The 72,089-nt window shown below is 40.2% G+C and overlaps 2 protein-coding genes across 3 annotated transcripts in view; one reads left to right on the top strand and one right to left on the bottom strand.

Moving 5' to 3' along the window:
• pcyt1b (phosphate cytidylyltransferase 1, choline, beta) overlaps positions 1 to 4,866 on the top strand; it is a 24,331-nt gene extending 19,465 nt beyond the window's left edge. Inside the window, exon 8 of one of the 2 annotated variants that reach the window (XM_002933627.4) lies at positions 1,121 to 4,866. In XM_002933627.4, coding sequence (XP_002933673.2) covers positions 1,121 to 1,327 — 207 coding nt within the window. In that variant the 3' untranslated portion in view covers positions 1,328 to 4,866. The remainder of the gene's footprint in view (positions 1 to 1,120) is intronic. The other variant, XM_004911757.3, reaches the window with a different exon arrangement.
• A 6,851-nt stretch (positions 4,867 to 11,717) lies between these two features.
• On the bottom strand, positions 11,718 to 47,290 carry pdk3 (pyruvate dehydrogenase kinase 3). The gene is made up of 11 exons (NM_001113682.1): positions 46,909 to 47,290; positions 24,691 to 24,832; positions 23,390 to 23,461; positions 21,984 to 22,168; positions 20,959 to 21,048; positions 19,950 to 20,027; positions 18,121 to 18,197; positions 14,749 to 14,850; positions 14,416 to 14,526; positions 12,721 to 12,834; positions 11,718 to 11,992 (listed from the first exon to the last, which is right to left on the bottom strand). Exons 1-11 carry the CDS (start codon positions 47,012 to 47,014, stop codon positions 11,852 to 11,854), a joined length of 1,218 nt encoding a protein of 405 aa, NP_001107154.1. The 5' UTR covers positions 47,015 to 47,290; the 3' UTR covers positions 11,718 to 11,851.
• Positions 47,291 to 72,089: the final 24,799 nt, after the last annotated feature.

Consider the following 72,089-nt stretch of genomic DNA (forward strand, 5'->3'; position numbering starts at 1 on the left):
TATGTAGCTGCTGTGGGCAGCTGTCCTGCTGATCATCTGCTGTAACCCAATAGTCCTTGTAAGGACTGCTTTTATTTTCTGATTACTGTTACTCTAGTGTTCTTTTCATTGTGTACTGCAGCTCCGTCTGTGTGTGTTGGAGGTGTGCTGCTCATAGTAGTGCACTAAGCACCAACCACACATTGAACCGGCTGTAACCTTTACACGACTTGATTGGCATGTAGATGCCGGACGTTTTAAAGCAGTTTATTACACAAGTTTAGAAATGTAGTGTGATTTCTGCCCTTTACAGCACAAAACGCAACGCTGTGTCAACAACGTATTTTTCAGAGAAATTTTTGCCCTTGATCCCCCTCCTGCATGTCACTGTCCAGGTTGTGGCACCCTTTAAACCAGTGTTTTTCAACCTTTTTTGGGCAAAGGCACACTTGTTTCATGAAAAAAATCACGAGGCACACCACCATTAGAAAATGTTAAAAAATTTAACTCTGTGCCCAGCAGCAGTGCCCCCCTAGTACATTGGTGCCCAGCAGCAGTGCCCCCTAGTACATTGGTGCCAAGAGCAGTGCCCCCCTAGTACATTGGTGCCCAGCAGCAGTGCCCCCCTAGTACATTGGTGCCAAGAGCAGTGCCCCCCTAGTACATTGGTGCCCTGCCTACGGCACACCAGGCAACATCTCGCGGCACACTAGTGTGCCGCGGAACAGTGGTTGAAAAACGCTGCTTTAAACAACTTTAAAATCAGTTTTCTGGCCAGAAATGGCTTTTCTAGGTTTTAAAGTTCGCCTTCCCATTGAAGTCTATGGGGTTCGCAAAGTTCGCACTTTTTGACGGAAGTTCGCGAACGGGTTCGCAAACTTTTTTTGTGAGGTTCGCTACATCTCTACCTACAGAATGAAAAATTATGATATCATTTGAACTGATCAGAAACCTTTAGAATTCTGCAGGTTGCATTTTTCTTACCTGTTTCACCTGTCTGCTAAGAATTCCCATACAGTAATAATATTATATTATCATAGTCATTTCAAACCAAACTAGGTTTTGTGTGTAGTTTCATTTTATGGGGACCCATGCCAACCCAGAATGCACTGCGCTAAAACAGGGTTCTTCTTTTCTCCAGAAGCAGATGTTCCAGGAGCGCAGTGGAAGAATGCTCCAAGAGACAAGAGACAGTCCCACTGGCAGTCCTATAAGGGAGTGCTCGCCATCACGCTCTCCATCTCCCACTTTGCCATGGATGCATAACAAGTCATCACCTCCTTCTTCTCCAAAAGGCGCTTCGGCCTCTATTAGCAGCATGAGTGAGGGAGATGAGGATGAAAAGTAACCTATAAGAACTTTCATAGGAAACAGTTAGGTCTTTAGTTAGAAAAGGTTTCCAAAGTATTCTTGTCACAAGACACAGGCTATTATAGGGATTTTACATGGAGAGAACAAAGGTGTCGAGAAGTAATCAGACATCTTAGTTTGGTCTTTAAAATACAAAAATTAAAGGTTTGGTCTTAGTTACAGGCATTGGTGCCATTGATAGGGTCATCTGTAAAAGAAGGACCAGTAGCAGCTCAAGTTAATGTATTACTGACATCAACAGGGTCCTGCAGTATGAAGTGATTACATATAAAAGAGAGCATAATATGGAGGTGGAGAAGAGAAGCTATCTTGGAAGGTTAGCATATGGACATTAGAACAGATGCATGCCGTGCTTATGTGCACAGTAAACCAACAATGTTTTCCTATTTTCTACAATGAGTTATGGGAAATTGCTGTAAGATGACAATTCAGTTAGCTTGTAAAATACCAAGCAGGCTGTTTCATTCCTATGCATCACCCAGCTAGCCTTCTCTTTCAACATAAGAATTCTGTTAAGGAGGGATGGTGAAAATACAGAAAAAGTGCATTTAATATACCTGTTTCACTTACATATTTTGTTGTACTAATTGAATTCTAGCTTGATTGCTCTACTGCTAGGAAAATATACTGTAATGAAATCCATCCATGATACATAAAGGAAAATATTTCTAAATGACTGAAGGTCATACTATGCTTGAATAGATGTGCAGTCACTCATGCCTTCAGCCGAGTGGCTGGAGACTAAACATCCTGGGCCGCAGGCATTTGCCTGTAACAGTGATATTTAACCAGCCTGTAGAAGAAAATGGAAAGCTCCAAGCTTGGCAGGGCTTACAAGGCAACCCAAGGGCCTACAGGATTATGAACAGCTGGAGGGCTTTACATGGGCGTCTATTGGTTTTCTCCTGTTACTGAAAGAAAATGAAGGTTGTTGTATACAGAGCAATAGGCATAATTTACTTGAAGGAAAAAAAAACCCCACTATATGGCGTAAAAAACCACTCCCTGATATGCCTCTGTCATGCTTTAGCCACTGCGTGATTTTGCTTGAATCTAATGCTACTTTATAGTAAGCCTAACTCTTTTTGGGGCCCTTGATCCAGAGGCATTGAGAAATATGGCATTTGCTTATTCTTTATGTGCAGTAACTTTAATGGCCCTTTCCTGAGCAAACAGAACGTAAATGGTAATGCCTTAAAAAATATTCAAAAACGTTTTACTGTGGTTAAGAAATGGGGCAGCTAATGTAAGGAAAATACATGAAAGAGGCAGTTAAAGGGGTTTTTCACCTTTAAATTAACCTTTAGGGCAAAGACACACAGAGCTACTTAGTATCAGATACTTCTTGTGGCTACTAAACACCAGAAAGTACCCTGCCATATACAATACTGAGAATTGCCTCTGCTAAAAAACAAGTACAGACAATTATCAGTAAATGATCAGCATTGTCTATTACATTATTATATTATAGTAGCCGTGACAAGTAGCTGCTACTAGTAGCTCCAAGTGTCTTTACCCTTAGTATGATGAAGGGAGAGTGATAGTTTGAGGCAGTTTGCAATTGGTTTTCAGTCAATTATTTGTGGGTTTTCTCTCAGTTCACTTTTTGTTCAGCAGCTTTCCAGTTTGGGATTTAAGCAGCTATCTGGTTGCTAGGGTCTTGTTTACCTTAGCAACCAGGCAGTAAGTATAAGTTAGTTATAAGTATTATAAGTAGTTATAATAAGAGACTGGAATATAAATAGAAGAGGGACTGAATAGAAAGATAAGGAATACAAAGTACCAATAATATTAAAATTGTAATCTTACAGAGCAATAGTTTTTGGTTGTTGGGGTCAGTGACCCCCATTTGAAAACTAGAAATATGAAGTAGAAAGGCTAATAATTTGAAAACTATAAAAAAAAAAATATATATATATATTTGTGCCAGTCTGTATGGAGTCAAGTACACTCTACTTATGAAGTTAGCGGGTTATTTAATAAAAGGTGCTAAATTTGCCCATGAGCAGCAACCAATCAGCAGGTAGCATTTACTTGTCACCTGTTTAAAAGCAAAGAGCCATCTTGTTGGTTGCTATGAATTACTGCACCTGGGTAAACTTAGCCTCTTTTATTACATATGGGGGTTAGTGTGAATGTAGCCTGTTTGTAATCCTTATATAATCATGCACACCTATCAGATTGTTGCCCCAGGAAAGGCTGAGTGCACAACACAAGCTTGGGACTAGCAGGTGGGCTGGAGTCCTCCATGATACCAGTTGATGAAGGTTAAAACAAATCCACAGGGCCCTATTTAAACCACAACACCCTTTTTTGCCAGTATAATGTTATGTAAAGAACTCAACCAATTTTTCACAGTGAGCATTTGACCATGGTTTGTTATTTATTAGTACATCTAGGAGTGAAGCCATTATGTATTACACATGAATGATCTTTTCACTGGGACACAGAAGGCAATACATCTGCATAAATCTAGGTATAGGGTTAATTGTCACATTCATTGTTAAAATAAACTGAGTTAGCTCTTTTTGGTGTGATCAGTGAGGCCATTAACAAGGAATAAAAAGTGCAAGTAATGGGATCTGTAATGCAGAAACCCATTATGCAGAAAGGATACAGGAGGCCCATCTCCCCCAGAGTCCATTTTAATCAAATAATTAACTATGTTTTTAATTTCCCTTTTCTCTGTAATAATAAAACAGTACCTTGTGCTTGACCCCAACTTTGATGTAATGAATCCTTATTGGAGGCAATAGACTTGAAGTATGGTGATCCAAATTACAGAATGACCCGTTATCTGGAAAACCTTAGGTCCCATGCATTCTAGATAACAGGTCACAGGTTTCCCTGAAGATAAAACCCTGCTCCCCACACTTACCTAAGGCTAGATGTACCGAACGGTTTGAATATTTCCTGGGTTTTCCTACATTCATGCTAGAAATCATCAATGACAGTTGATTTATTTTGCAGATATTAAATTCACTATTAATGTATACTTATTGAAATCTACTACAACAGCTGTATTTTATATAGTGGGTTTAGCATATTTTTTAAATAGTGGAACGGGGCTTGCAATGGTCTGCCAGACATTAGGCCACTCTATTTATATGGGCGTATTTATTACTGGCTGAAAATGATAAATAAATATAGAAGAGTGAATAGGGAGTGTGGAATTTCCCACAGGTAAGGTGTGGGGAGCCTTGTTTCACCCTCTAATAAATATGCCCCTTAGCGTCAGTTTAGTTACATATTCTTGCAAAGTCTTGTGTCTTGATTAACCAAAACGAATCCGCAGAAACTGAATGGGAAATAGATAGTGCTAAACCAGTGCCTTCTGTATTCCAGCTTCAAATGTGCCCACTTTGTTTCAAATCAATATCGGGAGCCTTTACTATGAACCCTGTGTTGTTTTAGACTTTTCTAAAGTGAAGGGTGGCAGGATCCAGAATGTCTATATGTAATTCCTGGAAGAAAAGTCCTTTTTTTTCTAACAATAAATACAAGTGACTCGAAAACGTCCTGGCTGCGATTTTATTGAACAAGTATGTTATTTATATATTATTTAGACTACATTTATCTGAAAAAGACCATTAATAATCAACCCCCCCCCCATAGTGTATACAATACAGAATTCCATTCTGCTTTGATTTTTAGGCAGGTTCATAGATGACGATAATGCTGACTCTCTGGCAGGGTCAGACTGGGCTGGCGGGACAAAGGGAAAAAACCCAGTGGGCCCTGCCGACCCAGACCTGCTACCCTCACATTCCCATTTGCTGCAAAGTATAGGATACACACACGGTGGGGAGGGGCTGGCAGCGGGTGAGCGGGCAATCTGGGGCCACTGAGGGGGTATGGGGGTCCCTGGAGTAACAGCCCCAGTTGGCCACTTACACCCCAGTCCGACCCTGCTTACTGGGGTAAAGGCACAGTCAGGGTTCTTTCTAATTATACCCCAAGTAAGGACTAACTCATCTGTGTAATAAAAGGTTTCTGATTACGAAATGTGTTGCTAAATCGAGTGGCTCTACAGACAGAGAGTGTTATATATGTAAACAATGCATTTATTATGGGGGTATATAATAAAAAAACATGTGTGGCCCCTACCTAGCTGGATATTGATTCCATGGGGAGTAGTTAGTGAGCTTACTCGCACTATGGAGAGGCATCCTTTCTGCCCCCCTGCTACAAACAGGGCAGTGGGACTCATTTGTATATACAGTACTAGGCAGGGGGTGGGTTACAGCTCATAGGCTTTGTTTTTGTACTATATCCTCTAGATTTTTACCCTTTTTGTTCCAATTAATTAAATCATGCAGAATTGAGTTATTGAAAAAAAAAATCATTTTAAAGGAGAACTAAACCCTAAAAACATATAGCTTAAAAAAAACATATTTTGTATACCGAGCTTAATGCATGAGCCTAAAGGTTCAGCATCTCAGACTTTTAAAGTTGTCACAGGAGCTCCCCATCTTGGATATTGTTAGAAGCGAACATTAATACCGTAAAAATATATGGTAAGTTTAAGTTCTCTTTTAAAAAACAATTATACCGGATGTCTATGCTGAAAACTTTTCTAGTAAGTGACTGCTTATAGATGGTGTGTTAGGTTTTAGCAAATAGTATTGTAACAGAGCCACACACACACAACGCTATGCAGTCCCGGAGCTTACGCCATTTATTGTTACATAAGGTGGTCACAATAAATGAGGTAAGCTCCACAACTGCATATATCATTGTGTGTGTGTGGCTCCGTTACAATACTATTTGCTGGAGACAGGGACCTGCCAGTCCAACGGAAGGCTTGCACCACCAGAGCAGTGGATGAGATATTTATACAGATGTGCGGTGAAAACAATTGTGTTAGGTTTTAGCTCATAACAGCATTAGGGGTATGTTAAACTTTATAGCAATGTAAGTGATGCCACTGTTTTAGCAACTTGGGGTACCCGGAGTACCACTGCCTCCTACAGACAGGTAGATGGACATTTTTTATATCATCAGTACCTGTTTGGGATAAGTAGTAAGTAGTAGATGCCAAAATGCTAGAACTGGCTGGAGAATGAGAAAGATGCTGCAGTCACTGAGAAGCCTCGGGCAGCTAACATTATGGCATAGGGTGCCCATAGTGATACCAAAACTACCCAGGATTAGTTATCAAAAAAGGGCTTTTCAGTGGATAAGGATTATGGGCAAGAGGTCAGTCTTTCTTATTTTTTTCTAGTTATTAGTTGATTAATGGACAAGGATACCCTGTGGGGGTGCCAGTATGGTAGTCCCCTAGTGAATCCAGTCTCTAGGTGTTTTTCCAGGCCAGTGCTTTTTTTGGGAAAATAATGCACTGGTTCAGGGAAATAGTAGTGCCAACATCTTTCTTGATTTTTATAGGTAAACCCAATTAGGTCCCCTTGTCCTTTATGCAGTTAGACATACAAATGTTAGAGTACAAGGCAACCTAAAAGCCAACGCCACCATAATGGAATGGGAGGCCTCAGAGGCACAGACAGCAAGATTTGCAAGGCAGTGGCCATGGTTTAGGTGGATCATGGCTATGACTGGGCAGACTGGGGTTGTAGACAAGCAGGAATTAGCATTTTGGGGGTACTTTGTTGATAGGGCCCAACACCCTGGGGGCCCAGGCAGGCAGTGACTGAATAACTGCATAACTGCCCCCCTTGGGAAAAAAAAGCTCAGCTAACTAAGAAATAAGTGGGTCCCCTTGATTTCTGATTGGTCATTTTGCTTCACTTGGTTCTAGTCAACTTCTGCTTCCAGAACATTGTTCCCATCTCCAATCTGTTACTTTCCTTGATGTAAAAAATGTTTTTTTATGGCATCATTATATGAATGCCTCCCTCTTCCAAACTAGTAAGAGTTACCAAACAAATCACTATTCCCACTATATAGGGAGGTGACCCACGCCTGCACCCCAGCCCCCAGATATGGATCAGCCTGGTCTCCTAAGAAAACTCTGGGTGTTACAAAAATTCAAAAGGGTATTTACAAATAATCTGAACAAAAGTGCAAGAGCACTAAAGAGCCGCAAGGTAGTGAGTCCTGGGTGCCACAGTGGCCTGTGTATGCTGCTGCTGCTGCTCCCTAACTTCTGTGTTGGAAAGACGTGAACGTTAGGGGATGTGCAGGTAGCAGAGCAGGACGCCATAATGTTGATCTCTATATACAGGTCGCTGTGCAGTAATTCACCTAGCATGGAAGGCTGGGCACAAAGTGCCATAACATTGGCTTTTGCACATTTTGTGCAAATTTGTATTCTGCCATCTTTGTTATAAATGAACCCTACTGTCTTTTCACAAATTATTTTCCACCAGAGAATGAGGTGGAATTGGGCTTTTCCTGTTCTTGTATAAGAAATGACAAAACACATTTGTTACCATTTTCCATTTAATGTGACTCCGTACACATTAAATCACAAGGGAAGGAGAAAGTTCCCCTCGGAGAGGAAGAAAGAGCAGCCAGTTGATACACTTTATCGTATAAATAATACATCAACACATGAACTAAGAAAAGACACAAATATTTACATAAAGATCACTCCAAAAATAGTCAATAACGTTTTATCCACATAACATATTCTAAAAGGACAGCAACACGGAACGCTCCTCTTTAAAACGTACCAAGCATTGTGTGGCCTATAGAGGGCGATATACATTCTCAGCACTTTTGGCTTTTCTAATGAGCATTTCTCCCAACTAAAAACATGGATTTCATGGCAGACACAGGGTTAAAGGGGTGGGTCACCTTTAAGTTCACTTTTCGCATTGTATAGAATGTCTTATTTCTTGCAACTTTTTAATCAGACTTCATTATTCATTTTTTTTATCCATTTCTGAATTATTTGCCTTCCTCTTCTACATCTTTCCAGCTTTCACATGGGGGTCACTGACTCCAGCAGCCAAAAAATCTTTTGCTCTGTGAGGCTACAATTTCATTATTATTGTTAATTTTTATTCCTTATTTTTCTTTTCAGACCCTCTCCTATTAATATTCCTGTCTCTCATTCAAATTACTGCCTGGTTGCTAAGGTAAACAAGACCCTAGCAACCAGCTGCTGATATTCCAAACTATTTCAACAAGATAAAATACTGAAAAAAACACAAAATAAAAAGGGAAAACCAGTTGCGAATTCTGTCTCAGAATATCTGCATCTTACTAAAATTTAATTTAAAGGTGAACAACCCCTTTAATGCAAGAAGCCTTTATCCAAATTACATTCTTACAGTAACAGAGCTGCATTTTTACCTCCCAGCTTCTACTTTAATAGATAAACTTTATTGGGGAAAAAATAATCACATTATTTCATTACCTACCTACCGTAACCCATGACAACCAATCAAATCTTTTGCAGGAGGCTGAAAAAAGTCACTAATTAGTTATTATTGGTGAAGCTAAATGATTTTATACATGGCTATTTCTTTCTTTTTCCTTAAAAGTATATGTTTTTGGTTAAACGACTGAGTACTGGTTTGTTGGGACCAGATTCTGGTTACCCTCGGAAGCAACAACTTTAAAGTCACAGCAACAACAATTCTATATTTATCTTGTACCCTATTTTGTTTAGGTTTCTTTTTAAATGGATTTAATAATTAATCATAAATACAATATCGTTTCTCCTTTGCAATAGGAGGGGGGCTATGAATTTTTTATGTTCTGTTGTTTTGTTTTTTTTTGTTTTACACCTACTATAGCTATAGAGGGTTAGACAGTAATCTAGGCACTTTAGCCCTCAGTCATTAGATTTGTTATTTTATTATTCCATTTTCTGCTACCATAATTTATTGCTGGGCCACTTGCCCATGTAACGTGACAAACGGCTCTCTCCTTGCTGCCATGTAATCCAATAAAACATGTTGTTTTTCTATAGAAGGAATTGCAGATCTTGCCTTGTTGTAGTGTGCTCTGTTCTAAAGCGTGCCGCAACACCTACAATTAATTTGCCCAGGAACGGTAAGCCATAGCAACCAATCAGATGTTGCTTTTAAACAAGTGCCCAGTAAATGCTACCTTCTAATTGGTTGCTAGGGGTTACTGCTCCTGGGCAAACTTAGTGCCCTTTTTTACATAACCTCTTTTAATAGTCAAAACGTTTGTAACAAGTCTGTTAACTAGTAGCAACCAATCAAATGCTAGCTTTCATACACAGACCAATGCTGACTGGTTGCTATTACTGACTAGACATAGTCCAAACTTTGGGCCTTATTACTTTGCCCCTTCTGTCTAAAGAAATGACCCACAGGTTTATCTATGCACACAAACAAAAGCTTCTTTGGCAATGAAATGGGTATGTTGCTTCTATTCTTAATAAAGAGAATATTTCTATGCACCTACGTGCATTTCTGTCATTCAGCTTGTTAGCTTGTAATTTGCCTTTTCTCCCTGAGGCGCAATATCTTGTTGCAAGCCAAAGGCCCAGCTAGTAAAGCAAAAACAATATCCAGCAATTGATTTACTGATTCATTTTCCATCTTTGCATAAGGCAAGGCTGCCAGTCCCAGGTCTCAAGGGCCATTACGTGACAGGATTTAAACATAGCCCTCTATAAGGACAGGTAAGGCAATATTCATTCTGCCATTTTGACTGACCAATCCATAATAGAGCGTGTGCTTAAATCTTACCCTATTAAGGCCCAACAGGACTTGTGCTGGACAGCACTAAACAAGACACACATTATACATACATAGTGCAAGCTGAGCTGTGTGTGACGGGGAATCATGTACATGGAATTAAAAGGAAATATATTATTTTCTAAAGGGCTGGCAGCCTTCAAATGCAGTCATAAACATGCCCCATGAATCTCACAAATGACATTTGTTATCAGTTCTAACACAAGTCCAGGTTTCATCATTATGTTCCTACCAACATGCAGATTGAACAATTGGGTTCTCCAAATAGTTTGCTGTCAGTCAGTGCTACCGAACAGTGCCGGGACTAGCAAGTTACAGTGCCGGGACTAGCAAGTTAAGCACCCTAGGCAACTTGGCCAGCCACATGGCCTCCCCCCCACCCTCGTATGCAAACGCATTCCCATGCACAGTGAGGGGGAGTGCACAGGTACACATGACAGCAACATGGTGGGGTCAGGTACCTGTGATGTGTGGGAGGCAGGGGGACAAGGGCCGGTGTAGGGACAGCAGACAGAAGTGGTACGTGCCTGCCATCTCCCCTCTGTTGTGCCCTAGGGATCCCTAGTGCCTCTTCTGCCTAGTTCCAGCTCTGCTAATGAAGAGCAATTTGCGTAAAGTGACAGGTAACCTTTTGGTTGCTAGCAAGAGACATTTGGGAATAGCATGTCAAGTAGAACATATGGCCTGATGGGTGCTTTAGGGGTTGGGTCTGCATAATAATGCACAGTATCCTGGAGATGTAAGGACAAATATGCTTGTCATGCCATAATATGCGGCATACTAGTCTGTAGAATAGAGTATGCTTTTATTTTTCATACTGCTGTCTTTTGTTTTCTTATGGCAATTAACAAAATCCATTTAGGAGATATATATATCTGTCTGTATTGAGCTGTTTCCATGAATCGGTACCTCTAGTGGTCACTAAGCCTTTTCTATTGCTTATCTATAAATAAGAATGCCCCTGGGCACTCCTACTTTCCCTTCTTACATAACAGCCACAACCAGCCTGTTGAAGGCATGGTAGCCATGAGTAATAAAATATGAGCATATTCAACAAAATGGCAGCCTACACACACGTGTAGCTACAATGGAGTGTTTTTTACTCTATTCTTGCAATTTAATTTAAAAAAAACTAAAAATATATTTAAATGAAATGAAGGCATGCATTTGACTAACTCAACAAGATTAACACGGTAAGATAGAAAATATCTAAAGATCATCTCTGTACAACAAAATTCTGCAACTAGAGTGCCATTCTCTACTGTGAGATAGTAAATCAATACTACTGTGAGATAGTAAATCACTACTACTGTGAGATAGTAAACCACTACTCTAAAAGGCCATGACTGACTGGATTTGCAGCAATTGAGCTCTTGCAGAACTACAGCCTGCAGCATTCCCACAGGGGTCAAGCTGTAGAGCAACAGTTGCTGGAGGTCAGCCATGCTTGTATCATGTTCCTATCACACTACAGCAAACACACAATGTGACCACTGGAATGCACAAGCGCTTATTGCAATTGATTATATGTGCGTTAGAAAAATAGTCTAACAAAAATAGCATTAACCCTTTCACTCCACCTGTCTCTATATATACACACACACAGCATTAGTGCAAACTATTCTCTCTCCTTTCACCACAGAGGTTCAACCTAAACTGGCCACAGCCACCCACAGAGGCATACCCAGAGAGCTACCGAAGCTACAAAGTGAACAGAGAGCCACACAAGGTGAACAGGTTGCATTATTAATAACCCCTTATTATTATTATTATATTCTCTGCAATCTCCTATTCGTACTGGAAGGAAATCTGATTCAAGACCATGCGGTGTTATTCCGTTGCCCAGCAGATTGCCAAGGTTAATTAGATTTGTATTTGGAAGCATCCCGTGGCTCCCTGCTTGGATTGCTCCAGTCATCTGCTTCGGCTGCGTTCTTATAGTGTCGCCACGCTGACTTGTTAAAAACCGGGAGCCTTTCAAATGATTCGCTGGAAACGGCCTGAATGAAAAATGATAGAATCAGAATCAATGGCAAGAGTGAAGAAGTCGGCATTAGTCGTGTAAAGCAACTTAAAGTGGAGGTTTTACCTTACAGTCAAAATACAGAATGTGTAGCTGGTCTATTTTTTGTGTTTTGGTTGTTTCTAAATTAGTTCTCTAATAACATGTTTTAAAAATAGATACAAATAAAGAAAAGCTGATTGCAAAGTTACATCTATTAAAGATCATAACAGTAAACTTTTCCTAAGGAAGTGATTCCCAACCAGTTGCTTGCAAGTACCATGTTGCTCTCCAACCCCTTCCATGTTGCTCCCAGTGCCCTAAAAGCAGGTGCATATTTTTGGATTTCTGACTTAGATGCTTAGAAGTTTTGGAGGCATAAAGACCAGGTGTACTTCTTGCTTTGCTCCCCAACTGTTTTTTTTTATATTTAAATGTTGATCAAGGTTAAAAAAAAAGGTTGGGGACCCCTGCCCTAAGGCGTATCGACCCAACGACCCAATTTCCTGGGGTAACACTTTTACCCAAAATGGTTGTTTTCCAGTGGTACAGCCACCTGAACTTGCAGGCAGCAACATTAATTCCTAAGCATCCTGACAGGCCCTGGGTATATTGGGCCTAGTTTACATTTCTGCACTATGGGAAATAGCTCAATTATGTGAATGTAACTTTATTTACATGACTGTACCAACTCATTATACTATGTATGTCCAAATTCTTAGGTACCTTAAGATAGATAACAGCATCAGTCCCAACACCTTCCATGGAATAGAGCTTGAGGTCTCCTTGGAAATATCGGGCATATAGTCGTGAGATGGGCAGGCCATAGCCAAATCCAGCCTGCAATTCAACAATAATATCCTTGTATTATGCACCTTAAAACTATTGCTTGGCACATGAGCCTGTTTTTGAGGCTTGACACTGGGCCTACTGTAATAAAGTGCACACTGCAGGTTGTGCTGTACTGAGACAATTACACTGGCAAAAGCACATTGGCATAGATTCATATATCTATTCATTGAATACCAACATTTATCACATGGGCACATAGTCTGGCCCCTGGAGGTACAAAGTACAGGTTCCCTTTGCCTATGTGCTTTTGTTTTTTAATGACAAACAAAAGGACTGGCCACTGTGTATTGATTTTAGGCACACAGGAAGATCCCTTTCTCTTAGATTTTGCTGTTTAGACACCTAGAGGAGTTATACTTATTATACACTTCTTATAACCTATAGCAATCCACCAGTAGGTAGCATTTCATGGTCACCTGTTTAAAACCAACCATCTTATTGGTTGCTATGGGTTATTGCTCCTGGACAAATTTTGCGACTTTTATTATATATGGGGGCTTATGTGGTATTGTCCCCTCCCTTCTTTTTATACTTCCCATTCAAGCAATAGCTATACATGCCTATATTCTAGACACCTAGAGGGGTTATGTAATATAAGGTGCAAAGTTTTCTACATTTCTTATAACCTATAGCAGGGGTAGGGAACCTATGGCTCGGAAGCCAGATGTGGCTCTTTTGATGGCTGTATCTGGCTCGCTGCCAAATCTTAAATAATAAAAAAATAACGGGGGTCATGGCCTGTGCTCGGCGGATAGAAGACGTGTTCTAAGCCTTAGAACACTTCTTCTATTGGCCAAGCGCAGGCCATGCCCTCCTCTTCATTGCATCTGCATCCGGCATCCTTGGCACCCACCCTACCTTGCCCCTGTGCTCGGCGGATAGAAGACGTGTTCTAAGCCTTAGAACACGTCTTCTATTCGCCAAGCGCAGGCCACACCCTCCTCTGCATCGCATACGCATCCGGCATCCTTGGGACCACCCTACCTTGCCCCGCAGCATCTGCGGCCAAACATATTGTATGGCTCTCACGGAATTACATTTTAAAATATGAGGTGTTTATGGCTCTCTCAGCCAAAAAGGTTCCCGACCCCTGACCTATAGCAACCTACCAGCAGGTGGCATTTCCTGGTCACCAGTTTAAAACCAACCATCTTTTTCGTTGCTATGGGTTATTGCTCCTGGACAAACTTTGTGACTTTTATTATATATGGGGGCTTATGTGGTATTGCCCCCTCCCTTCTTTTTACACTTCCCATTCAAGCAATAGCTATACATGCCTATATTCTGACCATACTGCCTATCTCTCCTTTGAGGCTAAAAATGTAACATTAGAGGGGGCAGTTAATAATGATGTAAAATAGTACAATAATATCCTATGGAAAGAAAGATTTTTTTTTTTTAATATAAATGTGTAAGTCTGCTAAAAAGTTTCCAGTCACTGTACAGACCAACAATACAGTTCTAAAATTCTGGATGTTTTTCTTTATATGTGTTTCTCATGTGTCTCATCACCTTTTATGGCAGAAACATTATCCAGAAACTGTTATTTTTGGACTAAGTCACACGTACCAGTGGAACTGCCCTGCTTGGTTCCAGGCTTGGTCTTGGTGCTGTTGAATACATGTAATTAAAGAGACGATCAATTTTCCTCAAGGGCACCCCGCCACCTTTATCACTTATCTACAAAATAAAAAAGACAAAAGAAAAAGAAGTGAGTATATACATAAATGTTACTGCAGATTTAGCACCGGCCACAGGTCAGATATTAGAAATATCTCATCCGCCATTGTTGCGTCATTAGTTGCCCCTTAAGCTAAGTGCATTTTGGTGAGCAGCAGCTCCCGTTGAACACATTTCTGCCTGAAGGCCTGTACCATTCTCTTTTCTTTTTTTTATACTTACCCTTATAGACAGATCTTCTTTTCCCAGTGTGACCAGTGCCTTTACTGGGGGCAAGGCATCAGTTTTGCCTTCGTGGAGCTCGACGGTGGCTCTCATTGAGTTCTAGGGTCAAAAGGTTTGTTATTGTGAGTTGACAAACATAGCACAACAAAGAAACCTCACAAAGTGCAAGAAGGGAAAGTTCACCTTTAAAATTTCAGTTTATTACATCAGGAAGCATTATAAGCATTCACCGTTTTGTGTGTTACCAGACTGACCTAGATGCAAGGGCAAAAAAATAATTCCTTAAAGGTAATGGCACATGAATGCACTGTTTTTAAGCAGCTCAAAAACAATGTCCAAAGCATCCAATGTTGCTTTGGACATTGTTAAAAAAACACACAGCTCCATTTCCCAGAAAGGACCTTTTGCCATCACCCCATAGCTGCCCGTAGCATAGACATGCTGATAAAGTTGTATGAAAAGTTTAGAAGATATATACTATGGGATATCGGTCAGTTTGTTTGCAATTTATCTGCTGCACCATGTCGGCCAGTGTATTATGCATTAAAAGAGCCACGGCTCCTTTTCACTTCCTGCTGTCACTGATCATCTGGACTGTCAGTCCAATAGAACACAACAGTAGAAAGGGGGCTATTTGGCCTATTGCCACCTGTATAGCATCAATTTATTCAACCCTGAGGGCTGATCAGTTGTATACTGTACTCAATCTTATTGCTTATGGTGCCCTTAAGACTACGGGGGTCTACATTCTGGCCATCCAGTTGTGGCTGTCAGTCATTCCTACAATCAGGCGCTGTGCCCAGCTTGAGTTTATACACAGTTGCCAGGTGTTGGATTCAATCCAATAAACAACAGGAAAAAATACAAACAATTGTAGAAAAACTAGTGTTTTTGCCCTTATTTTGCACCTATTTTGTTTACCTTAAATGACACACAAAAATCCTCCATGTTTAACGCCATTTATTAAACACCCCATGTATTTTAGGAACAATGCAACATTTGTGGCCTTATATATTAACCTAAAGCCTAACTGTGTGCTATTGTGTTGCTAGGTGAAATGGATCCATTTGTGCAGAGACCTTTCCCTTTATTTTCTATGTATATTGATACTGTACCAAAGTGCAAATATCTGGTGATTGTCCCATTTGCTTTAGTACACACAAACATTACCGTACTTCTTATAAATGTGCCTTTCCTACAACCAACATAATTACAGCACTGTGCAACAAGGAGACTGAACTCAAGTCTTCTCCGAGTCAAAATTACTACTTTCCGCTCCTATGATTACTAATTATAAAAGTAAAATAACAAGGTAATAGGCTTAACATCTGAATAAAGTAGCTATTTAAATGCCCAATTATTAATAAAATTGTTGCTTAAGGACTTCACGTAAGAAAGCACCACAATATATCTTTGTGGAACCTGCCAATCTTTCCTTATGAAATGAAACGCCGGCTGCTATTCACCACCCAAGAAGCGTTATCCCTTATTATAGCGGGAAATTACTCTGTAACAGTGTTGAACTGGAGCCAGGTTTAGGATAGCGATACCAATAATTCAGAATAATTATGGTGGGGTGTTTTATCCAAACCAGATTCAACTAAACACTGCTATTAATTGGCTTTCGCAAAGCATTTACTCGGGGAAAACAGTTAAGAGAAAACCCTGTTGGCGCCGCGGGGTTAAACTTAACCAGGGGGAGATTTGTGGACTGGGAAAGCAGTTTCACATTAGCTGACTGCAGCCATTCTATTCTTATATCATATGCTTACCTTTTATGGTTTATTCATTAAAGATGGAAGAAACTGCACTCTATTGGGCTCTCTTTCGGGGATTTAGACAATAAAACTGTACCAGGGCCAACCTTTTACGTTTTCTAGGCTATTTAGTCCAATGTTAGTCCAGTAAAAGTGACAAAGGTTGTTTCAGTTTGGAAGAACTGATGACCAAGATGTCATTGTTTACATTAGAGTAGAGGCCTTCAGGTGGATACAATGTATAAACAGGTACGCATTTCTATCCAGTGCTGCCCCAGGGACGGGACTGTCATCTCTACCCCCTTTGCTAATTGGAGTGAGTAGTATAGTCTGCTCAGCCATTGAATTTAGCCACAAGTCTGGTGGCAGGCAAGGGGGATTCTTTGTTTAATATTAAAATGTAATTAAGATTTATAAAGGTATTGGATCTGTTCCAGAATGCTTGCAACATGGGGTTTTCCAGATAATGTGTCTTTCCCTAATTTGGATCTCAATACCTTAAATCTACTAAAAAAAAAAATATGTAAACATTAAATAACCCCAATAGGATTGTTTTGCCACCAATAAGGATTCATTTTATCTTAGTTGGGATCAAGTAAATGCTACTGTTTTATTATTACAGACAAAAAGGAAATATATTTTAAATATTTTATTTGATTTAAATGGAGCCTTTCAGTAATTCAGATATTTCTGGATAACAGAAACATACCGGTGTATATATTCACCCTAAAGCTGCTGCCACAGGCGCCTCTATATAAATATGTTAGAGACCCATACAGTTATCTTTCTGATGAAAGACACAAGGGCATTAGTTGAGAAGAAGGCACATTTCATGTTAAGGGGCAAGGTCCTTGAGGAATTCCCACCCTGGACTGATTCTAGTGGCAGATGTATAGACAGTTTCAGGAAACAGTTATATGCACAGCTCTGACTACTCTTTAGAGTAATGAAGGAAATCGGAGGCAGCTTCCCTTCCCTTTCAGCTCCCTTTGTATGGGCTATAAGTAACCAGCTAGGGATTACTTGGCCAAAGGTTGAACTTGATAGACACCGTTTTCTTTCATAAACTAGAAACATTACAACTTTAACCTTTCCCTTTAAGTCAGTTGTTTATTTAAAAGGAACACCACGTTCTACTTTCCTGACCTTTTACTGCATCCAAATAGAAAGGAAGGCTGAACTCCTTTTTTATACTTATTAATCTTCTATCCATCTGCCCAGCAATTCCAAACTACATCCAGCACAGAGTAATATCTTATCATACGTCTAGCAGCAAGGCTGAACCACAGATTGGGCATTTCTAGTTCTGTTTTTTACTGTAATCCTTGTTTTGAATTTAGATTAAAATTTTAGAACTATACCTGCCTTGATATAGAAAATGATTCTGACTTAGTGTGGGGGTCATTTGTGGAGAAATCTCACAGTTTGCCCCAGTGATGGGATTTCTATACTAAAGACCATAATCAGAGCAATTCTCCTTGAGTTCAATCTTTGTGAGCCATACTGCCGAAATGGTGTCATTCTAAACCATTTAATGGTTCACTGCTGCCATAAATTAGCCCAGTTTTGTGATATCATAAGTATTCCATTTTGTATGCATATAAATGCCTACCTTAAATAGCTCAAACAGCATATGAAACAGATGGGAGGGCACATAAACAACATGGAGAGGCCTGCCAGGAGCCTTGGCTTAAAGAGAAAAGAAACTGGGATTAAAATGCAGCTAAAAAAAACAATATAGCATGGATAAGCTTATTTAATGTTACAAATAATATTACTATTGGTGTGTCCAAACACACCCAGAGCTTTAACAGGTACCCTTTAATTAAAGAGGACTTTAATTAATATAATAAAACTGTTTTGCAAAAAGTAACCATTATTTTAACCTTTATATGTATATGTAAGTTCCTCTTCTTCCTTTTAAAGCTGCAACTAACAAACCCAAGATGGTTGAGGAGGTGTCTACTGCGCACGCCTGATTCACTTCCATTGGAACAGACACAGCAAGAATGTGAAGTAGGAACCTCTTCCATCATACTCACAGAGAGAGAGAAGGAGAGCTCAGCAAAGAAAAGGGGCAGAACTTCCTGCTAGACTACAAAGTAGCTGAGAGAGCTAAAGCTGAACTGCTTGTGACTGAGTGCTGGGAGAAAGATATGTTATTTTGGACACTATTTTAGAGAGAGAAAACAGGGTTACTTTAAATGGGATACAGTGTTATGTTTCTTTTGTGAAGACTAAATGCAAGTTGCCATTAGGGCTACACGCCCAGCCCACTGTTTGCATCTCTGGATTTGAAGGCACCTGATTTAAGGTTAAGGTGGTTGTCCATGGACCGGTTTGGTTGGGCAGTATGACAGACTATAACGTGATTCTATAGAAAGATACTGAAAATACTTGTCTTTAGCTGTTTTCAGGCTACAACAACAAGGGTTATGCTCTAGGGCTCAAAGAAGGAACAGTAATTTTTCTGTAGACAGTGGGGCTTAGTCACAGTCAACTAAGGTTCTTACAGTCAATGAAGGTGCTTATTTATAAACTTCACAGCACTTCACAATTATTTGATACATGTATGGGATCTGTTATCCAGAATGGGACCTGGAGTTTTCCAGACCTTTCCCCAATTTGGATCTCCATATATAGTTTATTAAAAACATTTAAACTTTAAATAAACCCATTAGGATTTGTTTTGCCTCAATGAGGATTAATTATATCCTAGTTGTGATCAAGTACAATGCACTGTTTTATTATTACAAAAAAAAGGAAATAATTTTCTAAAATCTGAATTATATGATTAAGATAAAGTCTATAGATAGCCTTCCCGTAATTCAGAGCTTTCTTAATGGTTTCTGATTAAGGAATGCCATACTTGTATTAGGCCTAATTAAACATAAAGGATTACAGGAGAGGCCTGGTCTTCCCAGAAGTCACACTCTGAAACCACAAAAGGTTGCCCAGATAACAGATAAAATGGCATTGTATTCTACAGAGTTTATTTGTTATCTGCTATGTAACCTGTGCCTTTTCTCCTTTTTTTCAGCTTGAATGGCTGCCCCCATGGCTACACAGCAGCTTATTTATATAAACTATAGGAGCGTTCTGTAGCAAATACACCAGTTTTAACAGTGCAGGGCAACAGTACATTACATTTTAATTACTTTATTCATATTTTGGTGTTACTGTTCCTTTAAGTACGTAGCAGGGAGACAAACATATACTGTTCTGATATGATCATTGTGGCTGCCCCAATCAGTTGCCCAAAGGGTTGCATAGTCAGAGGCAGATTAGTCAGAGAAGTCTATATAACAGACTGCAATCTGTAACCAGGAAAGATCATTATTAATCCATCTTGGGGCGATGGTTTGATGCACAAGATGAAATTCCAAGCACTATAGCAAATAATAATCCTAGTAATAATGAACAGAGTGGAGGATACGTTACCATTAAACTCTTCAATTTTCAGCTCAGGAGCTGCCATGTAATACTGCTCACACAGCATCTTTGCTGTTTCATAAGCATCTGTTCCAACAAAGCATAATTATATATTAATAAATATATATAATAAAGTCATAGAACTACACATAGGAAACTTGGTGTCCAAGATTGGCTGATATGCAGTGGCATCCCACTATTCCTATGATGACAACATTGCATTTATGGGGTTATGTAATAAAAGGCACTAAGTTTGCCCAGGAGCAGTAACCCATAGCAATCAATCAGTAAGTAGAATTTACTGGTCACCTGTTTAAAAGCATACATCTTAATTGGTTGTTATGGGTTACTGCTACTGGGAAAACGTAGTGCCTTTTATTACATAGAGGTGTTAGTACTTACAACTGGCGCCTTGCAGAACATATAAAAGTCCCTGGCTCCCCTGTACCGGTTCTCAAACTGCAGTTGCACAGAGGGTTGGCAACTGTGCCACATACAGTGTCTGGATCCCTGGCAGTCATCAATGAGCAGGGACATACATACTGGTACCTGATCTTCTTCTAGCTCCCAGTGTCCATGTTCCTCCTCTTTGAGTGCCCCCAGGAAAGCAGACATTGTATATGACACTAATGAAGATGGGGGCTGCCAACTCACTGCTTATCTCTGTGTATTACAGGTGCCCTGGTCTTTTACATGCACCCCATTACGTGTTATCAGTTTTGTTCTCTTTAAGGTTTAAAAATGAAATAACTTTTTAAACGAAGCATCTCGCAGAAAGGGTGGAAACCTAGCTTTAATAACAAATTTTGTGATTTTGTTGCACTTTGTCCTAAGAAAAGGTGCAGCCTTAAAAGTACAGACAAATCCTCCAATGTGACATTACCGTAAATAGAAATGTCAAAATTTTGCCTTTCTGTAGCACAACATTTTATTTTGTTTCATGAAAATATAAGTTTTTTCAAATACTCAATATCTGTGAATCTTTCCCAGACAAAGGGCATATTTCCATAATTCTTACCTTTAACCACTTCTGGTACATTACAGGTAGGATCAATGCTGCCTATGTGTTTTGGATGAGCGGGGTTTATGTCCCCTCCAAAGAGCAGAGCTGTTAAATAGAAAAGAAAAAAATCTATATTTTTTTATCTATGAATAAATGACAAAGCTAAATAAACACTGTGCCACTTTATTACTGTGTTCCAATAAAAGCCAAAAAAGACAACAGCCTATGAAACCCCAAACAGCACAGTAAGACTTAGACAAAACGTGCAGTGAGGGGTAAGTCCTATTTTGCCCTTGTCTCTCTGGGAACGAGGCGATAATACTTAAAGGCTACAGAGAATACACAAAAAGTGACATTATCACCAGATATTTGTGTTTGAGACATTGTCACATATTTGCTTAATTAATCTAAAATGATACTGTAACACATATAAATCTCAAACATCAATGACATGGTGTCACGTATAACTGCTGATTAATAATGATTAATGATGTACAGGGCCCATTCCTAGTCTCACAAAGGACTATTCTCAGCCAGCTCTGTTTATTGGAGTAGGAAACACAAACGATCCAACTTATAAATAATTAAACCAATTCAGGAATAAATTATTACTGGAAAGCAGCTGAAAACACATCAAAGCTCCCAAGCACCCGTTTACCCGATAGACTTTTGAACAACAAGGAAATAAAAATTGAACCCTTTTGAATTGAACCCTTTTGTGTGCAAGTTAAATGTAGATTGTATAATGCCATAAAAACACATAACGAGTCATTTTCGACAGACTGGAGGAAGAAGTGCACAGTACTAGTGCACCCTTTAGCGCTTATTCGGTCAACTTCTTCCCCTAGTCTGGTTTTGGTCTGCACGCTGGATAAAAAAAATGGCAATTTCTGGGCACCGTTATGTTTATTACTGCAACCCTAGTAATATGCAGTCAGTAGTAATTTTGGTTGGGGGTTAATTAATTCTGGGGGGAATTTTCTCCAACTTTTGTACTAAAAAGGGTATAATTAATCATATCAAAATTGATGCTGACTTACTGTGCTGATTGATGAGCATTCGGAAAGAAATTCTATTCATGTAGAATCGATCCAGAAAGTACTGAATGTTGCTGCTGACAAATGGGTCAAATCCATATTTCTCCTTATATTCTATGACGCCTTGGGCCATTGTAGGAACCACGTCATTGTGCCTATTTCTCACTTGGATGAGTACATTTAAAAAGCTGAAAAAATATTATTTTTTGTTTTAATAATGCATTTGATTTGTTCGTGATGAATTAGTATTCTTACCAGAGCCTCACACATCCTAAATTAATAGAAATGCGGCAGTAACTGAATCAGACCGGCTTGTGAAAATTCATTATGTTAAAACCCTGCTCAGCAAGTTTCATGTTTGTACAGTTTCTGTGCCAGCGGAATGGGAATGTGTGTAGCCAACCACAATGCATGGAAACTGGGCAATGCTGCAAATCCACACGCCATGAGACTGCCACAAGTGGGGTTATCTAATAAAAGTCACTATTATGTGGCTTCTGATCTCTTTTCTGAGCAATATCAGAACACTTCTCTGTTTTACTTCTGAAGGCATATCTCTAACACTACAGTTACAGGAACTGCCCAGCAGGTGGAGATGTTGTTACAAACTTCATTATATGGGCAGTTAATAAAACTTAACTATCTTTGAAACTGAAAAAAAAACAAATAATGTAAATTTCAAGTGTACTTAGAAAAGCACCCCGAGCAATTTTACATCTAATTTTTATTTAAGGTTTACCTATCCTTTAAGAAAGTGGTAACCACGTCTATAAGATTGACAAAGAACCCTAATTATATGCCAGTAAAGGTGGCCATACACAAACATTTGGATACTGATCATACGTTTAAATGCAACAATGTAAAACTAACATTCAGACTGAAATTGTAGGATCAAGCCCTAAAAATAACAAATGAAGGATGTTCTGAACATGAAATAGTTAGCAGACACCAATCGTTTGAAAATGACTTCTTGGAGATGCATTGTAGGCCCCCAAGAGTATCGTCAGATATACAATACATGCAAAGATGTTATCGTTATCCAACCAAAATTTTCTAACCTGTCCGAACGACGAAACGACCGATGGCACGAAAATTAGTGGGTGATAATTTTGTTCCCACACGGTCCAAAAATTGTACAAAACTACGTTTTGGATGATTATATTGGTGCAAGTACGGCCAGCTTAAAGGTCAGGTCTGTGAAGATCAAACAGATACTCAGTACAGATGCACTTTGAATCTCTATGAATGCAGGTGGAGAGAACCTTTCTGTATGAATAGTGCAAATCATGTGCCAGTAATAACCAGTCATGTGGTGGCCATTTATCTAAAGTACCACAGGTATTTGGAGTGATGCCATATTGCATGACAAGCAGACAAGTTATAAGAGAAAGCAAAGCAAAAGCACTTACTCATACAGCACATCTGAATCTTCTGGGCTCTTATTTTCATATTCTAAAAGTTCTAGAAAACTCTGCAAGTACCTAAAAGAAAACATGCATGGCAAATGAGTTACTTGTGCCGCAGTGACATGTAAGAGAGTATGATTTCAGTAATAAAAACAACAGGTTTAAAAATGGATGCTTCAAATATAACAGTCATTAAGGGGCTGATTTACTTACCCACGAACGGGTCGAATGGAGTCCGATTGCGTTTTTTTCGTAATGATCGGTACTTTGCGATTTTTTCGTATGTTTTGCGATTTTTTCGGATTCTTTACGAATTTTTCGGATCCAATACGATTTTTGCGTAAAAACGCGAGTTTTCCTATCCTTTACGAAAGTTGCGTAAAAAGTTGCGCATTTTGCGTAGCGTTAAAACTTACGCGAAAAGTTGCGCATTTTTCGCGTAAGTTTTAACGCTACGCAAAATGCGCAACTTTTTACGCAACTTTCGTAATGGATACGAAAAACTCGCGTTTTTACGCAAAAATCGTATTGGTAACGAAAAATTCGTACAGAATCCGAAAAAATCGCAAAACATACGAAAAAGTCGCAAAATGTTCGTTTTCAAGTCGGAACTTTTCCAATTCGGGTCGGATTCGTGGGTTAGTAAATCAGCCCCTAAGTGTATTAAGTGTGTTTTTTTTTAAAAAGTGGCATTAGAATATACCACTCAAATGCTACATTGAGAAGAATCACACATAACTATAAAGCTGGGAAATTATATTTGCATGCTGAGTAAAATTCTGGTATTAGGGAGAGAAAAATGAAGTATAGAATAATTTGCAACCACTTTTTCACCATCATTTCTTTTTGTAAATGGGTTATAGCTGGTCTGAGCTGGAGTATAAAATTATGGTGGAAGTCTGGTGTATAATAAATGGAGCACAGCTCTCTGTATTATAAGGGCATCACTTATTTAACATTTTGAAACCTTTTTTCGATATATTATTTAATGCAGCTTTAATAATTATATAAACAAATAATGCTCTTTCAATCAGGCTAGCCAAAATATTGCCTGCCCAACATACATGTACTAAAAGCCATACAAAGATTCACATCATACAATTATATCAGTACATGTAGGTCAACTGTTGTGCTACTAACTGCAGCTGACATGGTTTGCTGCCCCATCTGCAGGTAAACTCATGGCCTTTGGGCAAGCCCATGCATCACTATATTATATAGAGTAATAAGTCTAATAAACCCTGGTCATATGTTTCCATTTAAAAAAAAGCTGAAGATACAGATGACTCTATGCTGATGCTTACCAGGATCGCACTAGTTTCACAGACGGTCTCTGCAGCAAACTCTCAGGCAGCAGGTTTACCTCTTTGAGACTATTTGCAATTCGCACTGGCAGTTCTTTCCTTAGAAACAGGTAAGATGTCTTCTCACAAGCATTATTACGCCCTGCAAAACAAGGTGCATAATTACCTCTGGAAGTACACGGACAAGGGTATATAGGCAGTGATAAAGTGTTTTGTTTCTTTACTGCTACCACCAAAATTGACCCATTTATATGGGTGCGTTCACGCCCCACTGCACACAACCAACTACAGCACTCATACCAAATACAACAATTGCTCTCTCAGCCACCCACCACTCTCTCCCATCAATAATCAGTGAGTTAGAGGCAGGCACAATAATAATAAGGCAATAAGGCAAAGACAAGGCTTTGAGCTTAGATGAGGTCATTAAAATTCTGCTAAAGGTGACCAAGCCCACACTGTAATGGTCAAGCAGTCTGATGAAAGCCATCTCACAGTCCCATCACATCCATGTTTGTCTGCCCAGACAGCTATCTGATCAGCTAGTATACATAACAAAACATTGTTAGATCCTTACTGCATTGCTTTGCTATTTCATTTTACCTTAATTATACAAATATGATAATGCATGAGACGTTACAATACATAGAGAATGTACGGTAAGTATCTTGTGAAAGTATTGAAATGATGAAGCAGTTCTTTTCTGATGCTACTGTTAAGAAAATAAAAGAGATTAATACAAAAAAACATTGTTTGATCCAAACCTCATGGCCAGGAAATAGTTCAAATGATATATATGAATCCATGTGTATAGCCAGACAGAATAATACATGTATGGGACCTGTTATCCACAATGCTAGAAATCCTTGGCTTTCTAGATAAGGGATCTTTCTGTAATTTGGGTCTCCATACCTTAAAGGGATTCTGTCATGATTTTTCTGACATTTTTATTACTAAATTACACTGTGTACATTACAAATAATTCATTCTACCATTTGCAATTTTATACTTGAACCAATAAATGTATTTTTTAGCCTAATATTGGTGTTTACGCGCCATCTCAGTGCATTGTGCCTGAGTCTGAGCTTTTAGAAGGAGCTAGTGCTACACATTAGAACTGAGGAAAAGCACAGCCCTTTAGCAGCGAAGATGTCCCCAGTAGCTTTCCATCTTCTGTTCTACTGATTTACTGCACATGCCATTTGCTGCTGTCCGTTTCCTGAGGGTCCAACTCACAATATACAGTATATTTGTATATATAATACAGAAGTATATTTGTGCATGTTCATTTTATTGTTGGATCGAAATTCATTTAACTTGAAGTATTTACAAAACAATAGTGAACAGTCGGCTTTTTCTAATGAGCGGTTTCTTTTTACCTGAACCACGTTGGAGTGAGTCTGGGCAACATCTTTACTGTTTGTGTCTGAAGCGACGTTCATTGAGATGCTGCCCGCTAAGCACTGCTCACATAATGTGTTGTACAGAAAAATGCTTGATAATTTCCTTAATGTCAGAAACTTTACCTTGAATCCTAAGTACAAAAGCAATTTTGTGATGACTGTGCTAGCGCCTTTCTGTGCCCACCATTACAATTTCTTTTTTTTTTTTATTATTATTGTAACCGCTGGCAAACAAATGGCATATTGCAACGCCACTTACAGTAGACCCGTTCTACAGCCAAAATATAGCCCATAGCACTAAATGAAATACCGCAGGCGTAAATTTCTTTATGATCTGTAATTTTTCAAAAGCTTTTACAATTCTATTCATTGCATTCAAAGAGAAAAAAAAGTGTTTCAGTTTTTCCAAATTGCTATGTACAATATGTGGTTAATTAGCCACACAGTACCATGGCGCCCATAGGGTATGGTTACAGTAATTTTTTTGTAAAACTCTCAAATCACACAGACAGTCCTTTTCCATTTCCAGCACATTTCAACTTTCAAACCGTCATCCCTAAATACTGATTTTATGTGCGGCCAGAAAGTACAAAAGGTTATATGCCAAGGGAAAGCTCAGCTCCAGCAAGTGCAAATTACTGCTATAATAATTCCGAAAAAACAAGTTGAAAAAAAAAAATGGGCTGTATATGCCTTTTTGGGAAAGTGGCAACACCTCACTTGCAGCTTTTTCAGTTTGTCGGTTTTTAAACAATGTTATCAGTATATGGGTAGAAATTATTTTAACATTTATATTTAATAGCCCTTATTGTCTGTAGTCATCAGGGTATATACCATTTCTGTAAGAGAATGGGCAGTCATAGAAAATATATGATATTTGTGACCTACTAATCCCATTAGCCAAATGCTTGTGTATCCATGCAACAAGTCTCATTTAAAATTTAGCCAGCCAAAGGAAGAGTTGGGGCCCTCAAAGTGTTGCTCTCTGCTGTAATGGCACAGGGGACAGAGCCATTGGCAGCATTTGTTTATGGTCTAATGTAGCGTTAAGGGCATGGCTGGCAGTGGCGTTACATTGTGAGCTGGTCCCTAAGCTCTGGTATCTAACAGCTTACTAGAGCATGTGCTATGAATGAAAAGAGAGAAGAGAATAGGAGGTGCTAATGAGGGCATCGTTGGAGATAACATAATCTTTGCTGCTAGGTCTGTGGTGGCATTGGGCTGGTACAGAAGGCCAAAATGTTAAGTGTAAAATGTCAAGAAAGGCTGGTGCCACAACATTGGCTTTACATTCAGTTCATCTTTTTGAACAAGATAAGACAAATATATGGGCTTCTACTTAAAGTCAATAGGCTCACCGACATCAGGCTGTAAGCATGTCCATGATGAAGGGAAGAAACAAGTAATGCCACTGGGTAAAGGCACCTAAATTGGGTCACAGAATGCTATGCTCCTGTTCAAGAAGTAACACATCACTGGGGATATAAAAGGTTGCTGGGTGGCTATGTTGGATTTACGTAGGAGAAAGGCATATTACATAGGGATCTTTATAGTGTCATGTATGTGTATAAGTACAGTGGTGTGAAAAACTATTTGCCCCCTTCCTGATTTCTTATTCTTTTGCATGTTTGTCACACTTAAATGTTTCTGCTCATCAAAAACCGTTAACTGTTAGTCAAAGATAACATAATTGAACACAAAATGCAGTTTTTAAATGAAGGTTTACGTTATTAAGGGAGAAAAAAAACTCCAAATCTACATGGCCCTGTGTGAAAAAGTGATTGCCCCCCTTGTTAAAAATAACTTAACTGTGGTTTATCAATTTCAATTTTCAATTTCAATATCAATTTCTGTAGTCACCCCCAGGCCTGATTACTGCCACACCTGTTTCAATCAAGAAATCACTTAAATAGGAGCTACCTGACACAGAGAAGTAGACCAAAAGCACCTCAAAAGCTAGACATCATGCCAAGATCCAAAGAAATTCAGGAACAAATGAGAACAAAAGTAATTGAGATCTATCAGTCTGGTAAAGGTTATAAAGCCATTTCTAAAGCTTTGGGACTCCAGCGAACCACAGTGAGAGCCATTATCCACAAATGGCAAAAACATGGAACAGTGGTGAACCTTCCCAGGAGTGGCCGGCCGACCAAAATTACCCCAAGAGCGCAGAGACAACTCATCCGAGAGGCCACAAAAGACCCCAGGACAACATCTAAAGAACTGCAGGCCTCACTTGCCTCAATTAAGGTCAGTGTTCACGACTCCACCATAAGAAAGAGACTGGGCAAAAACGGCCTGCATGGCAAATTTCCAAGGCACAAACCACTTTTAAGCAAAAAGAACATTATGGCTCGTCTCAATTTTGCTAAAAAACATCTCAATGATTGCCAAGACTTTTGGGAAAATATCTTGTGGACCGACGAGACAAAAGTTGAACTTTTTGGAAGGTGCGTGTCCCGTTACATCTGGCGTAAAAGTAACACAGCATTTCAGAAAAAGAACATTACCAACAGTAAAATATGGTGGCGGTAGTGTGATGGTCTGGGGTTGTTTTGCTGCTTCAGGACCTGGAAGGCTTGCTGTGATAGATGGAACCATGAATTCTACTGTCTACCAAAAAATCCTGAAGGAGAATGTCCGGCCATCTGTTCGTCAACTCAAGCTGAAGCGATCTTGGGTGCTGCAGCAGGACAATGACCCAAAACACACCAGCAAATCCACCTCTGAATGGCTGAAGAAAAACAAAATGAAGACTTTGGAGTGGCCTAGTCAAAGTCCTGACCTGAATCCTATTGAGATGTTGTGGCATGACCTTAAAAAGGCGGTTCATACTAGAAAACCCTCAAATAAAGCTGAATTACAACAATTCTGCAAAGATGAGTGGGCCAAAATTCCTCCAGAGCGCTGTAAAAGACTCGTTGCAAGTTATCGCAAATGCTTGATTGCAGTTATTGCTACTTAGGGTGGCCCAACCAGTTATTAGGTTTAGGGGGCAATTACTTTTTCACACAGGGCCATGTAGGTTTGGATTTTTTTTCTCCCTAAATAATAAAAACCCTCATTTAAAAACTGCATTTTGTGTTTACTTGTGTTATCTTTGACTAATAGTTAAATGTGTTTGATGATCAGAAACATTTTGTGTGACAAACATGCAAAAGAATAAGAAATCAGGAAGGGGGCAAATAGTTTTTCACACCACTGTATATGTAAGGATAAAAGTAATAACGACAAAATACAAGGAGAAAATTAGTAGGGAGCATACAATATTTATTTCACAATGCTGTAGGCCAGAGTTATGTCTACTGTGAAAGGGGATGAGAGTATTCACAGCATGTAAGGATAACCCTGAGAGATACATACACAAGGCAAATACTGGTACCACCACTAACACGCACCTTTAGTGGGGGTTTTTCCTTGTTGCCAGAAGATAGTGGAACCCTTTTTGACTTAGTTCAGTATCCACATATAATATACACGAGCCATGAATATCCTGTAAATTGTACCCTTAGAAACTTAGTGCTTAGTGATGTCTTATGTTATAATTGGTGCTTAGTGACATCATTTCTATCATGACTCACTGAAACTTGGAACTTGTGTAGTACAGGTATAGGATCCCTTATTCGGAAACCTATTATCCAGAAAGCTCCGAATTACGGAAGGCCTGTCTCCCATAGACTCCAATTTAATCAAATAATTCAGAATTTTACAACTGATTTCCTTTTTCTCTGTATAAATAAAACAGTACTTTGCACTTGATCCCAACTGAAATATAAATAATCCTTATTGGATGCAAAACAATCCTATTTGGTTTAATTAATGTTTTATTGATTTTTTAGTAGACTTAAGGTATGGAGATCCAAATTAAAATGGGGAAAGACCCCTTATCCGGAATACCCTTGGTCCCGAGCATTCTGGATAACAGGTCCTATACCTGTATAGTAAATAATACAGGGCTGTGGAGTCGGAGTCGAGGAGTCGGAGTCGGGGGCAATTTTGGGTACCTGGAGTCGGAGTCGGCAAAAAATTAACCGACTCCGACTCCTACTAAATTTAAATGGGAATAAAAAAAATAAATAAAGCAAGTTTAAATGTCCCAATTCACAAACAGTCATAATTAATTACTTCTCTGCTATAATAATAAAGCCCAATGCACGCAGTGCATAAACGAACACGTTGAGTGACCATGAAACCATGCTTTTCATTGACTGTATGAATGTATAAAATACATTAGCACAGCGTTTTTCAACCACTGTTCCGCGGCACACTAGTGTGCCGCGAGATGTTGCCTGGTGTGCCGTAGACAGGGCACCAATGTACTAGGGGGGCACTGCTCTTGGCACCAATGTACTAGGGGGGCACTGCTGCTGGGCACCAATGTACTAGGGGGGCACTGCTCTTGGCACCAATGTACTAGGGGGGCACTGCTGCTGGGCACCAATGTACTAGGGGGGCACTGCTGCTGGGCACAGAGTTAAATTTTTTAACATTTTCTAATGGTGGTGTGCCTCGTGATTTTTTTCATGAAACAAGTGTGCCTTTGCTCAAAAAAGGTTGAAAAACACTGCATTAGCATATTAAAAACAGAGGAGTCGGAGTCGGAAGTATCAGAAACTGAGGAGTCGGATAATTTATCTACCGACTCCACAGCCCTGAAATAATATGCTCTCTGTTATATGAGGATATTAAAGGTCACCTTGGAGTTCCACTACCCGTACAAAAGCAAATTCATGGAACTCCTCAGTGGCTTATAACAGCCTAATATATTACAATTGGGGGTACTTTGTATATTGTATTTTTTATGAATCTCTTATATAATGGCAAAATGTGGCTTGCATTTGCAAGAAGTAGATCCCATCTATTATACAGGCTGTATCCTATCACTTGTTAATTTGCTCCCCTGGCTGAAACATGACTCGGCACATAGCTTTTATACTGGGTAGGAGTTGGCTCACACCTCTGTTTTCATTGGATGGCGAGTGACTGTGAACTGCGCTTACGTTAACTGCCAACAGGTGATGGCTGCCACATCTAACAGATTTCTAAAATAAAATATAGTTCCACAGATTGCAACCAGGAGCCTTCCCAAGTCTGGCATATGTTGTAAACTTCAGGACTCATGCTGAAAGGCCCTGCTACATAAACATATATTTTCCATTCATACAAGAACTAGGCCAGAGAATTAAAAATTATATAAAAAACAAGCAACAATGCCAAAGTTTAGCTCTCTTAACTATGCTACTGTACTGATCTACTGGTTACAACGCCAAGATCAAATGGGTGACCACCATTTTGGGAATAGATGACATCAGGGTGTATAGTGCCACATTTTTTTAACACAATGCGTGCCTGGCACTTATGGAGATGCTGTACCTTATGTACCTAACATAGAAAGTTGTGACTCTACTAAAAGATGGGAACGTAGATCTTTAATAGGAAAATCGGCCAAAATCATGAACCTAATAATAATTCATTATAGTGTTGCTAGAGCCAGAATTTATTTTAAGACCTTAACAATAAGAAAGCCACGGAAACTGAGATTTTTATTCTACTCCAAACTGTAAACCTACCCATCAGCCAGGCTTTTGATGCTGATTTCCTGATGAGGACACATATAAGATATTATATATTACTGTAGCGTATAAGTGTATGAGCAGAGAGAAGAATGTTCCGCAGTGCAGTGGTTAAGTCCACTCTTACTGAACTGATTGTGCTGATTAGGGCCCAGAGAAGGCTCTCTTTCACCAAATATCTGCCAACATTAATGGCCTGATAGGACCTTCTGCCAATCATTAATCCTAGAGGAGCACTTTGGCTGTAATTGCTCAGAGTTCAAATACAATGCGGAAAGGAAGCTGCTGAAATGGCATTTAACTCACAATGTTTTGTAACTTAGCTACCAACATATGAAAATAAAGGAAGTATTAAAGGGGACCCATCACGCTAAGAAATAATTCTAAATCTTTTTCTGTCATGTTAATTGAGGAAAATAAACTTTACTTACCAGTGGTGTAACTAGTTTGCAATGGGTCTCCCAGTAAAGGTATAGGCCAGTGCACTGCGACCTATATCCAGCCCCCCCACCACCACCACCAGCATCTTCTGCCTGCCTGTGCCTTTCCACCAGCCACTCAAATACTTGTGAGAAGGGAGGGAAGACTGGTACGGGACATTCTGTTCCCCGGCCCATGGGTTCTGTTTCCTCTATAGTTCTGCCACTGTTACTTACACTGTCTATTATATTTATATATATGAATTATTTACATTTTGTTTCCTTCAGTCTTGGAAGTCCTAATCGGAGCAAGCAGGCAAGCGCCATTTTGTGGCTTTGTACCATCCCTAAATCTTGCATATGGGTCAGAATGGGGGAGCTGATGCCCAGGCCATGCACAGGGTGCACAATTACATACCCTGAGGTGGAAGGAGGAATAATAGAAGTGCAGTGACCACTTGAAAGTGTTGAATGGAAAATAAAAAAATGTAATTGCCTGCCTTGCCTCTATGCCTTGGGCGGGGCAGACACTATATAACTGACTAAGATTTTTAAATACATTTATAACAGGTATAGATGTTTTCATAAAAAAAATTGGCTTTTGTGTAGTTTGCAAAGGCCTTTTATTATACAGCTTTTTTCTGTGGGTGACAGGTCCCCTTTAAAGGTGCCCATACATGGGAATACACAGGCTGCCAACTTGGTCATCGATAATCTGCTCTGAGAGACTTCTGCAGATATTGATCTGTCAGGGTGGAAAATTCCATTTTCAGTGTTTTGTTACAACCTCTTAAGCTGCTAATTTCTGTGGGCAACAAATCATTAATAATCACCCTGGGTACCATAGCAATTAAACTAAAGTATTTAGGTTGTGAATAAAGCATGCCAAAAAGTTTATAATTTATTAACATGTATTTATAAAGCGCCAACATATTCTGCAGCGCTGTATAAGAAGTGGGTTATCAATTGAACATACAGAATTACATACAAAGCAACCAATACAAGAGGTGAAGTGAAGAGGGCTCTGCCCAAAAGAGCTTACAATCTATAAGATATATGGATCTAGTCACTTAGATTAATGAGGTAAAGGGTACACAACAATGTCTCGGTGTCTCAGTGGTACAGTTGATTGAGTTTTATGGAAGTGGAAGCCAGATCAAACCACCTGGATTCTGCTTAATGTTGGTGCAAGCAATAACTGGGGAAACTGCAAACTGCAATCATTCTGCAGGGGCTACAGATTTCAGTACCTGAGACTGAAGTAAAGGTAAATTAAATAAAACATTTTTAGAATCCTGTATAATGCTGGTGGGTAAGGGTGGGTGCTAAAAAAAAAGTAATCCGTTAAAAAGAACCATGTGAAAGTACATCTGGATTTAGCCAAAAACAGGGATGAAGACCCAGTGGCGGTACACATTTTGCTGGGGTTACTTTTTATGACCAGGGACTGATCTTCATAAGAAGAACCAATGGTGTATCATACAGGAAAACACAGCAAAAAATGGTTTCTGTGTGCTTAAAATATGAAGCTTGCACAACAGTGATCCCAAACACAAGGCTAAAACTACACTAGCCTACAATGGTCCAGTCACCCAAAGCAAGACTAGGGCTACAATGGCCCAGTCACCCAAAGCAACACAAGGCCTACAATGGTCCAGTCACCCAAAGCAAGACTAGGGCTACAATGGCCTAGTCACCCAAAGCAACACAAGGCCTACAATGGCCCAGTCATCCAAAGCAAGAATAGGCCTACAATGGTCCAGTAACCCAAAGCAACACTGGGCCTACAGTAGTAACCCAAAGCAGCACTGGACATACAATGGTCTGGTCACCAAAACACTACTTAGCCTACAATGGTTCGGTCACCAAAGCAACACTGGGTCTACAATGGACCGATCACCAAAGCAACACTGGGCCCACAATGGTCCAGTCACCAAAGTAACACTAGGCTACAATTGCCCAGTCAAGTGGATGGGGGGAGGGAGGGAGAGAGAAAGTTTTGCATCTATGGGGCTACAAAATGCTTGGAATCACCCTATAAGTCAAAGCCCTTAGTGTGAATTTCTGTTCTTTAAACAGTATCATTACTTCCCAAAAACACTCCTATCTTTATAATTGCACATTACACACCAAATAACATTACCTTTTCAGCATCAATATTTAGGTTAACATATAAACTCTCAAAACAGAGTTGAATAGGGGCAGTTTCTGAGCTTTACTTAAGCTTTACCAGCAATCAGCAAAAAAGGCAACAAGTGAAGATCAGCAACAAAAACTGAAACCATGTTTTATGTGAAACTGCAGCTACAAGCACAAATATCCTCAAAGCACCTTTGCCTTTCTTTCATGACTGGAAAAGCGTGATTTAGAATTCTGCATGGTAAGGAAAAATGCACTAAAGGTCTATGTTACAAACTGTAATTAGTCTGTTAGGGTGATGCATCAGATTTTTGAATGGCAACTAGCATGTATCCATACAAATTGTGATAATACTAAGTGCAAAATTGGATACAAGAGAAAACTTGCTGTAGTGTAATAATTAAAGACTGCTAAAGACAAAATAGCCCAAATAATTAAAAGGACCATTTTGATTGTACATAGCCTGCTTCAAATTCAGTACAGTAGCTACAGGTACAACACTGTATAGTAGAACACCTGAAGTACCACCAGTCAAGTATCAATGAGTTATATAAGTTAAGTAAGCTCCCACCAAATGCTGAATTAAAAGTAAAGGCCCAGAGGGAGTTTCGACTACACAATATGTAGATAATGAAGCACCCAGCAACACGAGGTCTTAAATCAGGTCCAGTTAAACAGTGACTTACTTAAGAAACCATCAAACACTGAGTTGCAAAATATGCACTTCTTAAACACTGCACTACTAAAAAGGCACCCACCAAACACAGTTACTAAATCCATCTAAATCCATTTAATTTAAGGAGACTTGGGTGCCTTTTAACTAGAAAGAGACCTCACTGACACAGCAGATACTTTCATTAGCAGCACATTATGTTATCCCTGAGTTGTGCCAGTTAGCCCATGTGAATGAGTCCATTTTGGCATGGCTAAACCCACAGCGCCTGTACTTACAATGGCAAGTAAGTTTCACAAAGTGGCATGATGTCACTCTGGCCTGTTATCTATCAGGCACATTACATGCACCTGCAAACTACTAAAAAGATTATCCATGCTACATTAGCTAAATGTAGCCAAACGGTTGCTATTCATGGGGCTATGAAGGTGAAGAACAGAAATTGCAGGTGGTGATTGTGAAAAAACATGGATTAATGGCTAAGTATACATCTGTACAACATATATATGCACACATGGCTACACCTGAAAAGAAATCCTATTAGTGCCGGCAACTCTCTTTAACCATAGTCTGATAGTAAGATTGTTACATAGTCTTGAACAGTTTGCATCAGGGCTGGAACTAGGGGTAGGCCTCTACTTTCACTTACCCCTAGTTCCGTGCCCTTCCCCCCCCCCCACCGCATCACCCTCCTGCAGCAGCCCCAGCAACCCCCGTGTATGTCCACTCACTTGCGCAAATGTAAGTGCCCAGTGCACACCCATGGAGGGGGGCAATCCAGCCGGGTTGCCTAGGGTGCACGGACAGCTTGGCCTGTTGTTGGTTTGCATAATCACATAAAAATATGAAATTAAAAGGGTAGTTCACCTTTACATAAACTTTAAGTAAGATGACAATGATGACAGCAACAATTTGCAAATGGCCCTAATTTGTTTTGGTTGTTGAATTATTTAGCCTTTTGTATAGCAGCTCTCCTGTTTGGAATTTCAGCAGCTGCCCATAGGCGACAGAGCTGGGGGGAGAGGGGGGTAGGGGGAGTTGCTGGCTTTGTGGAAGTGACATCACACAAATGCTGCACGTAACCTCACTTCCATGATGTCAGTGAATGCTTAGATTTGTTTTTGTTTAAATACGCCCCTGTTCATGGTTACCAGATCACTTGAAAATTCAGGGATGAGTCTAAAAAAATCCATCCAATTAACTTTACATGCAATCAGTGCAGCTCTGCAACATGCATTTAGTAGCTGTAGCAGCACAGGGCAAATGAGGATACAAACACGTGTAAAGGCCAGGATTGCAAACATTCCTGGGGGAGAAAAATACCAGCCTTCCTATAACTTTCTATTTCCTCCCTATTAAAAACATTGGCATCAAGCATTCATTTTGTTGGCCAGGGAAGCATTATTTTTTGCACCCGGATGGGGGGGGGTAAAAAAAAAAAAAAAAAATATGAAGGTATCACCAATAAGCCGCGCTTGAACCAGCACACTCTGGATATTGCAAGCCACAAAAGGTTTCTAACTGTGACCTATATGCTATTTTCCATAGTAATTATACTGCCACATCTGGGCGTAAAATGCCCATTATTTTTTTTATTTAGAGAATATGTTGACTCTTCTGTGGTTAATATGCTCCATTTTCTGTAGTAACTATTATATTGACACAATCCAAATATAGAGGAGAGCACCATAAAGCAGAATTCTGCTAAAACGCTATTTATTTCAGACCATAGTACACATTGTATTATATTGACACATCTGGGGTATGTTGTGGTAAAATGGGCGTGGTATTTAAGGGTGTGTTAACTAAGCGCACGTGGCGGAAAATTTTCACAGTGCGCGGCAGAATTTCATGTTTTATACTCTCTACTTAAACAGCCCCCCTAGTTATACAATTATATAAGTTGTCGATTAATTGGTTTACTACAAACTTGACACCTAGTTATTGTATACAGACTCTTAGGGGCACATTTACTAACCCACGAATGGGCCGAATACGTCCGATTGCGTTTTTTTCGTAATGATCGGTACTTTGCGATTTTTTCGGAAATTGTCGCGACTTTTTCGTTACTAATACGATTTGTACGAAAAAAACGCAAGTTTTTCGTAGCCATTCCGAAAGTTGCGCAAAATCTGGCGATTTTTCGTAGCGTTAAAACTTGCGCAAAAAGTTGCGATTTTTTCATAGCGTTAAAACTTGCGTGAAACGTCGCACCTTTTAAGTTTTAACGCTACGAAAAAGGCGCAACTTTTCGCGCAAGTTTTAACGCTCCGAAAAAATCACCAGATTTTGCTCAACTTTCGGAATGGCTACGAAAAACTCGCGTTTTTTCGCGCAAATCGTATTGGTAACGAAAAAGTCGCGACAATTTCCGAAAAGTCGTAAAGACACCGAAAAAATCGCAAAAAATACGAAAAAGTCGCAAAATGTTCCTTTTCAAATCGGAATTTTTCCAATTCGGTTCTGATTCGTGTCTTAGTAAATGTGCCCCCTAGTCTTAAAAATACAGGTTGTTTTTGCTTGATGAATTTGCCTCTCCCTTTAAAATATTTCTGTGGACGCCCATGGTGATCAGATCACGTGTAAATTCAGGGAGACGTCTAGGAAATCCAGCTAGTGATGCTACCCTGATTGCAATTTACTTTACATGCAATAAGTGCAGCCCTGCAACAGACTCTTGGCTGTATGTATAACATTTCTTTCCTAGCCAAAAATTCACCAAAGAAGCAAATGGACATCTATGTGTAAGCTGAATACATTTTGGGATAATACAACAATTGTGTGCTGCTTGGCTAATTCCTCCCAATGAAATACCTTGGTTATCTGGGAGCACTGTATTAAATAAGTAGTTTACCTTTACATTATCTTTTAGCATGACTTAAAGAAGAAGGAAAGGCTAAGTCACTTGGGGGTGCCAAAATGTTAGGCACCCCCAAGGGACTTAGATCGCTTACCTTCTACCCCGGGCTGGTGCCCCTGTATGGAGCCCGGGGTAGCAGCGATCGCTTCCTCCTTCCTGTATCGCTGTGCACGCATGCACAGTAGAGTGAAAAGCCGAACTTTAACAGAGAAGTCGGCTTTTTCACTCTACTGTGCATGCGCCGGACTCGGAGTCTAGGGGAAAGGAAGGCGGAAGGAGGAAGCGCATCGCCCCAGTTGCCCCGGGCTGGTGCGGTTTTCTCCTAATAGGGGCACCAGCCCGGGGTACGAGGTAAGCGATTCAAGTCACTTGGGGGTGCTTAACATTTGAGCACCCCCAAGTGACTTAGCCTTTCCTTCCCCTTTAAACAGTGATATTAAAGTAATTTGCAATTGGTCTTAATTTTTTATTTTTTTTGGTTTTAGCTATTTGTTTAGCAGTTATATGGTTTCTAGGGTCCAATTTACCCCAGCAAACAGGCAGCAGTTTGAATGAGATACTGGAATATTAATAGGAGAAAAAAAGAGTGGTCGTACACAGGCAGATTTCAGCTGCCAATTCAAGACCTTAAAGGTGGCCATACACGCACCGATATTATCGTACGAAACCTCGTTTCGTACGATAATCGGTGCGTGTATGGCATGTCAGCGAGCCGACCGATATCGCAGGAAGCTGCTGAAATCGGTCGGCTCGCCGATCGGCCAAGTTAGAAAATTTTGATCGGGCGCCATAGAAGGCGCCTGACCAAAATTCTCCCTTCAGAGCTGAATCGGCAGAAGGAGGTAGAAATCCTATTGTTTCTACCTCCTTACCTGCCGATTCAGCCCTGAATGGTGTGTGGCGGATCTGACGATGTTTCGTGCGACCGACGGTCGTACGAAACATCGTGAGATCGCCACGTGTATGGCCAGCTTAAGACAGACTCAGCAGCTTATCTGGCTGTGTATAGGCCCCCCGACAGGCCTCCTTAACCGTTATCTCAGCCAAAATTGGGCAGATGTTGATCAGGCAGGCTTGATTTTTTGTCTACCCCTTAAAGTGCAACATTTTCAGAATATTTAGCTGGGAGCCAGGGGGCACACACTAGGGACAGTACTGATCATAAATACCCGACTCTAAAAACAGTTTTTTCATTTTTCACCCTCTTTCCAGCTAGATCCCTTGGACTTGCCTGCTGTTATTTGCTTTGCTTTGATTTTTTTAGGATGGTTGCAGTCATGGGTCCTTGGTGTCGTTACAATTCATTTACCTCCATTAGTTAAGCCCCAAAATTCACATAGCTCCCGTTTCCAGTACATTCAGTTAGCTGAACATTGCTTTCAACCTTATCTGACTTTCACGTCATGGAAGGAAACATAAGATAGAGCACAAACAGCGGAAACTTCACAATAAATCATTACATGTTTGCTTTTATTATACTAATTCCACTAGACCAGAAAATATTAACTGCTGATCAGCCACTGTGAATAATAGGTCTGAGTTAATTAATCCTTCCTATTCCATTTACTCAAAATAAAACCACCTTCATTAGATTGTGTGTATAAAGGTTCCCATAATGTGCACTAACAGGATCAGATTGGCCTACTGGGTTACCGTGGTGGGCCAAGTCATGGTGAGCCATGATAAGCATGCACAGATTGCCAGATAATACAATGTTGGTTTGCATCCTAAATCCTGGGTTAAAAGGGTAATTTCACCACCTTATGCCCATTCACGTGTCAGCAGCCAACCCAGATCTAGCTTTGGGATATAAAGACCACAATTGCGGAGGAAAAAAAAAGGCACCGAAAATCATAGAGCAGCGCAACTGCTGCCAGCTCAGGAGCCAACCTGCTGGCCTAACAATGAATGATCTGACTCACTATTGACTCACTATGTGGGTTCATCTAGGTTAGCCACAAAGGACATTAATAATAATAATAATAATAATAATATAATATATATATATATATATATATATATATAAATTTAGCTTTTATTGAAACATCCTTACAAATCTATACAAAAACAGTCCATAACGGTATTAAAGTGAATACTTATACAACCAGTATGCCACATTTGAACAATGTTTCAGGAAAATTGCACCCACTTTCTCAAGCGCATTGTTGTGGCTGTCTCACACCGTATAAAGCACATTTGTACGTAACCCCATGTATAAAAGGAAGACGGAAAATACGTAGCGGGTCACTGTGGAGATGGGATACATATACAAAGAATCCCATCTACATGGAAGCTGGCGCACCATCTACGTCAATATTCCTGAAACATTAACAGAATATATGTCAGCCCTAAGGCCCAAAGTAGCATAACTTCAAAAATCAGAAAAACCAAACATGGCAAGTTAATTACAACATTTCCACAGACATTCATATATGACTCCATACTTAAAGGGATAGGGTACTATACACATATATAGATTACAAGAAAAGATGTAGATCAAAGTCCCTGTTTAACCATTTAGGGGCCAACGCATCCAAACAATATATCCATTCAGTTCTCTTCAGTGTTTCAATTCAATCACCCCCCCCTCCTTGGGGGCGGGACATATTGTATAATGCAGAATCTCAGATTCTCTAATGTATGTCCCATCTCAAGACAATGTCTAGAAACAGGAAGGGCTCTGTTACCTGTATTTACAGGTAATATTTAAGGCTCTAAATGGTTGTTGGCAAACATTGCTAATTGCTTTCCATCGCTTAAGCATGTATGTATATAGTGTCCTTTGCATGTCACTAAATCATTTAGTAACCATTTTAAAACATACATATTCCATGGGCCCTTGGGACCACTCGTTTTGTGTTAACATGGCCATTCCTAAGCAGAGTTTTGTGAGGATCTCGGTGGAATTTTCACTTTGTGCATAAAGGCAAAGTGGTTGTGGAACTATGGAAGGAAATGAGCTGGAAGAAGGTAGAGTACTCAAGCAGAAGGAATCTAATCACTGGACTGGCTGGGATCAGAATTTATGATGTTATATATAGCACAGCGCTGAGGAGACACACAGACTGTTCAGACAAAAGGGGACATATTTAAGTGGACATCTAGGCACTGTGTTTTAAAAGCTTTAGACTTATCACTATAGGCTTCCACTTAAACTGGCTGACAAATTCTGTAGTGATGAGCAGATTGGATTCCCAAACACATAACTGACTTGACTCTAAAGGGCGCTTGCTAAAATTCCTCTTTTTTTAACCTGCACCGACCCCTTTGACGTTGTCACAAATGTGACATCAGCAGGGAACATCCTGCTTGATAGCTTGACTACAACTGCCTTCTACCAGCTGCACTTTGGACTTACATCATATTTCACATTATCATCTCTCCCCCTAAATGCTCACTGCACAATTACATATTAAAGACAAAGGTGATGGCAGGAATGTGCAGGTCCTTAAAACTGCATCCTGAGGTGGCAAAACACTTGCATTCCACAGTGATAATGCTGCTAATATGTTTTTAATTAGTTTCTGCCTGGTAAGTAGCTGTTTCCAAGACAGGTCATCTCAAACAGATTTGCCCCTTACCCAGTCTCACCGGTCCATGTAAGTTGCACCTGGCTTAACCCCTGACACAAATGACCTAAAATGCAGCAGAATTACCTCAGAAACCAGCAGCATTTGGCAGAACTGGAATGGTGATGGGGGTGAAGCAAGCAGTGTAACATGTGTGTATGGTTGAGGTGTGGCCTAGGCACAAACTAAACACACAAACATTGGTTTGGCATTCCTGAATCTCCTTGCAACCTTTGCATTTTTTGTTTTTAAACCAACTTTACTGTGAATGAACTTCTTGTGAATGCACTATTTTTAAAGCATAAATGGACAGTATATATTTTTTAATGATTTGTATTTCCTTAGCTATTCTTTTCAATAGCCTAGGAGGAAAGCAATTGTTCATTTTAGGTTATAATGTCTTGTCAATATCAGTTTTTTACAAATTTGAAAGGTATCCTTGCTTTTTTGAGGTTTGTATATACAGGCAACATGAACCAGTGCAAATTCATTATCTTCCCACTACCATATTGTCTGAAAATGTAATTTTTACCTACTTTTTGCCTTTGGCAAAGTGGCTCACTGAGCACTACTAGACTGGTAGCACAGCGGCCACATGAGTGTGCAGGTGAAGGGGTTGTTTGCCTTTATCTTTTAGTATTAAGTAGACAATGATGTTCAAGACAATTTGCATTTGGTTTTCATTTTTTTTTTTAATTTTCTGTTATTTAGCTTATATGGGTATAGGATCCTTTATCCAGAAATTCAATATCCTACCACTCCGAATTATGGAAAGCCTGTCTCCCATAGATTCCATTTTAATAAAATAATTCAGATTTTTAAAATTGATTTTCTTTTTCTTTGTAAAAATAAAACAGTGGTTTGTATTTGATGCCAACTATGATATAATTAATCCCTACTGGGTGCAAAATAATTCTATTGGGTTTAATTAATGTTTTATTGATTTTTTTTAGTAGACTTAAGGAATGAAGATCCAAATTACAGAAAGACTCCTTATCCAGAATACCCTTGGTCCCGAGCATTCTGGATAAAGGGCCCTATACCTGTAGTTCATCAGCTCTCTAGTTTGGAATTTCAGCAGCTGTTGTTGATAGGGTCTTGTTTACCTTAGCAACCAGGCAGTGGTTTGAATGAGAGGCTAGAATATGAATAGAAGGGGCCTGGATAGAAAGATAAGAAATAAAAAGTAACAATAATAATAAAAATGTAAGCTTACAGAGCAATAGTTTTTTAGCTAAATGGTGAGTGACACCTTTTGAAAGCATGAAAGATGTAAAAGAGGAAGGCAAATATTTAAAAAAAAACTACAAAATATAAATTATGAAGACCAATTGCAAGTTGCTATGAATAGGACATTCTATAACATATTAAGTTAATGTAAAAGGTGAACCACCCCTTTAATATAGCAACAAATACATATTTTATATTAATGTGTTCCCCAGCATTTTTTTCAGAACTCTGAGAGCTGGAAGTTTTGAGCCAACTACTATCTGCCCAGCATAGCTCTCAAAGTAGCTCCTGACGTCTAGTATCGGGTTCTGCTGGTGACCTTCCATGAAGAGAGAATATCAGGTCAATGTCAGATCGTGGACATGACCCAACATAAGCCGACAGTGTGTGCTCTGATTACTGTGCTATTGGGATGTGTCTGTCCAGCTCACACTACAGCACAAAATAGCAGGAGCCATGGCAATCCATAATCTGAATGGCTTGGCACTGAAGATAATCATTCAGCCCATAGGCCATCAGGACAACAGCACCACACCAGGGAAGCACCCCCTTAAATCTGAAATACTGATGCCAGAACTGCGTACTGTGGGCAAATCAGCATTGTGTGGTGGGCTCATGTTGTCTTTATATATGAACCCTATACAGCAAGAACAGCTATTTACCTCATGAAACTTTTCAAATTTGTAAAAAAAATAAAGTTAAAAAAAAACTATCACTTTCCTCCTAGGGTGTGGAAAAAAGGAAAGCTAAGGGGTTTTTTAAAAATTGTTTCTAAAAAATTATTATAACAATATACTGCCCTTTTAATGTATGCATTAAGAAAACTGCCAACTTACTGTTTACTAGTTCTGACTCTCTTTATAGGAAAGAATAATAAGTGGAAGAAGTGATCTCTAAAATCCCACATGTGATTACAAGCCATTTATACTACATGGGGCAGCTCAAATGTTAGAGGGTATACCAGTAAAGAACAGCTTGTACTCTTGTTAATTAATTACCATTATTAAACAAAATGCTCATGAGTCTGTTTGCTACATTTAATGAAAAAACAAATATCTTTCTTTTTCTATATTATTTTTGAACAGAAAAATGATGGGAACCATATTCATGAGTCTTGTCAAGTTATATTGGGCTATCCAATAAAAGTAATAGTTTATGGTAATGTTTGTCTATGACAACATATTCCCTTGAAGGACTATCCTTTGTACAGGCTGTAAGCCAGAGCCATCCTTTGGGGGTACATATTAAAGGCCCTTTGCTTTTGAAGGACAGTGGGGCAACCTATTGTTCATGTCTCTTTTTTTTTTTAATTGTGTGCCTTTCTATTTTGCCTCTTTCCATCTTGCAGTTCAAAATGTTATCTAGTAGCTGGCATTACAGACCTTGGCAACCAAATTCATTGCCAGGTTGCTAAGGAAATTAAACCTTAGCAACCAGCCTGCTATGCAGATTTTAAACTGGTGAGCTGCAAAGCAAAAGATTAAATAAAAAAAGTAAACTACCCCTTTGATATGTTTGTATTTGTAATGGGTTTTATACGCTACTAGTGAAAAATTATGGAATCCTTAATCCCACTAGCACTTAATTAAAACACAGTGATTATGTGTCTAGATGCAGATAATTAATTAAACATCATGGACATTTTTTTCCACTAACATTTCAGGAATGCTCCTTAAACTGGTATATTACCTTAACAAGTTTCAAGCTTATGCCCTTCAGCTGTAGGAAGGATCGCTACCTGGCCAGTATTTTACTGACCCGGACAGTAAAAATCTCTTGACGTCAGTATTAATAATGAGGAAAGATAATGGATAGGAAGAGAAGGCAAATACGACAAGTCTGTAAACCCCAGCAAGAATTCCCTGCCTGTGTTCATTGAATAGAAGGCAGGACAACATTTAGGAATAGCCCCCTGGTGACACATAAGAGGTCTTTAGATGTCTGGGTTAAGGCCCTCTCAGAAACTGGTAGTTTATAAACATTTACACTCCAATTGGCACTATATGTGCCCCACTGGCCCACGGTGTAGGAAATATGCTATCTGGAACATGCAGCTGAGGAAACTATTTCATGGCATGACTTGTTGGGCTAGTCATCCTACTTTGAGTTTCAGTCACAATTTGCCCCAAAAAGTTGGCCAGTTAGTAAGAGATTCACTGGCATTTGCTGACTGGGCAGACAGCTGGTTTGTGCAAAGATTGCCTGAGAGAGTAGAAAGTACCTACTATTCCCAAACAGGGCATTAACAGAAGGAGCTGGCATGTATTGGTTATTATTGGGCTGCAGAGCACTGACCAGTGGGCACAGTTGGCACAGCACTGGATTAGTGGACACTAGAAGCTGCAAAATACTGCAGTCAAACTGTATCTGCCCTGCAGCTGCTCCCCCACTAGTTAATGGGAATAATATACCATCATTGGGAACTGGCAGCCTGAGGGGGTATGCCGACACCACATCAACTAGAAGGGGAAACGCACAGGTGAGTAACACCGCTCACTTTTGAGCTATCCTCGCCAGACTTTTTGGGGGCAGGTTTTGCTTATGTACCTGGGTCCAAGCTTTCCCTCTATGACACCACAGGAGAGGGGCTGAGATGGGCAGGAGGGAGTATATAAAAAAGTGATGGAAGAAAGATGGTAAAATCGGATTGCATCAAGCCCAGGGTTTGGCCCACAACCCCAGTCTGAACCTGTCTGACCCACAGATTTGGGGCCGGGCCATGCTACACTGATCTGAATTCACTTTACTGAACATTTATTACACAGGTACATCAAGCCTGCTTATACTGTGAAATTCCCCAGTAATTGCTATATTCCAAAATATGCCATTTAGCATCCATTAAGCACCTTCCACAGCTACAACAAGGTCAACTTTCTGAATTTAACTGAAATTTTTGCACCAAGCAAACCTATTTTTTAAATGAACCCATTTGTTCCACAGTATCTCATGTATGTCATTTTTTAAAAGCATCACATGGAAACACAAAGGGCCCTTTCAAGTCAAGTAATGACCCCTCAGACCCAGAGGGGCATGAAATACCATTTGTCACCTGTCCAGTTTGGGGTCACACAGGCGACTTAGCAACCACTGAAGCGTCTCTTACACACACACACACACTAACAGGATTACTGGCAAGTGCTGTGTCTATTCAGTTTCAAGGGTATGTAAAGCCAAAATTAATATGCCAACGAAAGACAGAAAACTTTATTCTAAGAAACTTTCCACTGTAAATTCATTACGAATTTTCAGTGGTTTTAAACTATTTGTAACAAAATGTGTACTTCTTTCTATTCACTTTCATAAGTTCTGACTACTGAAACAATGCATATTGGAAAGTTGCTTCAAGTTTTTTTTTTTGTTTGGCAAAATTTTATTTTTAAGGTTTGCATCCCCTTTAATTCACCTTGAACTTCATAACAAGCAAAGTACATCATCTGCACTAAGCATCTGACTCTAGTTTTTGGCACTAGTTATAGTAATGCACAGCAAACAAAAAGCAAGAAGCATTTGTGGGAGGGTTGTTTATAAGGAAACACGTCTGGTTGCTATGGGTTATAAGACCTGTATTTACATTAGCTTTACCTTAAACTCTTCAGATCTACCACGCTCCAGTTTTCCTGATTGTACTATTCAGAGACATATCTGTAATTGGTCTTATTTTTTGTATTGTTTATATTGATGTTCTGGTTTGCAATTTTCCAGTTTGGAATTCAAATGGTTATCTGGTTGCTAGGGTTCTGCTTACCCTAGTAATCAGTGGTTTGAAAATAAATCTAAGTAATGTAAATAAAATCCCCAGTCACTACCAGGTTGCCAGGCATCCCAGACTCCAGCAACCGAATATAAAGGCAAACTAAAATAGAATATTTTAATTAATTCACTTAATTTCTCTATAAATGGAACACACTGCCATGGGTTATTCTGACATAGAGAACTCTGGTTGCCAGATTGTCCTGCACAGTTTTGCTTTCTCATGCAGCATCAGGGAAGGACCTAGTAATGCTCAGAAAGGAAAATAGTTACATTAGAGATGGAGGAAAACATTGCTACTGGGTAAATGAAATGAAACTACAACTCCCATCCTTACCAGACAGTACTTTTGCAGTTTGTACATAATAATAAGCCTAAAGGCAGTCTGTGTGTCAGTGTACAAGCAGCAGCCCTCCAACTCTAGCTGCTCAACTATTCCCAGCAGCACCACATGAACTGGTAACCACAACAGCAGCAGCAGGAGGGCAGCAAGTTGGACTTGGCATTCCCACATCACAACCTCCAGTCACAGGAAACACATCCAGTGACATCAGATGATAACTACGTTACGTACTTGCGACAAAGTCGCATTCGTCACTCACCAAAATCCAGGAACTGTTTGATGGAGAGCGGAGAGGGGGAGAATTTGGAGTAGTACTCGATCTGACTGGGGACTGTGTTCTTCAGCAGGAACCTGCACAGCCTCATGGTGAGAAAAATGATGATGGTCCAGTGATGGGAGATAAGCAGCACCCAGAATGAGTCGCACCATCAGATCCCCGCTGCCACAGAGCCTACATATTACAACTGACTGACAAATCTATCAGTCCATTCCAACATAGATAATGGAAGGGTTGGCTTGCAGGGGTAGGCTGGTGTCACACACTGGCAGATGGCTGCCGGGGGGCACAAAAGAGAAGCATAAACAATGCAGATGCTAGCGATTGATCATTAAAAGTCCAGCACACATAGGAAGGAAACAGCCTGGGCTCCACTGAGCCCTCCCCCTGCAACAGCTCCGCACAAGCCCCGCCCCCCGGGCTAATCGCGCTGCCGAGACCTGCACGTCCACGTTTGCATTCCAGCAGCGGAGGATCAAGTTAGCTTGCAGCAAAGGGGAGGGGCGTGTGTGCAATACCAGCCTGAGGGCAGCAACTGCAAAGGGCGCCCCATAAGGGCGGTGTGGGAAATCTGTAGGAGGAATGGGGTCTGGGGGGGGTTTGTTTGGGAATAGTGTCCTGCTGGAGAGGTGAGGTAATGTGGGGGTGGGGCTAGGTGTGACAGGGTACTTAAAGTGGCAGCTCAGTGACAGGGCTGGGAACTAACCTGAGATTTCCTGGAGACTCCTGTTTGTGCCAGAGCTTAGATTTATCTGAAAAACTGAGCAGCAGCAGCAGCAGCAAGAAATCCAGCAGGGACATCCGAATGGGGCAGGCAAGGCAGCAGCTGGGAGGGAAACTAGAGACTCCCCTTTGCTTCATGGAAACTCTACATTCCCACATTGCGTCCAGAGAGTGTGAGCGCACATTTCCCAATGCATCTGCTTCCAGATTCAAAGCTTTAGAACTTGTAGCATTTCATACTGTACTACCCCATCCACCGCCACTGTCTTCCAATTGTATTCCCCCAGCACCATATGCCGCATTTACAAACAAGCCTCCCTCATGTTTAGCTCAACTGCACAACCATCCATCGCCCTCCTGTCCTGCCAGCAACTCTCACACCAGCCCTCACTCACCATGTATCCCCACATACAGCCCCCCCTGGTTTTTACCAGCACCATCTTCATTTCACTGTGGGGTACATATGCACACTTATAACAATTGCACCTCTGCCCCATGGCTAAATGCCAAATGCTTCCTTCTCCTACCCAGCATCAAGCTTGCCAGCCCCAGCCTTCCCTGTGCAGCACCTCAGTACTACAACCCCGCCTCAGCGCTACAACCCCGCCTCAGCGCTACAACCCCGCCTCAGCGCTACACCCCCGCCTCAGCGCTACACCCCCGCCTCAGCGCTACAACCCCGCCTCAGCGCTACAACCCCGCCTCAGCGCTACACCCCCGCCTCAGCGCTACACCCCCGCCTCAGCGCTACACCCCCGCCTCAGCGCTACAACCCCGCCTCAGCGCTACAACCCCGCCTCAGCGCTACAACCCCGCCTCAGCGCTACACCCCCGCCTCAGCGCTACAACCCCGCCTCAGCGCTACAACCCCGCCTCAGCGCTACAACCCCGCCTCAGCGCTACACCCCCGCCTCAGCGCTACAACCCCGCCTCAGCGCTACAACCCCGCCTCAGCGCTACAACCCCGCCTCAGCACTACACCCCCGCCTCAGTATTTCACCCCTCACTGCCAACCCATTCTACACTGACATTAGTAAATTTCATTCCAATGGACTTGTTATCCCTATCACTGCAAACATATTCTACAACAACTCTTATAAGCATTTGGCTAGTCATTGCAAACCCATATTCCACAATAATAAATGCAGGTCATGGAAGGCCTTTATGCACCATGAGCAATTTAGTTAACCCTTGAAGAGGAAATGTCACTCTAAATAGTCAAGCTCCCTGTTATTTACCACCCCTGGGCTGCTTTGGGACACAATGACCACAGCAGGGGTTTCACTGGGGATGGAACCCTTGTCAGGCAGTCAGGCTTTTGCATCTTAGGTGGTACCTTTTTCCCCCCTCCCTAACTTTTATTGTAGGTACAAGGCCTACAAGTATATTGCTGACAACCAATCCGACTGCAGCATCGGCAGGATTCGGTCAAACCATGGTCCTGGCCGAACCGAATCCTTTATGTCATGTGACTTTTTGCCTGATAAACACGAATGTTGCATGCACGGTTCTTTATATGCCTTCTTTTCCTTAGTTTGCCTATGCAAATTCGTATTCGATTTGTTATTTGGCCGAATATTTCACAAAAGATTCGGGGGACGACTGAATCCTAAAATAGTGGATTCGTGCATCCCTAATCTCTGACATTTGGCCATAAGGATCTGGACCTTTGTGCCAACATTATAAATAGGTCAGGGGATAGGAATTTAGGAACAACAACTAGATTTACTCCCTCAAAATTTGGAGGAAATCAGTTTAGAATGCACAAAGACTACTGGGTATTTGAAGGAGAAGGAAAGGTAGAATCGTTGGGGGGGGGTTGCCAAATGTTATGCACCCCCAGTGATTGTAATCACCAGGTACCTGCGAGCGAGTGATCCTCTGCTTTCTGTCTTCTTTCTTCGCAATCCCAGGGCCAATGCATGCATAGTAGAGTGAAGAAGTTGGAGAGGGCAAATTTGGGTTAATACAATACCTGTTTTACCCTAAGGGCAATGGCGCACAGATAGGTTAGTCACACATGGTTAAAGCTTGGTTACTGCAAGCTACTAATCTCTATGAAATGCCTTCCCATGCAAAGCTTCCTGCAGAGTGAAGATGCAGACTTTTTTGTTAATTTTATGCTTTTCGCTCTACTGCTCTTGCACATCCGGCACAAAGAAGGCAGAAGATCGCTTGCTCACAGGTACCCCACGCTGGTGCAGTTTTCTGCTAACAGGAGCACCGTCCTGGAGTATAAGGTAAGTTATAACACTGGGGGGGTGCCTACCCATCATGCCAGGCCTAACGTTTCCAGAAATAGAAATAGATTCAGAACTAGGCCTGTGTAGGCTACCAGAGGACAAAATTACAAAACTAAGGGAGTCAATCTAAATACAAAGCTACCCTTAAGGAAGCACTAGGCTTAATGAACTTAATGGGGAGAATTTTTAATCTTAGCTTTTAGAAAGTGTTGGCTGAAGGGACTGCTTCACACCACAGAATTATGCTTAATAACACTGTCAAGGAGCATCTCAAAATATGAGAGTTTTTTTATTGGGTTAGAATGTGGCAGGAGAGCTCACTTTCAAATAAAAAATTGCACCCGTTTACAGATGCAGCTGAAGGGTATGGTTTTTGAAGCCTATTTTGTTAGGCATTGGTGTGCAGAAACCTATGTGTCTCTTAATCACACTAAAACATGGCATTGCTTGAGCTTTTCCAAATTGTAGTGATGGTAGAGATATCAGACACAAAGCTGTAGACCCAGTGGAATAACTTTTGGTCAGATAACATCAGTGTTATTTCAGCAATAAACAACTTGACAACTTTCTCTTAGCTGGTTATATCACTTTTAAGGCATCTAGTGTTTACAACATAACATTTTCTGAGCAAAACATGCCTCAGGGGTAAAAAATGATGCACTGTCTAGAGCAGTGCTGTCCAACTTCTGTTGTACCGAGGGCCGGAATTTTTCTGACCTGCATGGTGGAGGGCCGATAATGGAAGCCAGTTTTTACCACTCCCCTTTTTGAAACCGCACCCACTTGAAACCACACCCATGTTATCACATGACCATACCCATATTAATGGTTGTAGTACAGCAAAAACCTGCCATACTCTGCCTGCCTGTGTGCCATACTTGGCTGGTTTGCGCCATACTTGGCCTGTGTGTGCCATACTCTGCCTGCCCTACCCTGCCTGTGTGTTCCATACTCTGCCTTCCCTACCCTGCCTGCGTGTGCCATACTTTCACTGTGTTTGCCATTCTTGGCTGGTTTGTGCCATACTTGGCCTGTGTGTGCCATACTCTGCCTGCCCTACCCTGCCTGTGTGTTCCATACTCTGCCTTCCCTACCCTGCCTGCGTGTGCCATACTTTCACTGTGTGTGCCATTCTTGGCTGGTTTGTGCCATACTTGGCCTGTGTGTGCCATACTCTGCCTGTGTGTGCCATACTCTGCCTGTGTGTGCCATACTCTGCCTTCCCTACCCTGCCTCTGTGTGCCATACTCTGCTTGCCCTATGATGCCTGTGTGTATGGCACACACAGGCAGCCTACAGTGACACAATGCTGGCACTGCTCCTACAGTCTGCACAATAACTATATATTAAAAAACTTTATAATTGCAGTACCACCTCAGTATATGTTCTTTTTGTAGTGTGCAGGGATTATTTGTGGGTTTCTACTGCTCCTGAGGTGTGAACAGGGGAACAATGGGGGTGATTACAGCCTGAGCCTGAGGTGTGAACACTGCAGGGGGTGAACAGTGCAGAAACTAAAAGGTGTGAACAACACAGGGGATTACATTTTTAAACAATACAGAGGGATTACAGCCTGAATCTGAGGTGAGAACCATGCAGGGGGGGCAGTTAATCACAGTACTGATACCATTTAAAGCTTACACAAGAGTAAGCCATCAAAGCAGCCAGACAGGTGGGGGGCCACACAGAGGGGGGTCACGGGCCGCATGCGGCCCGCGGGCCGCCAGTTGGACAGCACTGGTCTAGAGGCATCATGACAATGTTTCACAATAAATTAGGCAAAATGTGCCCTAACCTCCTTTGGCAAATTATCTGTCCCAGGTAAATACTCTCATTAAAGGCTCATTGGCCACTAACACCTTGACCAGGGGTATAAAAGCAGCTGGAAAGCTTGGCATTCCTTCACACAGGAATCAGATGGTGGTGGTAAAACTGGTGATAGCAGTTTAATGCTTTGCTATATAGTCTACAGGCCTGGGTATGTCAGAGGGCCACAAAGGGGAGCACGATTTTAGGGGTAGCATGCCAACCAGCCGCATTTGTTTTTTTCTAGCACTATGCATAAGCAAGCCACTGGCAAACAACAAAACCCCATTATCATATGGAATGCAGATTGGCCAAGTCAACCTGTCACAATCGATGGTATTATGTTTTAAAAGCTACTGGTGACTTAAGCAGCAGTATAAGCAGTACAAGACTCTTTACTGACAAGGCCAAAAATTCAGGGCCTTTAATTGTACATCAGGATGAATAACTATTTTTCAGTTAAGGCCGATCCTTAAAAGGACAGTTTTGCAGGCCTGACTTTGACATACCAGAATAACTACAGATTCATTTAGATCAGGGAAGCCACAGAAGCTATTAGGAATAGGGCTTCCAAGTCATAGATAAAGCACTTAGGGAGATGGCTTACTTTAAAACTTTGGTTGCATTTTTAAATGTTTTCATAACTTCTTTTTTACAGTAAGGCAAGAAAAAATCATTCAGACATGGATAGTTGGTTATTTCTAGGCAAGGAATCTTATACATCAGGGAGAACTAGAAGAAGATGGTAAGTTAAAAAAAAGGAGAGGGTTGCAGCAGAAAGGAAACTTGTTTTGTTTAGGCATACTCTATTCTGTTGTTGGCCTCAATGTGGGCACATGTGATGGTTGGCAGACCCTGGAACTGTGTGGGGGCAACCACTGGATATCCATCTGGCCCTGATTCTGCTTTTCGTTCTTGAGGATAAACCAGGAGAAGGCCTTTTTTACGGTGGGGTAACCACTGAGGGGCTCTCTGGCACCAGATCTACTTCTGGGTCACTCTAATCTTGGCATTGGGACTACAAGAACAATATAAGTGACACAGCACATAGCTACCTTTGCAGAGTGAGGACCAAGGCTGGAATACTAGTACTTCAGTGTTACAAAATCAAACGATGGTAGGAGCCTGCGGCAGTCTGTTGAGGGCACGCAAGGTTGCGAGTACCTACTTTTATTGTCTGTGCTTGCAGCTTCTTTTTTTTTCTTCTTCAGGGAACAAAAGAGAAAACACTTGTTTTGTTGTGCTTGCCAACCATGCCCTTCGATGCCACTAAAGCCTCTACTCCTAATTATTGGCAACAAAACAACAAAGTTATTGTGTCACTGCTTACTAGATCTTATACTTGTGCCAGTGAAGAAAAAGAGAAGATGCTTTATTTACCTGGTTGTTACTAACACCACCACCATAGCCTCTGCTTCCAAAATTTAAAAGTACCTTTTTTTTTTTTTGCCTCTTCTCAGAGCACTGACTTATGCCAAGGAAATGCATGCTATGCCTTCTGAAAGTTGTGCCTTGTATGTGTATAGGCACAGTGGCACTGCTCACTTCAAAAGCCAAAAATAGGGATAGTCATAGTTGTAGGTATAAAACCAAGTTACATAGGTGCAAATTAAACCCTCTAGTGACCAAAGAGGGGACCAAAGAGACCACAGTGGCTCTGCTGTCTTGTAGCTCTAGGCTCCTACGTTTGATTCCAGCCAGGGCACTGTCTTCAAGGAGTCTGTATAGCCTCCTTTATTTTCTGAGTACAGGTATTCCAGTTTCCTGCCAAGAAACATACAGCCGGGTACACAAAATAATGAAAAAAATTGTACCCTTAAGGCTTGGTGAACAAAACCATGGAAATCATACTTGTAATCTAAATATTATATTCTAACATCTAAAATAATACCAAACCAATAAAATCAATATTTGGTAAAAATTAAGCATTAGTGTGATGCTGTTTCATTTTTCGCTTATCATTTGACATGGGGTACTAACCATATAATACTGAATTAACCTTATAATGCTGAAATTTAAGAAGCAGAGCAGACTGTCAAAGCACTTAGAATAGTAAATTCACCTTAATTTATGTGGAGAATTGAAGTCCTCTTGAGGGATTCTCTACCAGGATCTGATTGCTGCTCAATTTTAGCAAAAACATGCTTCAACTAATTAATGTCTGAGCTGAATCTTTATTCCTATATGTGGTTTATATCAGAGAAACTAAACTACAGTGAGTGCTTCAGGAGAAGGTTTTAGAAGATTCAATGAGTTTATGGGAAAAGCTGGCCTTTTCCGATATCTTCTTGGTAGCCGATAAGCTTTTAACAATCACTCCACTCTCTGACATAGGGACAGATTGCTTTTTATGAGCTTAAAATGAAAATTTCATATGAAAATAAACTTTGCAAATGGCCACAGAAACTAATTCTAAAAACGACTTTAGCAGATATCAGATTTACAACACAAAAATCATGAAAACAATGCTTGTGTCTACAAGAAACCAGATACTCCAGGCCAACCAGGGCTCTGGACAATAGCGTTTTCAGTCAGTAGGTAAACGATTCCTACAGGTAGCAATCAGCAATCATCTAGGCTCCCTTAGGGAGAAAAAAGTTACCTGACCCAAATTAAGCTTTGAGAAAAGACCATCAAAGTTCAGTTTGTTTCATTTTTACAGGCAGACATTAGAAGGCAGTAGGGCAAAATAGGGGCTCATTAACCAACTGATGAAAATTGCAAAAAAATAAAATGGTGCTATGTTTGTTGCCTATGATATACCTTTCCGCCCCTAAGTTGCACTTACACCACAAAATGAAATGTTATATACAGGAGGGGCTGTACATTATTGAACACAAATCTATAATATAGTCGAGCACCGGCTATGTACAAAAAATTGTAGTGCACTGTAGTTCTGTGTATCCCATCTACGCAAGCCACAAAGCACAGATCCCACTGCACAAGGTTAAGGCACATATGCAGGGCAGAGGCCTAATAACTGAGATTATGTGGCACTTAGCACTCCTTCACTTTCTCCTATTTACTGGATAAACAGTCCAACAGTGGGGGATTTTTTTCCCCAAAGGAGAAGAGGTCACCATGTAAGTTTGAAAGGAAAGTCTTTTTTTATCAGAGGCAGGATAAACTGTTGTTCACTGTGATGGTGCCATAAAATGCTTGCTTGGTGATACTATGGTGTCTTAAAGGGTAACTATCAGCAGCAATGTTGTGTCCCCAACTCCAGGTGTAGGTGGACATTCTGAGGCACACACATTCACATATTGAGGAAGCCATTAACTAAAACTTGGATGCCTTCTTGGACTGACAACATTTTTAAATACTCAAATTCTATTTTGTTTTTTAGTAACAATAGGAATTTTAGATTTCCTTCTCTGGAGCTACAGCTGGCAGAGCTGCGGGGGATTTTTGCCTCTTTTTGGTCAACCCAAATTAACTATGAAACTATATATTATCTGTCCTACAGAACTTTCCGATTAGCTCCATTGTTAGAAGTCATGAAACATTATGCAGAGTACTTGCAATCAACAATGAAATATTTTGCACCCTACAGACTTAATTAGAAGGGGTCGGTATGTTCACTGAATTTATTTGCAATTTATTTCCAGACCATTTTCTCATGAATTATGAAGGCACAGCTTTGTATTTTTAGTCTTCATATTACACAATGCAAAAGTGCACACACATTATTTTTATTAATCCAACCCACGTTAAATAAATATGTGTATATACATATATAAATATATGGTCCTACTTTCCCTCAAGTTCATGGAGGTGTCTCATCTGTCAGACTATCTGATAGCATGTTGAGTTTTAGCACTTCTATTTCGTCTGTACTATCTTTTAAAGGCAATAGACTGGATTCCTATTATACAGATACAATATACAGCCAATCCCAGTTAAGTCCCAGTTAAAGAGACACAATAATACTAGGGATTTCCATTTTTTGACTTGCTGCATACTGTGGAAACTTATGTGGTACTAAACAGGGCCATGTGTCTTGCATTACGCTTGAACTGTTTCAAGACCCTAGAAAACCTCTGAGCTGTTATTGCCATCAGGGGCACTATCAAAAATCATGGGGCATAGCTGACAGTGCCCTTACCTCAGGGTGCCCAGATTGTCAGCCTCCTGGGTGGTAGAATACAGCAGACAAAACTTGTGGTCACCTTTGCACTGGATTCCCCCCCCCCCCCCCCCGTGTTTACATTCCATGGGCAGCGAAAATATTAATATTCTAGACAGCACTCCAATAGTTCTTTGTTAAGTTAAAATGACTTTATTGCATAAATTTGGCACAGATTCCAGACAGCAACATTTAAGGTCCACATTGACCTTTGGTCGAGCTTTAAGTTTGTGTGTCAAATTAATGCAGTAAAAGTGAAATATGGCAACAAGCTAAAAAAGGTTTGTCTAAATAATTCACACATGACCATGTATTTCTCCAATCCATCCAAACCTGCCCATTTTCTGGTAAGGCCTGCCTCTTTTGCAGTATGCCATTCTGTTCTTATTTTGTGAGATAAATATGATATACATATCTGTTATATGTTTTATATGGTCTGGCTGATAGCAAATATCAATTTCAGCTACATGTATTGATTCAAATGGATTTTAGGTAATTTGCTTATTTTGGCTTCTGCACAGAAAATGTGTTTCTTTCAGAAACAGAGGAATACAGATAAATATATCTATTATGGTGTATGATTTCACCTTTTTTGTTAATATCTACTTGAATAATGGGAACATTTTCTTCCATTAATACATTGCACCCTCTCAAATAGAGTAGGAGATCTAAATATCCATTTTCTGCTTTCCATCAATTATATTCTGGAATGGAATTTTTCTTTAGAATCACAAGAATCCCACACAATATTGTAAAATGTAAAACTCACAATGATATATAAGTCCCACAAGATATTTTCTTTGAATTGAATTCTTAAGGAAAATAAAGATCATGAATGTTAAACTGTATATAAAACGTGGCCGTAAGGTTGCAGGAAAGATCAAAAATGCAAATACATCAATGTTTACGTAAAACATTTGTCTATAAAGCTTTTTTGATTTAATGTGTCTTCCTTTCCTACAAAGTGTTGTTTTGAGTAATGTGTTCTGTGACAAGCAAAAATATTTATTTACATACTGTACCATGTATAAAAATATTGACGCAGATAACTAATTGTAGCTTTAGATATTTTTACATTTTGCAGTTGTCCCCCACAACAGGACATAAAAAGGCATTTAAAACCCTAATATGACGTATTGCCTGATTGTACACAAGCTCTACAAAATGCCATGGCAGAAATGGAGTCAGTACATGACCCCTATTTGTCAACCCACTATATCACTAACTAAGCATAACAATATAACAGCAATAGCAATACATTTAAGAAACAAAAACAGGAAACACCCATCAATGGGCTACAGTGTTCTTTATTTAACATTAAAGTTAATAATGGCATTATAAAATGTTTGCAAAATTAAACTTCATCTCTAAAGTAACCAGTCCACCTATAAATATAATCCTTCTTTGATGGTGTGGGGCCCGTGTAAACTACACTTAAATTTGGACACTCTGACAAAAAGATCTAATTGGTTAGCCAAATTGACATCCTCAAGTGTTGCCACACATGCTCCAATAAACTTTTGTTCCCTTGTGAGACCATCACCCAGGTCGGGTCAAGGATGATGTTAAGAGGCTCGTGGTAACCCACAGACAATTAATCATTTCATTCCCACAAGCAGGAATGTTGAATCTCTTAAAGCTTTTCTTTAACTTCACAAAATATAGGCAAGCTGTATGTCCTCTCTTCAAAAACCCATGTCAGACCCCTGCCTTGTAATCAAAACCCTTCCTGCAATAAAGTAGCCAACAGCCCTTCTCACCCTGGCTGTCAAGCTGGAAGTCTGATGAGTCGAGGCCCAGGAGCACCTTACACTAGCTGGAGGCTTGCCTGAAGTTTAGAACAGGAAGCACAGCTGTGGAGAGCCAAGTAACAAAATACAGGGATAAGGCAGAAGAATGGTAAAAGTGATTCGGGTCAGGGCAGGCAGCTGAGGTTCAAGTTGAAAGTCAGGCACAAGTCAAAAACAGGAAGCTTTGAATCAGAGGAACACCAAGGGGTTGAAACTTGATAACCAAGTACTTCCTGGAGTTTGCTTGGCACTTTTATGGCATGAGAGAAGAGTGCCATGAATATTGCCATGCATTGTTTCAGGAAGTGTTTATGTTGGCAACTGTCTTTGCCATGTATATGCCAATACTGGGAGAACCTTCCTAAACTGCAGCCTTATCTAGCAATATCTGTCTAACCTACAAGTACCGGCAAAGCCTATATTTTGCATCTTCTACAGACTTTTATAGACTTTAGTTTTCTCAGAATTTTTATAGAGCATATTGGTACATGATATTAAGAGCAGTAAACCTTTTTACTTTTGGTTGTTTCATTGTTTCCAGTTAATAATGTGGCTACTGCTACTACCTTGCTATTGTCATGGGGGTCCCTGCCAAGTGTGTTTCCGGCAGTGTCCGAGTAAAGAGGGTCTAAGTAAGAAATTTATCATCTGGTCCCAGCCTTACTTTTTTCTTTAAAATAAATCAAATACAGTATATTTTCCATGTGTCACCATAAAGGAGAAGGAAAGGTCTAATCACAGGGGATGCCAAAATGTTTGTGGTACCTTCGACCTTCATAATGACATTTCATCCAGTAAGTTATTTTTGCTCTGTAACATTATGTTATACATTTAGATTTCCTTTTTGCATGCACAGTGGCTTTATCTTTACTTGTAGCTTATCTCTGGCAACATCTAATTTCTACTATTTACTGGAATCTGATAACTGACTCAGACATTATTACTGTGTAGTTACCATTAACTGTTTATGATAGGCTACTAGGCTTGTACCTAGATAACCCTAAAATACCATAAGCAAAATAGACAGGAACAAGCAAGCAGTTTGATTTGTGTTTTCACAATCAGCGCAGTATAAATCGTGATTAATGATATACATTAAGGTAATTACTATATTTCCCTATTTCATTTATAATGTTTTTTTAGAGAATGTGTTAAGACAGGATCCTTAAATAGACTGTCTTGCCTTACAGCATAAGAATACTGGCATAAGTTGCCATTCTACGCCCTCTTAATATACATAGTTACAGAGCCAGTTTACCTTGATTGGAAGTTGAAAAATAGCAGATGACCTGATACCCATTCACTGTATGAAATAAATGGCATACAGGGTATACTGCACAATGCTATATTACTTATTTATGATTTGTTATGTTGCATATACCGAAAGCACCCACTTTTACTAGTTTTAAAGTTGTAGGCAAAATAATGAGTAAATAAATTAATCAATCTGGAAATTTTACTCAGTCCTAACATTTTATGTAATGAGAACCATGGGAGACCTTGAACATTTATATAAGGTTCATCTAACTGAAATAAGAAACTTTTTGAGGGTGATCAGATAACTTGAAACTTCATGGACACATCTAATAAATGGACGTTGCATTTACAGGTTTTGCAATCAGTTCAGTTGGATTTTCTAGATGTGTCCCTGAATTTTTAATCTAATTTTTAACTAATCTCTATGTGTGCCATCACCCTAAGGGGTGACATAATTTGACATAAGTTGACACACATCGCCAGGCTTTTTACATTTTACACAACATAATAAATAGGCCCCTACCTGTCCGGATAATCTGATCTTCAGATGACTCTTCACTATGAGAGAAGGAGATATCTGCAGATCATGAACTGAATTCCCATTGCACAGCTCCCTCCCACTTCTCTTCAGATACCGTTATTTATCAGACTGGACTCTTTTGCCACTCATGTGGTCGACCATGTAAAAAATATTGCACCAACTGGCCAGAATGCTATGTGTCCTTACTTTTGGCAGGGGTGCTGTCTTTCCACAGGAAGGATTCTAGTTTACCACGTTTCCCATTCCCTCAATCACATCTTGCTGTCTAGTTAAGTATACAATAAGGTTAACAAATTATTTACAAACTCCCAGATGGATATTCTAGACATGTCCCTGATTATTCATACCATCTGGTAACCTTAATGGTATACAGAAACCATGTCCCACATTCAGAAGCCAGGTCCCTGCAGGTTTAATCAAAAACTTTATTTTAAACAACCCATTCCATATTTCAAGCCTGAAAGGGGTGCTATTGTGCAGTTGCATTAGCAATAATAAAGTCATCCTTTTGCACAGCTGGAACCGGTTCGTGTTGCCTTTTTTATTTTATAGGATACTGTTGTTAGGTTAAAAAAAGTATTTTCTTTAGTATAAAACATTATGTAGTACAATTATAACTAATTAAAAAGTTCTACTGTACTTTACTGGTACCTTTATGTTTTTCACACAGAAATTTTGGCTTTTCTGGTGCACCCTGCCCCTTGGCTAGGTGGCCTCATAGTGGCACTGAGTGCTGAATTAACCCTGATGATGGCCTGTATAGATATCTATCTGCTCTTTGCATTAAGGAGCATGAAGGTAAGCATTCAAATCAAATTCTGCTCCATGGGTGTATGCACAGGTAGTAGCAGCCAGGGCCACTTCAAGGTATCAAGGCCCTGGGTGACATTTCATTGGTGAGTCCCCACTGCCCCAAATTTGTCAAGCGCTTGAAGTTCAATATAGTAATCAGACAGTGAAGAAATGGTCTGCACTTACTAAAGTAGGCTTGATCCTGGGTGCCAACAGCCCTGTGAACAGGAAAATAACAAAATGGTGATTCCATAAGAAAAAAAGGCAAAAAAAATCAATATGGAGAAAACAGTTGTTTTGTAGAGTTCTTCCAGTTGATTGAAATAAGGGGTCTGCAGGATGTTTCTGCCAAAAGTTATCCCAGATAAATGGTGTACTAGTGGGCCCTGGGCAAATGCCCCTTTTGCCCATTTATTAAAATGGCCCTGGTCACAAAACCAGCTAGTACACTTAATGCAAGGGGCAAAGGTGTGCACTGCAGAAAATGTTTTTTTTGCAAATTAACACCCATAGATTCCAGTGTATTTTGCATGGAGAAAGTAGCCCCAAAAAAAAGTCGCTATAAGAAACATGAATTTGATACATTGAACTTGAGCAGATGCCTTTTTGGTTCTTCTTTACTATATTAATAGTCATTAAAAATTATAATTGCAGCAAAGTTTGGAATCCATGTCCTCTTTTGTAATTTGGGCCACCCAAAAAACGCAAATTGGTCCTAATACATTTTCATCTCCATTTGTCTCCATCTCCATGGGTACACATCCCATGTAAACAAATAAACACATGCCGATTTACAATACACAGCACACAAGTGTCCCAGAACATTATGTAATTACAGGTAAAATCTGATTCAGCAGCATTTCCTTGAAACTATAACAGTGTCACCATCGATCATCTACTGAACAAATCTGCACTTGTTGCTGTTGCCGAAATTTGTTGTTTTCAGCTGAGGGAGAAAAGTTGTGTAACATCTTCCTGACAGTGTGGTTTAAAAGACTTATAATTAAATGTTTTTCTGTGCCTGCATGTTGTTGTTTTTTATTCGGGGGCACTTTCATGACTTTTCATGACAGTAATGATAATGATTTTATTTAGAGTAAGGGTAGGGGCACACAAAGCAGATCATGTGATTTCCTTCACCTGCAGATCTGCTGTCATGTGTTCCATCCTCTTGCTCCATTTACAGGCACCTTGTTGGCCAGTGTGGAGCTACATGGAGCAGATATCAGCACAAAAATGCATACTTCTGTGTCTCTGCTCTGTGTAGCTACACACAGGATAACACTGTACTTGTCAATTGGGCTACAGAAAGAAGGCTTGCATGACAGCTGATCCGCTTTCCTCCACCTGGGTACAAAATGCAGGCAGATGCTCCATGTGCCCCAGCCTAAGGGGTTAACCCATAGCCCTCAACCAAGTATCGATCAATAGTAATCTAAATGAAGTAGTTACAACTTCACATTCACCAGAGGGGCACATGTCTAAAGTTCAGTGACCAGAACATCAAAGCCATGTGCATATTCAGTAGTTTGGCAAGGGGGCACGTCAGAAGGCCCACCCCCAGATCAATACAACAACATTCTGACACATTTTCATGGTGGGCAGAAAATAGCAGCAACATCAAGGCAGATTTCTCTCTACAGATTATAGCTAGAGAAACTGGGGCAAGGTTTAATATCATTAACCTTTACTACATTGCCGATGGAATGGACCTTAGATGGAAGTACCTGTTTGCTTGGTTCATCCACCTGGCACTATAATAAAAAGTTAATTGCATATGACATTCTAAAGGCCCCCATATATGGGCCGATAGAAGCTGCCGATATCTGTCCCTTGGACCGACTCGGCAGCTTATCGGCCCGTGTAGGGGCAGAAACGAGGGGCCTGGCCGACCGATATCTGGCCTGAAATTGGCCAGATATCGATCAGCCAGGTTAGAAAATCCAGTCGGATCGGGGACCGCATCAGCTCGTTGATGCGGTCCCCGAACCGACTGCCCCATTGCCGCGTGCAGAATGGGGCCAAACGATCGAATTCGCCTACATGCCTCCCCGATATCGCCACCCGTAGGTGGGGATATCGGGGGAATATCCGCTCGCTTGGCGACATCGCCAAGCGAGCGGATCTGCCCGTGTATGGCCAGCTTAAGGGTGAAGACTCACAGAGCTACTAGTAGCAGCTACTTGTCGTGGCTACTAAAAAAGACAATGCTGATCATTTACTGATAATTGTCTCTACATGTATTTTAGCAAAAGTAATTCTCAGTATTGTCTATGGAGTTGTTTTCTGGAGTTTAGTAGCCTTAAAAAGTAGCTGCTACTAGTAGCTGTGTGTCTTCACCCTAAGAAACGGGTGCAGGGATATTTAAGAGAATCAGCAGCATTTAAAGCCATTATGTATTAACCCCACATTATAATTGCAAATACATGTTATATATTAGGTTTCTGGCACTAGAGGGCTCATTTAAGAACGGGAAGGCAGAGTACAACCTGCCATTTCTTTGCACTTTAGTCCTTCCACCCTAAATGAATTGCCACAAGTCTCAATTCAATAGATATACTTGCAAACTAAAAGTGGCTCTGGCAGTAATGACTTATATGACATATGACATATATCTTCCTGTTTAGTCATTTTCTTTTCGAAGGAGAATTTGATGATGTGTTTGTGCAGGAAAAAAACCCAAAAGACTTATGGACACAACTGTCCACTAGTGTCAAGGATAAACCCACCTTCACAGATTATGAAAAACAAGGATTCTGTAGTCCCCATATTATTATATATGTTCCTCAAAACCACCTTGGACCATGGGGGATAAAGTGAGGTTTGTGGTTTCATGCCCAACTACCATTTCCATACCATGTGGCTAGAGAGGTGTAATTAATCATTCCCTTGGATTGTGGATATGGGAGTAATGGGCAGGAGTGTTGCTATGTTTCTATGAGGGGTAGCGTTATGCCATTAAAGGGCCAGTATACCCCCTTTTTTAATATTGATGCAATGAATAGGGCTTGTATGAATAGGCTCTGTGCCTGTTCTTTTAATTTGTTATTTATTTTCATAATTTGCCCTGTTTTAACAAATTGCTTTTAACAAACACTGGATTTCAACACTAAACATGCTGCAGTGTGGGGGTTATAGAAATTTGAGTCCAAAAAGTGTAATCTTACACTTTGCACCTGCTTGGTAAATGAGCCCTACAGTCTCAAGGGGGGCATTTCCCAATACTCCATGAAGCTGGTGGTCATTGAGATCTAAGTGTTAAGGAGTAGTAAGGTGTGTGGCCCTGTACTTTGTCTTTATACATAAAAAACTTTCAGCAACTTTGGAAAAATGAAGCGACATGTATGTTTCCCCATCAGCAATAATGTAAATCACCAGTGGGAAAACATTGTTGCTGGAGGGAAAGCATTTTGGGGAGGTTAGTCTTCCCTGGTAGAGAATATTTATTGCAGGTGACTAATCTCCCTGTGTGCCATAATCCCTAAAATGTGTTTGTCAGTTCTCCTTCAGGTCTGTTAATTAACCGGCTTCTGCTATATTGTTTCAGGAGTCAGAACCAGAAGATAATATAAACAGCTAGATATTTTTAATACTGCTTCCATTAACTATTTTATTTACAGATGACATTTAAACCACTGAAGTTTTAGTTAATGTATATTAAAAAGTTTACACTACTGTGCACGCGCTTGGTTCAGCACCGGAGGATTGCTGGGGCAACAGGGAATCATGGCAACCCAGGGTCTAAGGTTAGTAATTATATTCACTGTGGGTGCCTAACACATTGGCCCCCCCAGTAAATATAATTTTAATTGTTCTTTAAATATGCAAAAATACTTTTTGGGTGGGGTCAAAGATAGGGGCAGGAGGGGGAGCATCTAGGTGCATTTCTCCGCCTGCACATCATGAATAAAGTGCTGGCAAAAGCAAGCAGTACTGTATTCATGGGGAAGCTTTTCTGTTACGGAACAGGGCACAAAAAAAATCATGTTGAATTGCCCGGTACTTTTTGCATTTTGCACCCTGTCCTGCAGGTTTGAAATGTAGGGAGTGGCAATGTAAAAGACAACTTTATAAGGTAAAGCTTTGGAGTTCAAATATGGTAGTGCCCCTCCCAAGCCTCTTCTGTAAACATCACTGTTTGCCCAAGAGGACAGGCGGCCAAATGGGCGTGGAACACTAAGAATGGTTCAGACACATTCAAATTCCAACACTGCATCAACAGGCTACAGAGATGAGTGTAGTGTCAGCATTTGGGTTGTTTGGGAGTAGCAAAGTCTATTTTCAATATTATTCATGTTGCTTATACTAAGTGATCCCAAACAAATCCCTTAACTTAGTGGGAGTCCTTTGCTTCCCCATAAATAGGAGGCCAATAACAAGACTGGTTGTAGCCAATGTGAAATTAGTGCACTAATACGTCAGGCAGGCATAGACACGGTTTTTACACTTTTTGGCCCTTAGGTACAAAATCAACATCTCCCATTAAGATAGACAGATATATGTTTAGATAGAAAGGGATACAGACTCTTTGAGCCTTTCTGTACAAATGCAGCATACTGGTTAAACAAGTACAAATTTAAAGCCTTTTCAAAAGCTAGAGGTTTAGTGCACAAATGGATATCAATATTTTATTTGTGGCACAATCTGTATTCTTGCAATGTGACAACTAATCGTACCTATAGCAGCGCTCAGCACTAAACATGCCTCCAGGAAATCCAATACTTTCAGCATCATTGTTGCTTGTATCCATCTGTTTTGTTGTTGGTGCTGCCATAATATGTCATTACAATGTTTACCTACAGGAATAATTGTGCGAGCGTTTGTAGTGGAGCAAAGTTGACTTGAGATGCGTAACTTAAGTACCCACATAAATTACACTGAATGAGAATCTCTTGGGTATAAGCAGTGAAGCAACGTGAATGGCAAGAAGAGTATAAAAATTCTGTTATGCCAGCTATCTGGGGTGGCGTATAATTATTCTGCTATACTGTTTTTGTGAAGTCAGAGGCCCAGCACAGTATAATCCAGAAATGTCATTGTATTTTACCCGGAGGCTCCCTATATATCTTCTGTTAGGCAGCACTGGTCTGGATCCATGCAACAATTGTGCCAATATAATATTGCCAGAAACTTGGCACTGGCTAGCAGTGTGCGTGGTTCTGTTTAAATGCAGTTAAACAGAGAGACTTGCCCTTTGTTAGCTGATTGATTTTTAGTGGGGTCAGGGTTGGACTGGGGGCTGAAGGGCCCACCGGGGCTCCTGTCCCAGGGGCCCTGCAGGTGCCCCCAGCCAGGCGCTTCCCCCGACTGCCCCCCCGCAGGGGCCCCCCTAACCCCCCTCGCAGGGCCCCCCACCTGTCGTCCTCCTCCAAGCGCGTAAATTTGACGCGCCGGAGGAGGAGCGGTCAGGAGGGGGAGCACCGGCAGGGTCGGGTCGAGTCCGACGCTGTGTGGGGTTAAAGCTAAAGGGAAATGTTGCTTATCTATAAAAGATCATTCACTTGATAAGTAAGTCTGTAAATCACTGAACTTCACTGACCATCTCGCCTTTCTGTAATTCGGAAGTTTCTGGATAACGGGTTTCCGGATAAGAGATCCCATACCTGTTATAACCATAATAAAATAGGTCAACTTACCAATGTTTTGGGACCCTCTATGGAATTTGATGTGGGGCCCAGTAAAACAAATTCAGAATACGTATGGAAAAAATTCTTCCTAAATATCCTTAATATTTGGATGCTATGTTTTTGCCTTTCTCCCCCAGCCTCAAACCTGCACTGATATTGTCTTCTCACAAGATTGTATCTGATCACATAAAGCACAGGTGGATGGTACATTTAAAGAGTGCGGTGGGTATACAAATAAATAAATATTTGATTTACTGTAGCTCATACTATTCTTTACCCTTCAAGACATACTGATTATATTCATTTGGGCAGTTACAGAAATGAGCCGCATTACAAGTGTCGTGTTGGTCCTCCATAGTATGGTTATGGCTAATCCAAAGCACCCTGGCTGCTCCATATGCAAACCTTCACTAAATAGTGCTAATGGGTTGTACATTTAAACTGCTGCTCAATATATTATAATTAAATAGGATTAAAAACATTGAGAGGGGAAACCAAGAAAGTGAATTCCATTGAGGATATTCAGCTTTCCCTGCATTAGCTCAATGTAAATAATAATGCAACTGGTTTTGCAGAGATTAAAGGTTGTCACAATGCTAGGCTGATCAATTATGACAATTAACAGATTACAAGGGGGCGGGTGGAAACACAGGCTAGATATACAGTAGCTTATCACCATAGAAGCTAATAGCAGGTACAGACAGGATATAGGATAAAGCCTGAGACAAAATGTTCATTTGTGCTTTTAAACACAACAGAAGCCAAGGAGCGTTACAATTTTGTGCATTTAGTGTCAAATTGTATGAATATCAGCACTTGTACATTCTATATGATCACTTGGCATTGGCTGATGCAGTGGCTGATATCACAAACTGAAGATTTATAAATAATTAGAAATAAATTAATTTTCTGTGCTATTTAAACACTGATTCATGAAAAATAATGATTATTTATTATGGAATATTAATGGCATTATTAATTGTATCTGATACATATAACAAAATAACACTTCTTTCTAAATTGCTCCACATCAGTTACTGAGCAAGCGTCGTAGATACTAATCCAACGCACAATGAACAAGCTTTGGGGTATGTAACCTGTTGTAATCGCTGCCAAGAGGAAGAGCATGTGTCTGTTTAGTTAATGTGTGCAATAAAAGTTGTGGGGTTTTTATCTTGCAAACATTGTTATAATATGAATAGCTTTATACCATTCTTGCCCTCAGTTTTATATATTTACATGTATTAAAACAGCCTTTTTATAAAAGCACAAAGGAAAAAAAACATGTTTTTTTTAATGAACGGAGTGTCTGAAAACTCCAAAAACCTCTAATATAATAAAACAAGATCTTTAAGTTGGAAACAGGACAGATTCCCATTGACTTCTATATGACCTTGACAGCTTTTATATGGCAACGTTTTGTAGCAGTGGTTCTTGTGGATTTGATGCTTAAAGGAGAAGGAAAGTTATTTTGGCATTTTACTGCCAATAGATTAGCCACATTAGTGCCACCTAGAACAATATATTTATTCTGCAGAAAGCATTACCATGCCTGAGTAAACAGCCCTGGAAGCTTTCTCTGTTTGCTTAAGACAGCAGCTGCCATTTTAGCTCGGTCTTCCTAGCTTCCTGCTGCAGCTCTAGAGGGTGGCAGCTCAAATCACACATTTCTAAGGGAGGGGGGAGGGAGTTTTATGCATTCTTAAGGGAGGGGGAGCAGGAGAAGGGAGATAGGAGAGAGCTGCAGATTTTTGTTTGAGAGGAAGTCAGATACCAAAGAACATGTTTACAAAAAAGGAGACAAGAAATCCTGTGTTTCTTTTGAACTCAGTGCAGCATTACTGTGAGTGCTTATGGCTGTATTTACATAGACCTTTCTGATAAAGCTTTTGTCTCCTTTAAAGAATCACAAAAAATCACAAAAATGAATACAAAAAAACCTACAATACGTTAGTAAATCCCCCATAGACATTTCAGGTGGATAATGGGCAGCACGTACAAGCTCTTCTACTGTTTCTCAAACTAAGGAGTCGGCATTATTTTTTCCAACCTTTACTTAAAGGGGTAGTTCACCTTTACAAAACATATCATTTTCTAAAACTACACCAGAAATAACACTGTTTTCCCATTTTACCCGATCTAAAATTTATGTTTTAAAATGTTTTCACTTGTTGGTAAACGAATATGAACTATATGACTAATAGCGATGATATATTTCTAATGAAAATCAAATCCAAATTTAAGGACAAGCGGCACCGAACTCGTTTCCTTTTGACGTGTTGGTAGCAACTAGGATAGAAGAAAATTGATTTTTTATACAAAGTTGAACAATGAAATGATTTCTGGGAAGTGACATTTTGCAAAGAATAAACACTTTAGTGAACTAACATGTGACTTTGACTTTTCAGGTCCTCTAAAACAGAATGATTGGATTTAGAAAGTACCAATCAGCTGAAGTAACAATCAGCAATACATCGCAGTCTATCTACTGTGATTCACGTTGCGTTCATTTAATGCTCCATTAGGGTAATTCAAAGAACCACCAATCTGAGTAGGAAATAATTGAGTGCTTATCAAGGAAAGCCCCAGAGTTCCCTGGGGTGACAGAACTCTGTGACCTTTTAAACACTGTGATTAACATGCCCAACGCATGTGTTCTGCAATTGACAACACAAAAAACAAGTTCCCTAAGTGTTCAGCTGTGGTTTCTTGGCCAGTGCTTTGAAAATTGGGAAAACTTTCTTTGTACAAGAAAATTGGGCTTCATGGGGATCTGAACCCATTGTCTGGATGCAAGAAGTGGTAACCTATCTTTCCCTGTCTCAGCGCTGACATGTCGCTAGGATGAAATGAATGTGTAGCGAGTGGATGACATGTGTGCCCTTATTACTGCGACAGACTGCTGCTGGGTAGCACAGAAGGGCACTACAAGGGCAGATGCCACTCCTCCTACTGATACGTTTGACACAAACCCATCACTTTGGTGCCAGATACGCTCTAAATGTCATTGGTTTTCAAATAAGATACATGGAATATAAAGCATAAGGGAAATATATTCTGAAAGTGCTCTCATTAGGGATTCATTATACATGGACACAGCTTGTGACACGTTGGATAATTATCCTACTATTTCATTCTTGGGCCAATGACTTGACTGGTGGATGTCATGTGATTAACAAATAGTTTCCCCAATCACTTAGTAAGTGTGAGAAAGGCCTGTAATTCTACTGGACCCTCTACATGTGCTAATGGGGTTTACTGGGTGAGAGGATTTTCTGTCAGAATGTTGCATGGTATTGGTGGTGATGTACCCCCTACAGTTACCCAAAGCAACCACGTCATAGCTGACTTGTAGAATAATGAAAGCTTAATGTAATTGGCTGCTGTGCTCTTCTACTTGCCGAATAGTTGCACCAAGTTTAGTAAAGGAGTGTGTCTGAGAGAATATGATGTTCCTTTTCACACTTATAGATATTATCTATCCCTATCAGTCCAGCAGTGTCACTGTTCATTCATTGGAGTCCCATTTACCCATCACTCTTCCATTACAGGTATGGGACCTGTTATCCAGAATGCACGGGACCTGGGGTTTTCCAGATAAGGGATGTTTTATTATTACAGAGAAATTTTAAAAAAAAATTATAATTATTTGCTTATAATGGAGTCTATGGGAGATGGCCTTTCTGTAATTCGGAACTTTCTGGATAACGGGTTTCCAGGTAAGGGATCCCATACCTGTACTAAGTTGCAGCTACAATATCTGTGACATTTTCCATGTATCAACCCCCTCCCATAAAACACAGTTGTCCATGGGCCAAGGCAGCTAAGCAGCAGACAGAAAGGTAATGTAGGCCATATACAGTAAGTGAAGGTTGGCTCGTCAGCTAAGGAGGTTATATTTTACTATCCCAACAGGACAGACAGGCAGTTTTAGAGCAATGTGAAAAAAACTGCAGCTTGTTCTAAACCAGTTTTTCAGGTTCCCAGTAATAGGTCACTGAGTTTTATTTTAATTTAAAGAAAAATATGCCTTATCATCCTAGCATCACAAAAAGCACTGGGTGACCCTTTCACACACTGTCACACACTGTCACACACTGTCACACAACAAATGAGACACTGCTGACACGAATGATATAATGTTATAAGTTTGCAGGTTAAACGTCTGCAGGGTCAGGTCTTCCCCACAAGGAAATACACTGAGCCAAATATCATGCAACTTACATAAGAAAATAATACAGGCATGGGATCAGTTATACAAAAACCCATTTTCCAGAAAGCTCCAAACTCTGGGAAGGCTATCTTCCATAGACTACAGTTGAATTAAATTCAACATTTTTAAAATGATTCCCTTTTCTCTGTAATAATAAAACAGAACCTTGTACTTGATTCCAACTAAGATATAATTAATCCTTATTGGAGACAAGCCTATTGGATTTAGTTTAATGCTATTTTTTTTAGCAGACTTCAAATATGGAGATCCAAATTACAGAAAGATCCCTTAGTCAGGAAAACCCCATGCCCTGAGCATTTTGGATAACAGAGATGTGGTCACAGTTACTGTAGAAATGCATAAATATACCTGTATCCAATCAATCTCCATAATTTGTTCTACATAGCATAGAACATCCATACACAGAGCAACCAGTGGTGTGTGCTATATGGTTCCATGTCATTAGGTTTTATGGCAAAATAGCCTGTACATGCTTTTTCAATGGCCACTGATTGGAAGTGGGTTCTGTGAGTTATCAATGTCTATGCCACCAACAGCGGGCATCGGAAAACAGAGTTATGGACAGAATAGCTCTAATTTAATGGAAGTAAAGGACAATGTGTTGAAGCTGCCCTCCAGCTCTATGTACTGTATATGTGACTATTTTTAGTATTTGAGCAGAAATCTTTTATTTGTCCACAGTCCTAACCACTATTTCCCTGCATGCCACTACCTCTCTCCATTCCAGCCCTGTTACGCTTGGCACTCAATTGTTTCCCAAAGCTTCTGCAAGAGAATTTCCTTTCCCACTGGCCACTTTACATCACCCTGGGGTAGGTGGGCACTGGTAATCCCTGGGCAGATCCAGCCTGTGAGTTATTCAGGAGTAAGAGCAGATCAAAAACTGCCCCAGCTATTTGCAGTACAATTTAGTTGCTTCTTAAAATGCTACTTACGGGTAGTTAAAGGTAAAGGGAAGATGGGGGTGGCAGCAGATGGGGTAGCACTAGTGACTTGCTTTGAGCTCTATGAATCTTGCTATTGAGGACACTGATGTAATCTTGCTTGTGGTCAGTAATGCAGAAACTGCTTGGGGAGCCCACTGGGACATCAAGGGGCCGCTACACTTCTCATGAACTGATGAACTGTGGTCCTTTGATTAATAAATCCTTTGGGGTCATTTAATAAGATGGGATCAGCATGCAAAGCTGTGGCTACACATTAGAACTGCTTTCAGGTAACCTATTGTTTCTCCTACTCACATGTAACTGGAGGAGTCCCAAGCCAGACTTGGATTTCTTACTATTGAGTGCTATTCTGATATCTACTGGGAGCTGCTATCTTGCTCCCTTCCCATTGTTCTGTTGATTCTGCTGGGGGAAAAGGAGGGAGGGGGGTGATATCACTCCAAATTGCAGCGCAGCAGTAAAGTGTGACTGAAGTTTATCAGAGCACAGATCACATGGCTGTGGTACCCTGGGGAATGAAGAATATGGCTAGCCCCATGTGAAATTTCAAAATTAAATATAAAAAAACTCTTCTGCTTAATAAAAGAAAAACTGTGTGTTCTTTGCCCTTCTGTACCAGTAGTGTCAGGCAGTTTAATGCAAGCGACGCAGTGAACGCTGTAGATTTCAGTTTATTTCTTCAGTAGTAAAGATACTGTATGTGATAACGTGAAATAACTGCAAAGTCTCAGTCCGTTTCTCTAATGGATTTGTTGCTGCTGATTAATAAAGAATTGTTGCAATTAAACAACATGTTCAATGTGTCATTATAAATACTGCAGTTTGTGACGTATTTCTACACTGCCTGGCAGTAATAACATTCTAACACTCTGTCCTTGCACAATAAAATGGATTTATACTATTTGTGGTTAGTGCAGCTAACAGGTAATGATGCTTCGCCAAAGAGAAAACATTACAGAAGAACATTTCCTAATCATCTGACTAATAATTATAGCGGAACAAAGAATTCCTTGTTATCATTACTTTTTCACACTATTATTGACTGGTATATGTACAACCAGAATGACTAGTAAGTGC

Source organism: Xenopus tropicalis, chromosome 2 (assembly GCF_000004195.4).
Source record: "Xenopus tropicalis strain Nigerian chromosome 2, UCB_Xtro_10.0, whole genome shotgun sequence".
Lineage (NCBI taxonomy): Eukaryota > Metazoa > Chordata > Amphibia > Anura > Pipidae > Xenopus > Xenopus tropicalis.

What these genes read in the sequence shown, in the direction of transcription:
- pdk3 (NM_001113682.1), bottom strand. Translation starts at nt 47,014, where the DNA reads ATGAGGCTGTGCAGGTTCCTGCTGAAGAACACAGTCCCCAGTCAGATC. An exon ending in GATTCAGATGTGCTGTATGA is followed by an intron (nt 22,169 to 23,389) that starts GTAAGTGCTTTT and finishes ATATTTTTTCAG; the next exon opens with CTTTTTAAATGTACTCATCC. An exon ending in TGCTGTTTGAGCTATTTAAG is followed by an intron (nt 14,851 to 18,120) that starts GTAGGCATTTAT and finishes TTTTGACCCTAG; the next exon opens with AACTCAATGAGAGCCACCGT.